The following is a 72,089-nucleotide window of genomic DNA, read 5'->3' as shown; positions in this document are numbered from 1 at the left end:
TCCTGTTCTTCCGCTCTTTCACTCCCTCTCTCTGTTCTCTTCACCCTCTCTTTTGCTCAAGGTCATCTGCCAGCATCTTGGAAATCAGAAAACATTACCACTTTCCACAAAAAAGGTGCAAAAACAGATCCTTGCAACTCCAGACCAATCAGCCTGCTCCCAATTATCAGCAAAGTCATGGAATCGATCATTGCTTCAGATATCAAATCCTTCCTCTTCTCCAATGGCTTGATCTCCGATCATCAATTTGGATTCAGACCAGGTCATTCTACTCTGGACATGTTGCATCTGCTGTCTCAACAATGGATGGAGGTCCTCAATGCCAAACAGGAAATCAGAGCTGTCTCCCTTGACATATCACGTGCCTTCGATACGGTCTGGCACCCAGCTCTGCTCACCAAACTCCCCTCCTATGGTATCCATGGAAATCTCCTCGCATGGCTTGTGGACTTCCTCTCTGGTCGTAGTCAATGTGTGGCCCTGAATGGATTTCTTTCATCTCCCCTTCCTGTTCTGGCTGGAGTTCCCCAAGGTAGTGTTCTGGGCCCTGTGCTATTTCTGGTCTTCATCAATGATCTCTCCCACTCTCTGGAAAATCCTCTCTATCTCTTTGCTGATGACTCCACTCTCTGCCGCTCCATACCTCATCCCTCAGATCGGCAGTCTGCAGCCTCCTCACTCTCTGCAGACCTGGACAAAATCACAGTCTGGTCAAACAAGTGGAACATGTCTTTCAATCCTGACAAATCTCACACTCTTACTATGTCTTTCCGAAAAGTCCGACTGGAAAACCCTCCCATCCACTTCCTCAACAATCCTCTCCAAGAAGTTCTGTCGCTCCAGCTTTTGGGTCTCACTATCTGCCATGATCTTTCTTGGGAAAACCACATTTCCAAGCTGGCCTCCAAAGCCAGTCGCCGACTGGGCATCCTCCGTCGTGCGAAGTCCTTTCTGGGCACAACTGAGCTCCTCACCACATACATGGCTTTCATCCGCAGCTCAATGGAATACTGTTCCCCCCTCTTGGCCTGTGCTCCTGCCTCACACCTGGCTCGGCTTCACGCTGTTGAAACCAAAGCATTCAGAATCATTGGAATCTCCCGCGATGAAGCTGATTCTGAAGGTTTTTGACTCGCTCACCGCAGGCAGGTTGATCGGCTGTCTTCTACCGACTCCTCTCCGGCCTAGCTCCCCTTGCTCTGTCTGTGCTCTGCTCCCCAAATATTCCTCCAGGACGCACAAGATCTGCCAGCAACCCTCCTTTGGTAAAACTGCCAAAACCAAGACTCTCTGCTCACCTTGACTCTTTCATTCCTCTTTTCTCCCACCTCTGGAACAAACTTCCTCACTCTCTTCAATCCCACTCCTCCCTCCAGGTCTTTAAAACAGCTGTTCACCACCATCTCTTATTCTGGTTCAGGCCTGGAGGGAGGGATACCTGGAGGCCTGGAGGGATACCCCATCCAAAACCTTGATCTTTTCTACCCCCGTTAAAACAGCACAAATTCGTCTCTTTCAATCTCCAAATTATTTCCTGAAATTCCTAGTGGTGTGCCTTTGCTTTTTTTTTTTTGTTGTTGTTGTATACTTAATCGACGCTCGTGAAAGAGCTAACATTTACTTCACAGACAAATCAACCAGACAAACAAAATATATAAAAAGAGGGAGCGGAAGACAAGATGGGGAGAGAAGGGGAAGCACACAAACACAACATTTGAGAGCAGGGAGATGTGTGGGAGGGAGAGGGCTTGGGGGGAGGAGGCGTGGGAAGGGGGGTGGGGGGTGGGAGAAGTATAAAACACAAGGACACCAACTTGTACTTTGTACTAACTTGTACTTTATACTGTGTACCACTCCCCTAACCCCTCCCCCAGCTCTCTCCCTTCCACAGATCTACCAACGTCCCTGTTCTCTCCTGCTGTTGTGCTTGTGTGCGTCGTGGGTCACATGTCTGATGAAAGTGGGACGTCTTGGTTACCCGGTCATCACTGCCAAAAAGTTATAAAGTGGCAGTTCCACTGATCACACACATCAAAGTGTTGATCTCCAGAAATTTCAGGCAGATCGGATCATTAAATTTAACTTCTGGTGGAACATTTTATGATAAATTTACTTCATAAATGAAAAAGTCATCCACTGAAACAAGTAAACCTGTTCGAGACCTCACAAAATCTCACAAAACACACACGTGGGATTTCGGCACGTGAGTTGCTTGAAGGATTTCAACCCAAACGATCCAACACTCATCAAAGTAATTTCAACCCAAACTAACTTATACTCGTCAAAGTGACTTCAACCCAAACTAACTTATACTCGTCAAAGGGGTTTCAACCCAAACTAACTTATACTCGTCAAAGTGACTTCAACCCAAACTAACTTATACGAATCAAATTGACTTCAACCCAAACTAACTTATACTCATCAAAGTGACTTCAAACCAAACTAACTTATACTCGTCAAAGTGACTTCAACCCAAACTAACTTATACCAGTCAAAGTGTTTTCAACACAAACTAACCAATACTCGTCAGTGACTTCAACCCAAACAAACTTATACTCGTCAAAGTGACTTCAACCCAAACTAACTTATACTCGTCAAAGTGACTTCAACCCAAACTAGCTTATACTCGTCAAAGGGGTTTCAACCCAAACTAACTTATACTCGTCAAAGTGACTTCAACCCAAACTAACTTATACTCGTCAAATTGGTTTCAACCCAAACTAACTTATACTCGTCAAATTGGTTTCAACCCAAACTAACTTATACTCGTCAAAGTGACTTCAACCCAAACTAACTTATACTAGTCAAAGTGTTTTCAACACAAACTAACCAATACTCGTCAGTGACTTCAACCCAAACAAACTTATACTCGTCAAAGTGACTTCAACCCAAACTAACTTATACTCGTCAAATTGGTTTCAACCCAAACTAACTTATACTCGTCAAAGGGGTTTCAACCCAAACTAACTTGTACTCGTCAAAGTGACTTCAACCCAAACTAACTTATACGAATCAAATTGACTTCAACCCAAACTAACTTATACTCGTCAAAGTGACTTCAACCCAAACTAACTTATACTCGTCAAAGTGTTTTCAACACAAATAAACTTATACTCGTCAAAGTGACTTCAACCCAAACTAACTTATACTCGTCAAAGTGACTTCAACCCAAACTAACTTATACTCGTCAAAGTGTTTTCAACACAAATAAACTTATACTCGTCAAAGTGACTTCAACCCAAACTAACTTATACTCGTCAAATTGGTTTCAACCCAAACTAACTTATACTCATCAAAGGGGTTTCAACCCAAACGAACTTATACTCGTCAAAGTGACTTCAACCCAAACTAACTTATACGAATCAAATTGACTTCAACCCAAACTAGCTTATACTCGTCAAAGTGTTTTCAACACAAACTAACCAATACTCTAAAAGTGATTTCAACATAAACTAACCAGTACTCGTCAAAGTGTTTTCAACCCAAACTAACCAATACTCGTCAAAGTGATTTCAACACAAACTAACCAATACTCATCAAAGTGATTTCAACATAAACTAACCAATACTCGTCAAAGTGATTTCAACACAAACTAACCAATACTCGTCAAAGTGATTTCAACATAAACTAACCAATACTCGTCAAAGTGATTTCAACACAAACTAACCAATACTCGTCAAAGTGATTTCAACATAAATTAACCAATAGTCGTCAAAGTGATTTAAAAACAAACTAACTAATAAGTGTTTGGTGTTTAGAGAGCCTGGAAAGTGTTTAGTTCCCTTGCAGTCAAACATTTGTTCGGGTGGGTGTCTGGTTACATATGTGGTTGTCCTCGTCTGTTGGAAAGTGTAGACACACATAGTTGGACATGCATGTCTGTCCTGTTATCATTTATATCCTCTGGGATTAAAGTGTGTACGTTCCTGGAGTGACGTGTATGCGATCATACCTTCAGAAAGGAGGTCTGAAGGATATCATAGATTTTGTTCCACGTCGATCTGAAAAGTTTTTGTGGGTTCAGAAAGACAATGTTCTGTGTGATAGACACAAGAAAACAATAAATGAGAATTAATGAAAGACATTTCAGCAAAGTGGCCACAGGTGATCAGTTGTCCCTCAACAGTCAGGGATATGTTCTGGACGGTGTGCGGTTACACACGTGGTTTTCCGAGTTGCTATGTTGTTGTGTATGTGGTTGTCCTGGACTGTTAATTAAGTTTGTACATGTTGAGGTGGAGGTGCGTGTCTATCCTTGCGGTAATTATATGCTCTGGGAATAAAGTGTGTGTGTTTCTGGAGTGGTGTGTGCGCGATGACACCTTCAGAGTGGAGGCCGTTAGGATGCTGGAAAATCCCTTCCAGAACAAGTTGGAAAATTCGGGTGTCCTCGTCTGTTGGAAAGTGTAGAAACACATAGTTGGACGTGCATGTCTGTCCTGGTATCATTTATATCCTCTGGAATTAAAGCTTGTATGTTTCTGGAGTGACGTGCATGCGATCATACCTTCAGAAAGGAGGTCGGAAGGATATTATAGATCTTGTTACACGTCGACCTGAAAAGTTCTTGTGGCTTCACAAGGACAACGTTCTGTGTGATGGACACAAGAAAACAATAAAATGAATTAATGAAAGACATTTCACCAAAGTGGCCACAAGTGATCAGTTATCCCTCAACAGTCAGGGATATGTTCTGGACGGTGTGCGGTTACACATGTGGTTTTCCGAGTTGCTATGTTGTTGCGTATGTGGTTGTACTGGCCTGTTAATTAAGTTTGTACATGTTGAGGTGGAAGTGCGTGTCTATCCTTGTGGTAATTCTATGCTCTGGGAATAAAGTATGTGTGTTTCTGGAGTGGTGTGTGCGATCATACCTTCCGAGTGGAGGTCGGAAGGATGCTGGAAAATCCCTTCCAGAAAGAGTTGAAAAGGCCAGGGTTCTTCTGAGGAACAGGTTCCTGTGTTATGGGCACATGAAAACAACATTTGAGAATTCATCAAAGATATTGTCCTGAAATAGTGATCAATGTTGAGGGTGGAGGGGACACTCAGGCGAGCATTTTGTCCATATTCATTTTTTTTGAGATTCGTGGTGTTCTGCGTAGTGTTACGTGCTCCTCCCCAAACCCCGGTCACGGTGTACCTCCGAGCCCCGAGAGGAGTCACGGCAGAAAGATGTGTTATTCTTTGTGTCAAAGATCAATGGTGAAACCACACCAATTGTTACCAACAAACAAGTATTGCATTAAGGTCACACAAGAATAACAGTACAATAACAATATTAATCAATTGTACAACCAATATATCATTCCTATGATGGTACCATCAGTTTCGTACAATATAACTGCTCAACACTCACTCCACCCCACCATGCATCTCTGCAATCAAATACCACGGACTCCTGCGACGACCCAGATACATTCATAGAGGCTCCGGTCGCAAGTTTGTTTACTTACAAACAGGTCACTCCAGTCCTGTACTCTGGTCAGCTCAGCGCACTCCCACTCATCGACTACGTCATCACAGCAACGCACACAATCGCGCCTCCTGTCTGCAAACCCTGGCAAAATCACCCGAGTTCATCCCCACCGTACAAAGCAACATGAAGCTCACTCTGTTGAATACCCGGTCCCTCGACAACAAAAGCCACTTCCTGAACGACTACATTCTGGACAATAAACTGGACTTTCTCTGTCTCACTGAAACCTGGCAACAACCTCTGGACTACTTCTCACTCAACCTCACTACACCCAATGGATATTCATACATCAATAAACCACGCTCGGAGGGCCGAGGTGGTGGAATTGCCGTAATTCACCGACAGGACATCAAGACCAGCCTCATCTCCATCTCATCTGCTCCATCATTTGAACACCTGGCTTTTAAACTCTCTGGTCACACATTGTCAGTCATGGCAGTCGTCTACCGCCCTCCCAAACCACACCCATCATTCCTGTCTGACTTCTCTTACTTTCTGACCCAGCTCTGTTCCTTCTCCCCCTCAATCCTCCTCCTCGGTGATTTCAATATCCACATGGACTCCACTGACTCCACAATAACCACTGACTTCACTGATTTACTCACCTGCTTTAACCTCACTCAACATGTCAACTTTCCTACCCATAACCATGGTCACATTCTGGATCTTGTCTGCTCTACTGGACTAATTTTGCACCATCTCTCTAGCTCGGACCTCACCCTCTCTGACCACTTAGCCATCACTATGACCATCAACATCCCCACCCCAGCACCAAGGCATTGTCGCATTATCAACTTCCGTAAGCTAAAAACTCTTTCACCTACCTCATTCTCATCCACCCTCTCTGAAAAAATGTCCACTTCTCCCTTCGTTGACCTCCACACTCCTTCTGACCTCACTGACTACGACAACCACACTCTCTCCTTCTGCCTCGACCAGCTTGCGCCTATAAAAACCAAAACAGTTTCTTTCACCCATTCTGCTCCCTGGTTTACCCCTGAACTCCGCCTGATGAAAACTCGTGCTCGCCAACTTGAAAGACTCCGCAATAAAACAGGTCTCACAATTCACTCCCAAGCCTACAATGACCACCTGCAGCACTACAAAGATGCCCTCTCCCGCGCCCGCTCCACCTACTGCTCTTAAATTATCCACTCTGGCTCCGGAAACCCAAAAGCACTCTTCTCTACAATAAACAAACTCCTCAGCCCCCTGGACACCACCACCCAGTCATTCACAGTAGACAACTGCATCTCCTTCCTTTCATTCTTCCAAAACAAAATTGACAACATCTACAACAGCTTAACCACCACCGCACCTGCTCCCCCTCAAACTACCTGCCCCCCCCTTATCCTGCCAACCCCTGTCTCAGTTCTCCCCAGTCTCCCCTACTGACCTCTCTGAACTCCTCATAGGAATGAAAACTGCCACCTGCACTCTTGACCCCATCCGCTCCAGCTTTGTCAAGGCCTCCCTTCCTGCTCTCTCTCCACTTATCACTGCAACAATAAACTCCTCCCTGTCTACATGCATCGTCCCACCATCCCTCAAAATTGCTGCTGTTACCCCCATTCTGAAAAAACCTGGACTCAACCCTGACACCCTTAATAACTTCAGACCCATCTCCAACCTACCCTTTCTGTCAAAAGTTTTGGAACACGCTGTAGCCACTCAACTCAAACATCACCTCTCTGCCGATAACCTGTATGAAACATTCCAATCCGGATTCCGCTCCAACCACAGTACTGAAACTGTTCTCCTCAAAATCACCAACGACCTTCTCCTCTCCTCTGACGCCGGCAACCTCAACATTCTCATCCTCCTCGACCTAAGCGCCGCCTTTGACACAATCAATCACACCATCCTCCTCACCCGACTTGAAACTACCTTTAACATTACCGGCACTGCCCTCTCTTGGATCAAATCTTACCTCTCTGACAGACGCCAGTTCATCTCCATCAATAACTGCAAATCCCCCACTGCTCCGCTCCCCCAAGGTGTCCCCCAAGGTTCAGTTCTCGGCCCCCTCCTCTTCATCCTGTACCTGTCCCCCCTTGGTCACTTAATCCACCGTCATGGTCTCCAATTCCACTGCTTTGCCGATGACATCCAGCTTTTCATCTCCACCAAGTCAATCTCCACCGCCACCCACTCTATCCTGACAAACTGCATCACTGAAATAAAATCCTGGCTTCAAATCAACTTCCTCAAACTTAACTATGATAAATCTGAAATAATCATCATTGGCCCAAAAACGCTCACCAAATCCACCCATAACTTCACCCTCAACATTGACGGTTTCCCAGTATCCACCTCCCCTCACATCCGGAATCTTGGCATCATTTTTGACCAAACCCTCTCCTTCGACAAATACACTAAACAAATCACAAAGACAGCCTTCTTTCACCTGAAAAACATCGCCCGTCTCCGTCCATCCCTCTCCTCCACGGCTGCAGAAACCCTCATCCACGCCTTCATCACCTCCCGTCTGGACTACTGCAACAGCCTCCTCTATGGTTCACCCTCAATAATCATCAATAAACTCCAATACATTCAGAACTCCGCTGCCCGTCTACTCACCCATTCCCGGACCCGTGACCACATCACCCCTGTCCTTTACAAGCTTCACTGGCTTCCTATCCCCCAGAGAATCCAGTACAAAATCCTCCTCTTGACCTACAAAGCCCTCCATCACCTGGCCCCATCCTACCTGACTGACCTCCTCTCCAGACACACTCCCACCCGCAACCTCCGCTCTGCTGGTGCCAACCTCCTGTCCCCCCTCCCCCCCCCCCCCCATCCAGACCAAATTCAGATCCTGGGGGGACAGGGCCTTCTCCATCGCTGCTCCCACCCTCTGGAACTCACTACCTCACACCATCAGAGACTCCTCCTCACTCACCACATTCAAAACATCACTCAAGACCCACCTGTTCAACACTGCATTTAACATTTAACCCACAGCATTTAACCCCTGACTATCTCTTCTCCTTCTCCTTCCTTTTGCTTTGATAATTATTTACCTATTTATTTTTGTCTTTTTGCACTTGTTTTTTGTACTCTGTCAAAGCGTCTTTGGGCTTTTTGAAAAGCGCTATATAAAATAAATGTATTATTATTATTATTATTATTATTATTATAATTCACTGTGCTCCAAGTGAGCGAAAAGAGCATTCCCAATGTCTCTGTCCCAGCTTCAAACCAAAGTCGATCCACGCTCCAGTGATCGTCAGAACGATGTTCTATCGACACCAGAATCCCGCTCGGTTGACAGTCACACTGCCAAAGATGGGCAAAGGTGTACTCAAGAGACGACTGAGAAATCACATCTTCGGGTATGGATTTTCAACGGCTCCCCACATGGCGAACCGCAAATTCCCACTCAAAATCCATGTTACATATGCAAACCAAGCTAACGGCTGGATGCGTTGAAATGGTTGGAGCGAGGTGAAAAACCTGGAGCAATGCGAAATCAGGCGCGAGGCAAAATGGCCAACGGTCCGTTCTCGAGACGTAACGGCACTCCAATGATTCTCTTCGGAATCAATGGCAAAACCTGTCACGCAGGTTTATCTGTCACAGCGATAACAACTCTGTCGCAGGAATCCCTTTCCCAGGAAATCCAAAGTTCACTCGTGACCCTCGTTCGCCAGCGTTTGCTCAAGACCTCCAAGCAGCTCGGCTCCTTCTCCGAACTCACTTGCTCCGCCTCTTTTTCCTCTTCTTCTTCCTCCTCTTCTTCGTCCGGTTCCCGAACCGGTTTCCGGTTTCTTTTTAAAACATTAATTTTTTTTACCTTTTGAAAACAGTTATCTCCAATTCACTTAAACGATAACAATAATATTACATGGAACCATAAATGTTTACAATGGATGAGAACCACAACAACGGAATTGACGAATCCGTAACAGTTGGAATGGACGAGTGGTATTCTATTCTATAGGTAACAACCACACCTGAGGACTGTCAGAATGTAGCAACCACACGAGGAAAGGCAAATTCATAGTCCCTTCTCTGATGGTATGTGCCGGATTTTACTGACAGGTGTGAGAGAGGAAAGGTTTAGTGACAATCGCTGTGATTTCAACACAAATTAACCAATACTCATCAAAGTGATTTCAACACACAGCAACCAATACTCATCTAAGTGGTTTCAAAGGAATCTTCTCCTCCACATCACCTGTATATTTTCCATTCCTCTCACCACTCCCAACCTCTGCTCCTTTACCATGCTTTGGTTAGAACAGGTTGAGAACGCAGGTCTGACACGAAAGAATACAGATGCTGTTCAGGGACGGGTTGAGTCTTGAATCGAAAGATCATCACCAAGGTCTACATGAATGAACCATACATTTCTGGCAGATCAGATCGCTAAATTTAACCTTTCGTGGACCATTTTATTATAAATTTCCTTCATAAATGAACAACTCATCCTCTGAAATATATAAATCTGTTGTTGACCTAATAACGTCCTCACAACACCCAAACGCGGGATGACAGACATTTAGCTGCTCGAAGGTTCTTCGGCAGGAGACGAACCATCCGTTCAACCACCTTAAGATACGGTGCCAAGTGTGAGTGTGTTACATCAAAACGCCGCAACTTCCACAAATTGAAAATTTCGAGGAACCACGCAGTGACCACCGCACAGGACACATGTGGCCATTGATGGTGCAGTCCAGAAGTAACGGATCAAACGGGCACCTCCGGTTCCTTTTCACTGGAAAGAGCCTGGAAAGTATTTAGTTTCCTCAAAAGTCATAGATGTGCTCTGGAGGGTGCGTGGTTACATATGTGGTTGTCCTCATCTGATGAAAAGTGTAGACACACTTAGTTGGAGGTGCATGTCTGTGCTAGTATCATTCCTATCATCTGGGATTAAAGTGCGCGTGTTTCTGGAGTGATGTGTGTGCGATCATACCTTCAGAATGGAGGTCGGAAGGAAGTTGGAAAGTTCCTTCCAGAAAGAGATGAAGAAGCCGAGGTTCTTCTGAGGAACAGGTTCCTGTGTTATGGACACATGAAAACAAGATTTGAGAATTAATCAAAGATATTGTACTGAAATACTGATCAATGTTGAGGGCGAGCGGGCACTCAGGCGAGCACTTTGTCCATATTTATTTGTTTTGAGATCAGTGGTGTTCTGCGTAGGAAGGTACGAGGGGAATTCCATTCTATAGGAACAAGCGTTACGCCTCGGCCTGGTTGGCCATGTCACTCAATGGTGAAGAATCACTTTTAAAATTCTGCTATCTGGATCCTGATCCGGACCGGATCTTCTCCAAAATGGAATCGATTCTTATTTGACATACACACAACCTGTCCAACAAGTTTCGTCCAAATCCATCCACAACTTTTTTGAAATATCCTGCTATGTATCGTTTTTCGCCCTTTCTCCCAATGGTGAAGAATCACTTAGAAATTAAATAATTGTCAGGATGACCCAACCATACCAGGAAAGGTAAACTCATAATCCCTTCTCTTATCATCATCTCCTCTCCTATCGAGGTAAACATCCTCTCCTGTCCCCGGGACACATTTATTTCTCTGCATTCTATCAAGGGCGTTTTGGGAGGTGATGCTTTTCCTAGTTTGCATTTTGATGCCCATTAGCCACCTTCACCACATCACCAAAAAATTTCAATTTCTCTCACCACTCCCTACCTGGTGTCCGCCTGATGGTCGGAAGGCCGATGTGGGGGGGGGGGGGGGGGGGGGGAGGGGGGAGGATTGGCGATGCGTGTTTACATTCCACCCACTTTAATTTTGAGGTGGGGTGGCCTGTAGACTCATACTCCTTACTACATGTACTATCTTGGGTCCTTCCTTCCTTCTTTCTTTCTTTTTAATTTCTTCATGTCTCTAAATGCAAAAATCATTTTCAGTGAATTCGATCTTATTTTAACTGAAAATTTTGGTTTGTCCCTGGCCTAAGAAAATTTCATTATTTTTCTTTTCTTTTTGTGAGAAATTTATAATGTTGTTGCAAACACATTGGATAATTTTAGTGTTTCAAACGATTATAATTGTTGTTTTATATTGTCTGTAAAATAAACTTAGGATGAAATGACATTAACCCGACTAGTGAGGTACCCGTGCTACGCACGGGTGGGAGGCCACGGGCAACCAGACAATGCAGAAACGGCGAATGCTAAAGCATGAAACCAATAAATTCCACATTCCTGTAGCACCTTCAATCGCATGTCAGACATGCACAGCAAGTTCGTGAAGGACTTCCATGAAAAACGTACCCGTTCGCAAACAAATGGGTGTGTTCACGTATAGAAACATCGATCGTGGGTCCGTGGCGAATCTGCATATAGCGATCCGCGAAGTTCACGTTTAGAAAGTAGAAACCATCACGGCATGTCGTCATTCACTTGAACTAGAAGTAGATATCTCTTTTTTCATTCCAAACAGCATAACTCCAATCACAAATTAATCACAAAATAAACTTTTAACAACATTGTTAATGTTTCCTTCATTGTAAATCTACCAAGTCAACAGTTAAAAGGATTTTGAGACGATATTACGGCCTTGGCAAGATCGATGGAGACAGCGATTTGTTATCTTATACACCGCCCAAATAGCTGTGTGGAATTCTCTCATGTAGAGATTAAAGTCACGTCGTTTGAACTTTGGCCAAGGTCATTATTTACTTTTAATGATATTTATATACAAATCAAAAAGAAGATAATTGGTTTTGGGTCGTCCTTTCTGCATATCTCGTGGGATTGTGAGTTGGAGAGACGACCATGATGGCGGGAGGGGGTTGGCATCTCTCAAGCAGGGATTCAACCCATGTCCTTATAAAAGGTCTTTGTCCGAGGTCATTATTTTTAACTGTGTGTTTTCATTCGTCAGGTTGCGATCGGTGCAGCCGTTTGTGTGGCACCCGGGAAAATAACGTTATGCGGGAGTCCAAACCTGAAAATGCTAGAGGCCAAAGCTGAAATTGGGAAAACAATACAGCCCATTTTCCTCCAGGAGATCCCAGAATTACCCACCCAAAATATCGTTGCGATCGGTTCAGCCGTTTCTGCGGTACCTTCGAATGGACGAACAGACAGACGGACGGACATTTGGTGAATTATGGTAAGATAATGCACTCTATGGGCCTGGGAGGCCTTGCAGCTTTTTCTTTTGGAATAACTTTATGATGAAAACGTTGATCTGCATGATCTTTCCTGGAAGCTCCTATAAAGTGGTGAGATATTCCTGTGTTGTTTGTAAAAAAAACAAATTCGTTCGGTTCCGAGTAAAACGTTCAATTCATAACACGACTCCAACGCCCAGTTCGTTATCGGCGTTATTTTCATCTCCCTCATTTGCATGACAATAGTTCTCGTTCCAGTGAATGTTGTAAACACTGAATCGTGTTCACGAGTCATCTGTGACGTCATCTCGTCAGTGCAGCTTCCCATTATCTTGTGGTTTGTGAGTTTTTCTTGACTTTGCGTTGGTTGTTTCGACACCTTGACTCTTCGATTCTTCGAACTTCAATTCCTTTGAACAAAGATTTGGTTGAATTCGGACCATCGGGCAACCACCGCCTTACCCACCTCTGCTCCTTTACCATCGTTTGGCTATAACAGGTTGAGAATGCAGATCTGACCCGAATGAGTAACGGGTACAAGTGCTGATCAGGGACCAGTTCAGGGCAAGTCGGATCTTGAATCGAAAGATCATCAACAAGATCTCCATTAATGAACATGAATGTTCTGTCAGCTCCGATCGCTAAATTTAACCCTTCGTGGCCCATTTTATGATAAATTTAGTTCATAAATGATCAACTCATCTTACTATAATTCACCAAATGTCCATCTGTCTGTTCGAAGGTACCGTAAAAACTGCTGAACCGATCGCAAAGATATTTTGGGTGGGTAATCCTGGGACCCCAGTGAGTCGAATAGGCTATTTAGTTTTCCCAATTTCAGCTTTAGTCTCCAGCATTCTCAGGTTTGGACTCACGCATAACATTTGCGTTCGCATAACGTTCATTGTTCTCATTGTGACGATGTTGTTTTCCCAGGTGCCGCACAAACGGCTGCACCGATCACTGCATTTGCGTTCGCATAACGTTCATTGTTCTCATTGTGACGATGTTGTTTACCCGGGTGCCGCACAAACGGCTGCACCGATCACTGCACGGCTGCACCGATCGAACTCGGTGACCTCGGACAAAGACCTTTTATATTTTACTAGCAGAAGTACCCGGCATTGCCGGGCGGGGGAGGGGAGGGGGCGGGGAGGGGAACGGGGGGAGAGCGAGCCCCTTGGTAAAGCGAGCGATTTATTTTTTTTCATAGCGTCATAGCGTCATAGCGTTCATAGCGTTTCATAGCGGCATAGTGATTTTTTTTTTTTCATAGTGTCATAGCGTCATCGCGATTTTTTTTTTCATAGCGTCATAGCGTTATAGCGTTTCATAGCGTCATATCGTTCATAGCGTTTCATAGCTTCATAGCGATTTTTTTTTTCATAGCGTCATAGCGTCATATCGTTCATAGCGTTCATAGCATCATCACGTGATCGCTCTGAGCGAATCAGCGCCCACCTGCTCTGATTCCGTTGATTCCGTGCACTGAAATGCGGAGTTAAATATGAATAAAAAATATGGATCGTCAAATATTTTGAGTTCGGCCATGTTCGTCCCAGGCGCAATGGCCATGTCTATGCCAAATATCAAGCACGTAAGCCTCTCCGTTTAGGAGTCTATCGGTAACATTACACACACACACACACACACACACACACACACACACACACACACACACACACACACACACACACTGTGTTTTATATATATATAGATAAGGACACGGGTTGAATCCCTGCTTGAGAGAATTCTAACACATTTCAACTGAAGGAAACATGTATCGGGAGTACATACGACATAGCGATTGTGAACATGATTAGTTTAATCTCCACATGAGAGAATTCAACAGAGCTATTTGGGCGGTGAATACGCCAACAGATCACTGTCTTCATCGATCTTGCCAAGGCCATAACAGCTATCGGCTCAAAATCCTTTTAACTGTTGATTGGGAAGTTTTTACAATGAAGGAAACACGTATCGGGAGTACATATGGCATCGGGAGGACTAACTGCACACGTCTTCAGGATCAAGCTTAAATCTCTCATGGCGGATCTGAAGAGCGCAATGCTTGGAGAAGTGGTGGGCACCTTCGGCATGAAGGAGGATCAGAAACGTGGACTCCCACACTGCCACATCCTGCTCATACTTGCTCCCGCATTACTTTATTTTCCCGGGTGCCGCACAAACGGCTGCACCGATCGAGATTTAACGGATGTTTATATAAATCGTTTAAAAGAAAAAAAGCCTTCAATTTCTGATATTTAGCCTTTTCATTTGGGCCTCCCAATTGAAGCCCCGCCCATAGGGCAGGTACCGTTGCTAGTCTTCTGAAATATATAAACCTGTTCTTCACCTCATAACGTTCTGACAACAATTAAATGCGGGATGTCAGACTGTGAACTTGTCGAAGGTTCCACCACAGGAGACGAACCGTCAGTTCAAACCTCAGGAAAAGGGCGTCAAGTTTGAATGCGTTACCGCATGATGCCATGACGAGGACACATCGCAAATGCAGACTCTGGAAATCTTCCAGAGACACACAAAGAGCACCGCACAAAGTGGACATTTTTCTGGAGTTTAGTTTTTGTGAAAAAGGGAAACGAACGAGTCGGAAAGACGGAACCTTCTCGGTACTTGAAGAACACATGAAGGACACGATATGAACTTTGACGCATGCGGCAATTTGTCCCATGAAGCCTCCGTTACATCAACACCACATCAATATAATCTACAGCATTGAACGGAGAACTCGGTCGATAAATGTCTGAGGAAACGCGTGAAGAAACCGTCCGTTTAAAACTCACCTCTTTGAAGATGTCACCCCGTCCATGGTGGTAAATGGGGTGAAAGATAGTAATTGTAGATAGTACAAGCAAAAAGAGCACGATGAGACACGACACAACCTTCATGTTTCGCTTCTCACGAACAATGGGAGGAACAGCGATTGTGCGTTCAATTATATATACCGAGAGCAATTGTAACCATGGAGACAGAGAGTACAACGGATAACTAGATCGGAACAGTTTCATGCTAATGTTAAAAACTTTGCTTTAAAACAAGATAATTCACAATTAAAAGAATTAACATTTCCTGGATGAACACTTTTAATTATAAACGGCTGCTTTCATATTTAATTTTCATTTATATCCTTCAATTGAACGAGTAAGGCAACATTTTCATTCCCATTAAATAATTCATTCTGACTTGGTTCATCACCATGGCAATGGATGTTCATTGAACAGAATTTCATTCCTGATGTTTTTCAACCATTAAATCTGTAAATAACCCCAGAACAAAAACAAATAAACAGGAGTGTGTGGGCTGCACCCAAACGCGGGATGTCCGACATTGAGCTGCTCGAAGGTTCTTCGGCAGGAGACGAACCATCCGTTCAACCACCTTAAGATACGGTGCCAAGTGTGAGTGTGTTATATCATAATGCCACAACTTCCACAAATTGAAAATTTCGAGGAACCATGCAATGACCACCGCACAGGACACATGTGGCCATTGGTGGTTCAGTCAAGAAGTAACGGATCAAACGGACACCTCCGGTTCCTTTTCACTGGATAGGACAGCCTGGAAAGTATTTAATTTCCTCAAAAGTCATAGATGTGCTCTGGAGGGTGCGTGGTTACACATGTGGTTGTCCTCATCTGATGAAAACTGTGGACACACTTAGTTGGAGGTGCACGTCTGTGCTAGTATCATTTATGTCATCTGGGATTAAAGTGCGCGTGTTTCTGGAGTGATGTGTATGCGATCATACCTTCAGAATGGAGGTCGGAAGGAAGTTGGAAACTTCCTTCCAGAAAGACTTGAAAAAGCCAGGGTTCTTCTGAGGAACAGGTTCCTGTGTTATGGGCACATGAAAATAAGATTTGAGAATTAATCAAAGATATTGTACTGAAATAGTGATCAATGTTGTTGGGTGAGGGGACACTCAGGCGAGCATTTTGTCCATATTCATTTGTTTTGAGATCAGTGGTGATCTGTGTAGGAATGTACGAGGGGAATTCCATTCTATAGGAATTAACCACACATGAGGACTGTCATGATGTTTCAACCACACCAGGAAAGGCAAACTCATAGTCCCTTCTTTGATGGTATGTACCGGATTTTACTGACAGGTGTGAGAGAGGAAAGGTTTGCTGACAATCCCACATCAGGGATTTGAATCTGGGATCGCAGCATCTTGACCACAGGTTCCAATAGGAACATCTAACATCCCAACCCAGAACAGATTTCTCCTCACTATCAGGAAAATGGGTTTGTGAAGGAATTAATGTTGCCATGCGGGAATAAAACCGAGAAGGTTGGAAGGCTGATGGAGATTTTTTTTTCTGAGAAGATGAATAGAAAGTCCCAGAGATGCTGCAGGCCAGGAACTAGAACATAAAGTACCATTCCCAACACTAGTCAATGTGATTTCAACCCAAACTAACCAACACGAGTCAACGTGATATAAACCCAACTTAACCAATCCTTAATTACCTTAATCCTTAATAACCAATCCTCAACTTAATATAAACCCAATCCCCCCCACCCCCCACGCCTCCTGCCCCCAAGTCCTCTCCCTCTCACACTTCTCCCTGCTCTCAAATGTTGTGGTTGTGTGCTTCCCCTTCTCTCCCCATCTTGTCTTCCGCTCCCTCTTTTTGTATATTTTCTTTGTCTGGTTGATTTGTTTGTGAAATAAATGTTAGCTCTTTCACGAGCCTCGATTCAGTATACAAAAAAAACAAACAAAAAAAAACAACACTCGGCAATGTGATTTCAACACAAACTATCCAATACTTGTTGAAGTGATTTCAACCCAAACTAACCAATACTCGTCAAAGTGTTTTTTTTTTTTGTTCGTTTGTTTTTTTTTGTATACTGAATCGAGGCTCGTGAAAGAGCTAACATTTATTTCACAAACAAATCAACCAGACAAACAAAATATATAAAAAGAGGGAGCGGAAGACAAGATGGAGAGAGAAGGGGAAGCACACAAACATAACATTTGAGAGCAGGGAGATGTGTGGGAGGGAGAGGGCTTGGGGGGGGGGCGCGGGAAAGGGGGGAGGGGGGTGGGAGAAGTACAAAACACAAGGACACCAAGGACTTCCAGGACAGAAGTTAGTATTTCAAAAAAGTGGAATTGGGGTGAAATTAGCGGGGGTAGAAAAGATCAAGGTTTTGGATGTGGGAAGATAAGAGATGGTGGTGAACAGCTGTTTTAAAGACCTGGAGGGTGGAGTGGGATTGAAGAGAGTGAGGGAGTTTGTTCCAGAGGCGGGAGAAAAGAGGAATGAAGGAGTGAAGGTGAGCAGAGAGTTTTGATTTTGGCAGTTTAACCATAAGAGGGTTGCAGGCAGATCTTGTGCGACCTGTAGGAATATTTGCGGGACAGAGCCCAGAGAGAGCTGGGGGGGCATGGCCAGAGAGGAGTCGGTAGAAGACGGTAGATTTAATCTTCAACATTGGACGGAGAACTCGGTGGATAAATATCGGGGGAATTACATAAATACACTGTCCGTTTAAAACTCACCTCTTTGAAGATGTCACCCCGTACATGGTGGTAAATGGGGTGAAAGATGGCAATTGATAAAAGTACAAGCAAAAAGAGCGTGATGAGACGAGATACAACCTCCATGTTTCACTTCTCACGAACAATGGAACAGCGATTGTGGGTTCAATTAAATAACACTGAGAACAATTGTAACCATAGAGAAAGAGAGGACAACGGATAACTCGATCGAACAGTTGAATTACAAATAACTATAAACGTTAAAATAAGATAACTCGCAATTAAAACATTTAAAATTTACTTGATGAACACTTTGATTTATAAACAGTCATTTTAATTTCAATATTTTAATTTTCAGACATATCCTTCAATTGAACGAATGAGGCAAAAAAATTATTTCCTATTTATGTTTCATTCTGTCATCCCTTCATCCCCATGGCAACAGATGTTAATTGATCAGGTTTGCATTACTGATGTTTTTTCAACATGAAACTCCCTGGGCCCGGCGTGTCTTCAAATCAACATGTAACTCCCTGGGCCTGGCTTGGCTTCAAATCAACGTCACTGTCTGGGCCTGGCTTGGCTTCAAATCAACATGAAACTCCATGGGCCTGGCTTCGCTTCAAATCAACATGAAACTCCATGGGCCTGGCTTGGCTTCAAATCAGCATGTACCTCACTGGGCCTGGCTTGCCTTCAAATCAACGTCACTCTCTGGGCCTGGCTTGGCTTCAAATCAACATGAAACTCCATGGGCCTGGCTTGGCTTCAAATCAACATGAAACTCCCTGGGCCTGGCTTCGCTTCAAATCAACATGTCACTCTCTGGGCCTGGCTTGGCTTCAAAGCAACATGTCACTCTCTGGTCCTGGCTTCGCTTAAAATCAACATGTCACTCTCTGGGCCTGGCTTGGCTTCAAATCAATATATCACTCTCTGGGCCTGGCTTGGCTTCAAATCAACATCTCACTCTCTGGGCCTGGCGTGGCTTCAAATCAACACGCAACTCTGGGCCTGGCTTGGGCGTGGCTTCAAATTAAACCGGCCTCGCCTCGCCAGTGCTAATTTGGTGCCTGACAAGACCTGTGCGTCCAACATCCTCGGGAGAGAGAGAAAAAAACATCTAAGTTCTTACCAACCAAATTGTGCAATATCTCTACCTGCTCCGATGTTGGGCCCTCTTCAGAGCGTGTCATCATGTCCCACACTCCCTCTGGCCAATCACATTTCCCCAAAATTTCCCCTCTTTCCGGCTGTACTGGCAAGCATGTGAATCCACTTCCTCCAGTGACCTCTACTACACGACTGCATTTGGCTACGATGGCTCCGCCCCTTACAGTGCGAGGGCTGTCGGACAAGATGAGCAGCCTAACTGCCAACATAGGCCCACGGGTGTCTACTAGGGTGCAACCCACCATCAATCCCTCGGTCCCCTGCGAGGACCACGACTCCACAAGCCTCAGCTGGCCAATGGGTTGAGTACCTGCTGCTAACTCTGCCATCACCACTGTCTCGGACCTGGGAGGCACGGTCACAGTGTGTGGCACCTCTAGCCACGTCCCCTGCACCTCCTGGTCATCCCCCATTCCCACCAACTGCAGCCTCTCAGTGCCCAACTACATATGACCATGCCCAAAGTCTAGTTGGCAGTCGTGTTCCACCAGGAAACTCAATCCCAGCCGAGCATGGCCCCGTACGCTCAGCTCATTCTAGTTTCCCGCACACTCTATTGCGACAGGCCCAGGCATAGGTGATGGTCCTCTTTCTGGCACCTGTGGACCCACTGGGGGCCCCCACCTGTCTGGACTGTGAAGCCTGTTAGGAGGAGGTGGCCCAGGTGGTTGCCGACAATCCCTCTGCCGGTGCCCCCTTCTCCCACATCTAAAACAAGTCCCCATGAACGGACCGCTCTGGTACCCAGGCGGAGCATCCCTTACTCCCGGACCATCCTGATGAAAATCAGGCCGTCCTGATGGCAAACCTGGACCAGACTGCCGTGACTCACCCCCTGCAAATTTACCCCCTGTCAAACCTGACAGCTGGCGGCTGATCCCCCTTAACATTCGGCCTATGACCATATCCTCCGGCTTCTCTTCCTGGTCCCGCACCTCCGCCTGCCGTACCGTCACAGGTGCCCTCTCTGATGCGCGGTTCGACCTCCTCAAAAAGGTCAGTCTCGCCGCGCATTCCACTGCTCGGTGCACCGTGGCCGGGTCCTGCAACTCCACCAGAATCCGGACCTCGGGGTCAGGAAGAGCCGCCATAAATTTCTCTATCGCCAGCTTATCCCACGCTTGTGCGGGTAGGTCCCGGTATGCAACCCTCACAGATTGGTAAATATCCTGGGCCATCTCCTGCAACGTCTCGTTTGGTTTCTGCCTACGATGCAGCAGCTGTGCCCTGACCAGGTCGCACCTCGCACTTGTCCCATACCTGTGGTTCAAGGCATCACAGTTGCCCTTACTGGTCAATATTCCCTCTGGGACTACGATTAGCACGTCTGCGGCTGACCCCCTCAGTGTTGCCACCAGATTCCCCATGCGCTCCCGCTCTCCCCAACCATTGAGCTGAGACACACATTCAAATTGTGTCAGGAAAGCCTCCAAACTCCCCGACCCATCAAAATGCACAAGGGGGATTGCCTTTCCAGAGACTCTACTCCCCGATTCCCCTCTGTCCAAATCCAGCCCGAGGCCAAAACACCCCCCAACTGGGTAATCGGTTTCGGAGTCTCTGGTGCCCAAATGTGGTTTGTGGGGAGGGTCCCTTGGGTCACCTTAATCTCGTCCTGGAGATCCTTAACGGACCGACTCACCTCTTCCCCTCAGACTGTTTGACCCGAGCAACCTCTCCTTTGATGGTATTGTCCCAGGCCTCCAGTCGCTCCTTCATCAAATCACTCAGCCTGTCATCAGTCAATTGCGGCCCCCACGGGCCTTTATCAACAAACACCCACTCCTGCTCCGTTACACGGGCTTCCAACCCTGTTACCTCCTCGGCCAATTCGACCCCTTGTTGTTTGAGGAGTCCCCATTCCTCTACCTGTTGCCGCATTCTGGCATCCACCCGGCCCCGATGGCCTTCCAGATCTCCATTTACTTTATCAATTCTGGTATTTGTGGCGCCAATTCTATCCTCCAATTTCCCCCCCATTCGGACAGCCTGGGTCATGCCCTCTTCTATTTTCGATGTTAATTCTTCCCTCTTTAGCTCTAACTCTATCCCCATGGACTTTTCCATTTCACCGAATTTAGTTTCTACTTTGCCCTCAAATTCACCCAGTCCGTCTGTAATTTGATTTTGCATTTTCCCCTCAATGTTATCAATTCGTTCCCCCAGTTGTTGTTATTTCCTCTATTTTATCAAATCTGTTTTCCATCCTATCCATCTGTTCCTTTAATTCCCCCCTCAATCCATCAATTTTATCACTCTGGGCATTCAATTCCCCCTTCAACCCATCAATTTTCTTTCCCATTCCTTCACTGTGTCCTTCCAATCGATCACTCATTCCCTTCATTCCTTCCCTATATTCATTCCCCTGGGACTCCATTTTATTGGTCATCTCTAACATAAAATCCCTATTTCATTCCATCCATTTTGTTATTTAATCGCTCATTCTGAGCATTCATTCCCTCAAATTTATCGTTCATTTCCCTCATTTCATTCCTTTGGGAATACATTTTTTCACTCATTCCCTTAATCTCCCTGAATAATCGATCCCAAATCTGGTCGGGTATCGCGGCCGCTCCAATTGTTCCCGGCTCCCCGGGAGGGGAGGAGGATGGGTTGGTGCTCAGGACGGGGGAGGTTCCAAGACTAACCTCCAATTCCCCTACCTCCAGTTCACCTTCTGAGCTGACAGAAGCCTCGCAACGCACCTCCATTTCACCGACCTCCGACATCCGCTTTGAGGAAAAGTCGTTTCCCGCGCGCGTATTTATTTTTACCTCACAAATAAAATTTACATTTTCCGAAGACGCGATATCGCGCTTCGTGTGCCGAATCGACGATGCAAATTTCTCCGCCTCGACACGATGAACAAATTTCGGTTCCAAATGCTGGGCGGGATTTTTCACCCAGCCGGCGTCGACTCGCTACCTCCGGACAAAAAAATTGTCCGCGAGGTTCGAATCCCAACTGCCTGACAAACATTTGTCGTGCGGCCGCCTCTGATGAAAATCAGGCGGTCACGGAGGCCGATCGCGAAGGCCTTAGCTCTCGAGGCGAAAACTCAATGGCGGACTCGAAGATAGAAAGCTATACACAATTGTGCAGGGTGGAGGGGCGGCGCAAGACCCCTGCAGTCCAACCTGTTCTCAGGGCGTCTCCAATGCTGCTGCATATTAAATAAATCATACGGAAAACTGCGTTCAAGTATAATTATACAGAAAATACAATGATTAATTAACGGTTCTGAGAACAAAGAAATGCCGCGCTATGCTATGATGCTCTAAACCCCCTATATGGAGTACTCCCACTCGACAGACTTATTAAACAAACAAAACGAAATGAACAAGGAGGGTGTGTGTGCTTGTGGTGCGTTCTTAGCTTTGCTCGCTCGGGAGCATGGCGTGGAGATGGTGCAGGCATCGAACAGCTAGGCCCCGACACGTAGTACGGGAAGGGGGTCTCCCCGACGCGACTCGCTCGCCGGCCCCGGTCCTCTCGCACCCAAACTCTCAAACGCTCGCGCCTCGCCTCGTCCGAAGGACCACGGTTCCAGCCGCTGTCGTCTCTGCTCGGCGCTTTGGAGATCGTGGGTGGTCGGCGATGGAACGCGCGAGGCCACGAACGCGGCAACCAACGGGCGAACGTCGGCACAACAGCCGGCCACGCAAGCACGCGATCGCGATCCGATAGTGGCATGACGCCATGACGTCGACACGTCCCAAATGCGGACACCGAAGTCCTCCCGGAAACGCGCAACAACCATCGCACAAAGTGGACATTTTGGTGAGAGTTTAGTTTTAATGGAAAAGGAAAAAGAACGAGTCGAACGACGGAACCTTCTCGGTACTTAAGGACAAGAGAGGAACTTTTACACAGGAGAAGGTCATTTGTCCCATCAAGTCTATGTCATGTCAACACCACATCAATTTAATATTCAACATTGGACGGAGAACTCGGTGGATAAATATCGGGAAAATTACATGAAGAAACTGTCCCTTTAAAACTCACCTCTTTGAAGATGTCACCCCGTACATGGTGGTAAATGGGGTGAAAGATGGTAATTGATAAGAGTACGAGCAAAAACAGCGCGATGAGACGAGACACAACCTTCATGTTTCACTTCTCACGAACAATGGAAGGAACAGCAATTGTGGGTTCAATTATGACGCTGAGAACAATTGTAACCATAGAGACAGAGAGGACAACGGATAACTCGATCGGAAGTTTAATTACAAATAACTAGAAACATTAAAATAAGATAACTCGCAATTCAAACAATTAACATTTACGAGATGAACACTTTTATTTTTAAACAGTAATTTTAATTTCAGTGTTTTAATTTTCAGAAATATCCTTCAATTGAACGAATGAGGCAAAAAATTTCATTCCGATTTATGTTTCATTCTGTCATCCCTTCATCCCCATGGCAACAGATGTCAATTGATCAGGTTTGCATTGCTGATGTTTTTTCAACATGTAACTCATGTATCAACATGTAACTCCCTGGGCCTGGCTTGGCTTCAAATCAACATGCAACTCACTGGGCCTGGCTCAGCTTCAAATCAACATGTAAATCTCTGGGCCTGGCTCGGCTTCAAATCAACATGTAACTCTCTGGGCCTGGCTCGGCTTCAAATTAACATGTAACTCCCTGGGCCTAGCTTGGCTTCAAATCAACATGTAACTCTCTGGGCCTGGCTCAGCTTCAAATCAACATGTAACTCTCTGGGCCTGGCTCGGCTTCAAATCAACATGTAACTCCCTGGGCCTAACAAAAACAGCACAAATTCGTCTCTTTCAATCTCCAAATTATTTCCTGAAATTCCTAGTAGTGTGCATTTGCTTTTTTCTTTTTCTTTTTTTGTTGTATACTGAATCGAGGCTCGTGAAAGAGCTAACATTTACTTCACAGACAAATCAACCAGACAAACAAAATATATAAAAAGAGGGAGAGGAAGACAAGATGGGGAGAGACGGGAAGCACACAAACACAACATTTGAGAGCAGGGAGATGTGTGGGAGGGAGAGGGCTTGGGGGGGGGGGGGGGCGTGGGAAGGGGGAGAGGGTGGGAGAAGTATAAAACACAAGGACACCAAGGATCTCCAGGACAGAAGTTAGTATTTCAAAAAAATGGAATTGGGGTGAAATTAGCGGGGGTAGAAAAGATCAAGGTTTTGGATGTGGGAAGATAAGAGATGGTGGTGAACAGCTGTTTTAAAGACCTGGAGGGTGGAGTGGGATTGAAGAGAGTGAGGGAGTTTGTTCCAGAGGTGGGAGAAAAGAGGCATGAAGGAGTGAAGGTGAGCAGAGAGTTTTGATTTTGGCAGTTTAACCATAAGAGGGTTGCAGGCAGATCTTGTGCGACCTGTAGGAATATTTGCGGGACAGAGCCCAGAGAGAGCTGGGGGGGCATGGCCAGAGCGGAGTCGGTAGAAGACGGTAGATTTAATCTTCAACATTGGACGGAGAACTCGGTGGATAAATATCGGGGGAATTACATAAATACACTGTCCGTTTAAAACTCACCTCTTTGAAGATGTCACCCCGTACATGGTGGTAAATGGGGTGAAAGATGGTAATTGATAAAAGTACAAGCAAAAAGAGCGTGATGAGACGAGATACAACCTCCATGTTTCACTTCTCACGAACAATGGAAGGAACAGCGATTGTGGGTTCAATTAAATAACACTGAGAACAATTGTAACCATAGAGAAAGAGAGGACAACGGATAACTCGATCGAACAGTTTAATTACAAATAACTATAAACGTTAAAATAAGATAACTAGCAATTAAAACAATTAACATTTACTTGATGAACACTTTGATTTATAAACAGGAATTTTAATTTCAATATTTTAATTTTCAGACATATCCTTCAATTGAACGAATGAGGCAAAAAAATTAATTCCTATTCATGTTTCATTCTGTCATCCCTTCATCCCCATGGCAACAGATGTTAATTGATCAGGTTTGCATTACTGATGTATTTTCAACATGAAACTGCCTGGGCCCGGCGTGTCTTCAAATCAACATGTAACTCCCTGGGCCTGGCTTGCCTTCAAATCAACGTCACTCTCTGGGCCTGGCTTGGCTTCAAATCAACATGAAACTCCATGGGCCTGGCTTGGCTTCAAATCAACATGTAACTCCCTGGGCCTGGCTTGGCTGCAAATCAACATGTAACTCTCTGGGCCTGGCTTGCCTTCAAATCAACATGAAACTCCATGGGCCTGGCTTGGCTTCAAATCAACATGTAACTCCCTGGGCCTGGCTTGCCTTCAAATCAACGTCACTCTATGGGCCTGGCTTGGCTTCAAATCAACATGAAACTCCATGGGCCTGGCTTGGCTTCAAATCAACATGAAACTCCCTGGGCCTGGCTTCGCTTCAAATCAACATGTCACTCTCTGGGCCTGGCTTGGCTTCAAAGCAACATGTCACTCTCTGGGCCTGGCTTGGCTTCAAATCAACATCTCACTCTTTGGGCCTGGCGTGGCTTCAAATCAACACGCAACTCTGGGCCTGGCTTGGGCGTGGCTTCAAATTAAACCGGCCTCGCCTCGCCAGTGCTAATTTGGTGCCTGACGAGACTCGTGCGTCCAACATCCTCGGGGGAGAGAGAAAAAAACATCTAAGTTCTTACCAACCAAATTGTGCAATATCTCTACCTGCTCCGATGTTGGGCCCTCTTCAGAGCGTGTCATCATGTCTCACACTCCCTCTGGCCAATCACATTTCCCCAAAATTTCCCCTCTTTCCGGCTGTACTGGCAAGCATGTGAATCCACTTCCTCCGGTGACCTCTACTACACGACTGCGTTTGGCTACGATGGCTCCGCCCCTTACAGTGCGAGGGCTGTCGGACAAGTTGAGCAGCCTAACTGCCAACATAGGCCCACGGGTGTCTACGAGGGTACAACCCACCATCAATCCCTCGGTCCCCTGCGAGGACCACGACTCCACAAGCCCCAGCTGGCCAATGGGTTGAGTACCTGCTGCTAACTCTGCCATCACCACTGTCTCGGACCTGGGAGGCACGGTCACAGTGCGTGGCACCTCTAGCCACGTCCCCTGCACCTCCTCGTCATCCCCCATTCCCACCAACTGCAGCCTCTCAGTGCCCAACTACATATGACCATGCCCAAAGTGACGTTTGTCCATTTGGTGTTATGCTGTTTGGCTGTGTGAGGCTATAGGTGCACTGTGATTGGCTCCTGGCAAGACTATCGTATTGGCTTATTAAAAGCTGATATTTGAAATCTGATTCAATATTTTTACGATCAGAACTCATGGCCTAAATAATTATGTCAAAATCTAGAGTGAATTCGGAAAATAATTGGGAATTTTTTTTAAAAACCCAATATATAATTAAATAATATGCTCCACGGGATGTGAGCTAAAATTGCTCCAAACCGGCAAACATAAGTGTTATATTCACAATCGCCATGAGTTCCCTATAACTTTTCTCTTCAGTGTGAAAAAGACCAACACCGACGATTAAAAGCATCATCAAATGACAAAAGGTTGCAGACCATCAGCATCACAGGCATTCTGAGGCATTACTGGACATGACTGTTCTATATGATTAATTCATGTATGGGACACTGGAATTGGAATCAATCCAAGATATATAAACACGACGTATTAAATATTCACATAAGCAAAAACAATGTTTTAGCTTCATAACATAACCCGAGTTGTTATTTTCTCGAGGCATTTATGAATCAAGCCAGCACTCTGTGCCTATGCTCACGGTAATCTTCATCCTGGTGAAGCAGCCCTTACACGGAAGGAAGGAAGCAAGGAAGGAAGATATCCCGCCGAAAGTTTTGACCAGTTCATGTTTAGAACCCCATTTCGACCCGTTCCCGTTTCCCATTACCTTATTGAAAATAATTCATCGGACGTAATCCATAACTTTGTGTGTATAATCCCCTGTGTTGTGTTGAGTTTTGTGCACCCGTCATGATTGTATCTAGTCTAGTAGGAAGACTAGGTCCCCCTGCACCCCCCGGAGATATACTTCTAATCAGTGTTTCTAGATTGGAAAAAATGTGTAGAAAATGACTAGCTATGGCCCCAAGCTGAAAAAATGTCCCACATACCATTTTTATGCAAATTACTGCTGCCATTATAAAAAAAAGACTAGGTCCCCCTGTACCCCCCGGAGATATACTTCTAATCAGTGTTTCTAGATTGGAAAAAATGTGTAGAAAATGACTAGCTATGGCCCCAAGCTGAAAAAATGTCCCACATACCATTTTTATGCAAATTACTGCTGCCATTATCAAAAAAAGACTAGGTCCCCCTGCACCCCCCGGAGATATACTTCTAATCAGTGTTTCTAGATTGGAAAAAATGTGTAGAAAATGACTAGCTATGGCCCCAAGCTGAAAAAATGTCCCACATACCATTTTTATGCAAATTACTGCTACCATTATCAAAAAAAGACTAGGTCCCCCTGCACCCCCCGGAGATATACTGAAACTGGCAGTGACTGGTGATTGAAATGCGGTGCCTTTTTGTGTTTCAGGTCGAGGTACGTGAACTCCCCACGATCTACAGCAACCAGGAAGAGACTGATACCAGGGTGGTTCTGTACCTCCATCATGCTGCTACCATCGGATACAAGAACGCTGTAGTCAGAACACCGGACACAGACATCCTCCTGATCCTGCTCCACCATGCCCACAACATCAAGCTGACGGTGTACCTGGATACAGGGTCAGGGAAGCATCGCCAACTTGTCAACGTCTCTGAGCTGGCAGAATCCCTGGGAGAGGACTACTGTGCCACTCTCCTGGGGTACTATGTGTTCAGCGGAGAAGACTGCACCAGTGCCTTCAAAGGGAAGGGAAAAGTCGGGCCCTTGAAAAAGCTGGAGAAGAATCCCAGGTTTCACAGGGCATTCGGTGAATTTCACAGGGTATTTAGAAAAATAAAACTTTGTGTTAACGTCTGTGTAGACGGACCTTAATATGAGTCTATTATTTCGTAAAACTGTGATTATTTTGTAAATAAAGCACTAATTAGCATACTAGTATACCATAGACACATGTAATCATGTTATGAATAGTTCTATCATGATCTATGCCCTTCAAAACATGGGTCTAGACACCTTCATTTTTCAATTATCTGCAATATTGGCTGAGATATGTCAAAAATCGTTTTTTTGATAATGGCAGCAGTAATTTGCATAACAATGGTATGTGGGACATTTTTTCAGCTTGGGGCCATAGCTAGTCATTTTCTACACATTTTTTCCAATCTAGAAACACTGATTAGAAGTATATCTCCGGGGGGTGCAGGGGGACCTAGTCTTTTTTTGATAATGGCAGCAGTAATTTGCATAAAAATGGTATGTGGGACATTTTTTCAGCTTGGGGCCATAGCTAGTCATTTTCTACACATTTTTTCCAATCTAGAAACACTGATTAGAAGTATATCTCCGGGGGGTGCAGGGGGACCTAGTCTTCCTACTAGACTAATCGTATATGCTTATTAAAAGCTGATATATTTGATTTTATATTACACCATTTTTTTATTTATTGCAGGCCAGGGACAACAGTAGCGATCCTTTTGGATTCGGATTCTACTTTTTGGGTCAACTTTTATTGATCCCGTGAACGTCATAATCTATTCTGTGTTCTTGCTGTTCCGTGAGCCTTGAGGATGTATAAAGAAAAAAAAATCGAGTATTCTTTTATTATGCATCTATTAATATTCATAGTTTATTAACAAAGTAGGGCCATAAGTGGGTAAGATCGCTTTCCATGCAGCGACTGTTATTTATACGGATCCCAGCGGAGTGTTTATATGCATGTCCACACACTACGACATCTTCTTCTTTCACTGGCAATGTATTTCACTCCCAAAAACGTCTGTTTGCGGTTTTGAACTCCAACCCTGTACCTTCTCCCGGTTGTCTACTGTTGGAAAAGTAATCATTGATTTAATTGGTTGAAAAAAACGTTGGCATGGTTACGCATGCTATTCCAACGCACGTGAAGATGAGTTTGGAAGAGAGGAGAGACGGGAGACAGTGGATCGGGGGAGAGAGGGGAGTGGGGAAGAGAGGGGAGTGTGGAAGAGAGGGGAGTGTGGAAGAGAGGAGAGACAGGAGAGGGAGAGGGGAGACAGGGGAGGGAGAGGGGAGACCGGGGAGGGAGAGGGGAGACAGGGGAGGGAGAGGGGAGTGGGAAAGAGAGGAGATACAGGGGAGGGAGAGGGGAGACAGTGGATCGGGGAAGAGAGGGGAGTGGGAAAGAGAGGGGAGTGTGGAAGAGAGGGGAGTGTGGAAGAGAGGGGAGTGTGGAAGAGAGGAGAGACAGGAGAGGGAGAGGAGAGACAGGGGAGGGAGAGGGGAGACAGGGGAGGGAGAGGGGAGTGGGAAAGAGAGGAGATACAGGGGAGGGAGAGGGGAGACAGTGGATCGGGGAAGAGAGGGGAGTGGGAAAGAGAGGAGATACAGCGGAGGGAGAGGGGAGTCAGGGGAGGGAGAGGGGAGACAGGGGAGGGAGAGGGGAGACAGTGGATTGAGGAAGAGAGGGGAGTGGGGGAGGAGTAGGGAAGGAGGGAAGGGAGTGGGGGGGGGGGAGAGAGAGAGAGTGTGGGGGGGGGGGATCCTATGCTGGCTTTTCCCCTCACTTGGGATGGGTACTCTTCCTCGTATCAATATAATTCCAGGGCAGAGACTTTGTCATTAAAAGTTTTTACGACAAAATGTACCTAGAATGACACTTGTTGTTTCTGTAGGTTTGCTAAATACCTAAGGAAACACAGTTTAGACTCAGTCACCTCCATTGAACTTTCATAATACCTTTTTGGGTTTCAAAGTTCACATAAGCAACAATGTCTTGTTGTATTGCGTCGGCTAGTGTGTGGCAGTGGCCTTTACACGGTCACTCATCACTCTGACTCACCTCCCACAGAAAATGTCGACATTTATGGGCAATTGCTCCAACATCTTTGGTTAAGTCACGCAGCTGTGGGAGATGGGGGAATGGGGATGGGGAATAAGGGCTCCATTTCACTTGTCACCTGATTAACTAGAACAGCACTCCGTAGAGCGCAAACGTCCTCCAAGCTGATCAGTTTACGTTTTGTATCCCACTGATAGACCAGATCTGGATTGGAACTGAACCAAAATCTAATCGGCCTGTTCTTGTCACTTACCCGAATCATCTACCAAGTTTTGTAATAATCCGCCCACAACCTTTTGAGATACCCGGTTCACAGACGGACAGACAGACAGGAGTGAAAACATAACGTCCATCTACCTTCGGTGGTAGAGGTAACAGGTGATGTTTTCTAAAGGTGCAGCCTGAAGCAGTTAAAAACCTTTGGCAGTAAGTTGTACTGGCACATGAGTTTTGTACTGGCACATAAGTTGTACTGGCACGTGAGCATTTCCATTCAATTAAGGAAAAACCTTTGGCAGTAAGTTGTACTGGCACATGAGTTTTGTACTGGCACATAAGTTGTACTGGCACGTGAGCATTTCCATTCAATTAAGGAAAAACCTTTGGCAGTAAGTTGTACTGGCACATGAGTTTATTTTTATTCACAATGTTGAGATCTTAAGAAAGATATTTGAGTTTTACACAAGATATTTGAATCATGATGAGCCATTCCTTCAGGACTCTGTAAAGGATGTTTTCCCAAATTTTTAGTTATTTTTCTTACAATTATCTGCGCTCCGCAACATTCCAAGTCACTTTCCATCACAATATCTATTGATTTTGGCAAGTGTTTTTTTTTTTTTTTTTGGAAACAACATCGAGGCTTGTGTAAAAGCTAACATTGATCACAAAAAGACAAACCGACACATAAAACATAAAACATGATAAAGGGAGTGGGAGAACAAGATGGAGAGCAGGGACATCGGGAGATCTGTGGGAGGGAGAGGGCTTGGGGGGAGGAGGCATGGGAAGGAGGGGTGGGGGGGGGGGGGGGGGAGAGGTAAAAACACAAGGACTTCCAGGAAAGAAGTCGGTATTTCAAAAAAGTGGATCTGGGGTGAATAACGGGGGTAGAAAAGATCAAGGTTTTGGATGGGGGAAGATAAGAGATGGTGGTGAACAGCTGTTTTAAAGACCTGGAGGGTGGAGTGGGATTGAAGAGAGTGAGGGAGTTTGTTCCAGAGGTGGGAGAAAAGAGGAATGAAGGAGTGAAGGTGAGCAGAGAGTCTTGATTTTGGCAGTTTAACCATAAGAGGGTTGCTGGCAGATCTTGTGCGACCTGCAGGAATATTTGGGGGACAGGGCCCAGAGAGAGCTGGGGGGGGGGGGGGGGCAAGGCCGGAAAGGAGTCGGTAGAAGACAGAAAGACCACCAACCTGCCTGCGGTGAGTGAGTGAAAGGCCCTCGGAGTTAACTTCAACGCAGGAGATTCCAATGATTCTGAAATCATATTAAAACGTGTTAATCATATTAAAACGTTCAAGATATTACCCAATTAAGTTATCAGTAATGCAATTTGCCACGTTTCTGATGTTCCCAGAACCGGATAGCAGGTTTCCAGAGAAGCTGAGAGATGCAGAAGCACGTGAACGAGGCAAAGCCACTCTGATGTGCCAAATTCCCTTTGGTGCATTGGGCCGTGGATGGTACAGAGATGGAGAGCTGCTCCAACCTGGCAGTCGGTTCCTAATGGAGGAGCTGGGAACACTCCGTCGACTCATCATTCGTGACGTGCAGCCAGACGATGATGGAATCTATGTGTATGAGCTAGATGATGGAAGCCGCACGGTATCTGAGCTCTCTGTGAAAGGTACAGTCCAGTTAACATTCAAAGTTTACTTCCACTGTCAAAACTACCAATAGCACATTGTATGTTCTGGAGCTCAAGAAGAGCATACTGTGTTTTATGTTGTTGTTAAGGGGTAATAGAATAAGATCGGTGTAAGATACCACCCACCATCAGCCTCCAAGAAAGAGTACGCAGCATCTGATTAATGAACCATACATTATCAAATCAACACTTAGACATTGGTCCTGAACAATAATCACAATTAAAATACACAATTTGGTATCGGTCTGTCTGTCTGTCCAAGATACATTCAGTCGTTACTTATCCAATCTCAACCAAACGTGACAGGGAGACATGGGGGGGGGGGGGGGGGGAAGGGGGTGTGGTTATACGACGGATGTAGGTAGCAGTGATTAAACCCCCTCCCTCCACCTGCTCCACCATCTAAAGGGGATTTTCCCCTCCAAGGGTATTGCGTGATAAGGTGTATAGCCATATTAAAATAGCTTATCATGGCGTTTTTCCAAGGGGCCTTTAAATAACAAAAGTAATAACAACACACATGATAACACTAGAACGGCACTCAGTAGAGAGCATACCTCCATCAGGTGAACAGTTTACATTTTGTATCACAGAGTAGACCAGAAAATCACAATACAGAATCACATTTAATCAAAATCATCCATCCACAACTTTTTGAGATATCCTGCTATGTATCATTTTTGGCCCAATCTCTAAATGGTGAAGAATGAAACTTTAAAAAATTCTAGTAGCCGGATCCGGATCCGGATCTTCACCAAAATCTAATCATTTCGTCCTTGTCACATATGCTACATCTCTGCCAAACTTCGTCCGCATCCGTCCACAACTTTTTGAGATATCCTGTTCACAAAGAAACAGACAGACAGGGGTGAAAACATAACCTCCATCCACCTTTCATGGCGGAGGTAATTAATGTTATTAGAAAGCAATATTAATACTAATAATATACCCCTTCCCCAAGAGGAACGTTTATAAATCGATTATCTTGCTGTGTCATGGAAAACCTTTGCCAGAAGGAAAAATATATATAAACCACAAACACGTATGATTACTATTTTAAACAGATACTAATGCTGTTCAACGATAAACTGAAAAACTACAGAGGAATCCGGACATCCTTGAGGCCATCTCTGCTTATCGCGTCGACTATCACACCTGATCATAGATCTACTGTGGCCTATATACATGATACCTCACAAGGGTTAATTCCACAACCCTTCCTGCTGCTTTCATGGAATTTTTCCAAGGCTGCTTCTAATAACAAAAGTAATAATAACACTTATGATAATAGCATAATATTAATGTTATTACGAAACAATATCCCCCACACCAAAGGGTTTTGTGACCTGTGATATTGCCCTCCCTTCCCCCTCCTCCCCCCCCCCCCCCTGCCCCCGACACCCTTACGGAAGTACATTTTATTATAAGGAATCTAGAATGGTGAGCTACGGTCTGATTGTTTGAATGACCTGATCTAACATATTATGGTGCCATGCATGGTCTGATCACAAGTTAAAACTAGATGGTATTCATAGAACTAGGGAGATACCCATGCTATGCACAGGTGGGAGGCCAGAAGCAAACAGGCAATGCAAATACGGCGAATGCTAAAGCATGAAACCAATAAATTCCACATTCGTGTAGCACCTTCAGTCGTACGTCAGACAAGGACAGCAAGTTCGTGAAGGACTTCCATGAAAAACGTACCCGTTCACAAACAAACGGGTACGTTTACGTATAGAAACATCGATCGATCGTGGGACCGTGGCGAATCTGCATATGGCGATCCGCGAAGTTCACGTTCAGAAAGTAGAAACCATCACGGCATGTCGTCATTCACTTGAACTCGATATCACTTTTTTCATTCCAAACAACATAACTCCAATAAATCACAAAATAAACTTTTAACAGCATTCTTAATGTTTCCTTCATTGTAAAAACTACCAAATCAACAGTTAAAAGGATTTTGAGCCAATAGCTGTTACGGCCTTGGCAAGATCGATGGAGACAGCGATCTGTTAGCATATTTATCACCCAAATAGCTACAGTCACGTGAAAAAGTAAGTACACCCCATGTAAAGTTTTGACTTTTTCAACATATTTCAACATACAGCTATTTGATCTTCATTTCAACAATATTGACAGATAAAGGTGATATAATATAACAAATATCATGAAACATTTACATTATGTAGTCCTCTGTATAATTTAAAAAAAACATAAATGCAAATTTTGCATGTGGAAAAAGTAAGTACACCCCTACATTTATCACTACTTCAAATACCTAAAAGTAGAATCAGATGCACCATCTCAGGTGCAAATGATTAGAACATCGTTAGAGAGGATCTTGGAGGAACCTGTCTTATTTAAACCTCAGACATTTAGTTTGGTTTGCTCTTTGTTGTTGAAGTGTGCGGCGTCAGCATGCCTAGATCAAAAGAGCTCTCTGAGGCCTTCAGAAAGAAGGTTATAGATGCCCTCGAGTCTGGGAGGGGATTTGAAAATATCTCCAAACAATTTGAAATCAATCATTCGACTGTCCGGAAGATCATCTACAAGTGGAGAAGATTCCAAACAACTGCCAACTTGTTCAGGCCAGGCCGCCCCAGCACGTTCAGCCCGAGGGCAAAACGCATGATGCTGAAAGAAGTCTCTAAGAACCCCAGAATGTCATCATGGGACCTACAGGTAGCTCTTGCCACTGTTGATGTCAAAGTGCACGAGTCTATCATTAGAAAGAGGCTGCACAAATTTTATTTGCCTGCGAGGTGTGCCAGGAGGAAACCGTTGCTGTCCAGAAAGAACATCAGGGCAAGACTAATGTTTGCCAATGAACACCTAGGCAAAGACCAGCACTTCTGGAACAATGTGCTCTGGACAGATGAGTCAAAGGTAGAGCTATTTGGCCACAGTGCCAGAAGACATGTTTGGCGAAAACCAAAGACAGCATTTGACCACAAGAACCTGATACCAACTGTAAAGCATGGTGGTGGAAATATTATGGTTTGGGGCAGCTTCGCTGCATCAGGGCCTGGGCAGCTCACCATCATAGAATCCACTATGAATTCTTCATTGTACCAGAGGGTGCTTGAGGATAATGTGAGGCCATCTGTCGGAAAGTTGAAGCTCAACCGAAGGTGGATCTTGCAACACGACAATGACCCTAAACATACCAGTAAATCCACCAAGGAATGGCTGAAAAGAAAGAAATGGAGGGTTCTGGAATGGCCAAGTCAAAGCCCAGATCTAAATCCCATCGAGATGTTATGGGGTTATTTGAAACGAGCTGTGCATGCAAGAAACCCCTCAAACATTGCACAGCTGAAAGAATTCTGCACGGAGGAGTGGGAAAAAATTTCTCCCAGTCGATGTCAGAGACTGGTAGACAGTTATAAGAAACGCCTACTTTAGTTGTTTCTGCCAAAGGGGGCAATACCACCTATTAGATCCAAGGGTGTACTTACTTTTTCCACATGCGAAATTTGCATTTATGTTTATTTAAATTATACAATGGACTACAAAATGTAAATGTTTCATGATATTTGTTATATTATATCACCTTTAGCTATCAATATTGTTGAAATGAAGATCACATAGCTGTATGTTGAAATATGTTGAAAAAGTCAAAACTTTACATGGGGTGTACTTACTTTTTCACGTGACTGTATGTGGAATTATCTCATGTAGAGATTAAATGTCGTTTGAACTTTGGCCGAGGTCATTATTTACTTTTAATGTTGTTTATATACGAATGATGTTTAATGATGTTTATATTGGTTTTGGGTCGTCCTTTCCGCATATCTCATGGGATTGTAAGTTGGAGAGATGGCCGTGATCGGGGAGCAAAGGCAAGAGAGGTGGAATTCTCTCAAGCAGGGATTCAACCCGTGTCCTTATAAAAGGTCTTTGTCTGAGGTCACCGAGTCTGATCGGTGTAGCTGTGCAGCGATCGGTGCAACCGTTTGTGCGACACCCGGGAAAACAACATCGTCACTATGAGAACATCGTCACAATGAACGTTATGCAAACACGAATGTTATGCGGGAGTCCAAACCTGAGAATGCTGGAGACAAGCTGAAATTGGGAAAACTAAATAGCCTATTTTACTCCTGGAGATCCCAGGATTATCCACACAAAATATCGTTGCGATCGATTCAGCAGTTTTTACGGTACCTTCGAACGGACGGACGGACACACAGACGGACGGACATTTGGTGAATTATTCATAGAATACTTACCCTGCGCAGTCAACTTGTTGCGAGGCAACTCTTCTGTTTTTGAACATTTTTTTTCTTTGATCCAATATGGCTGCCAGACCACGTGAGCGATGACATCATAAATTTATATTCTCTAATATAATTGTTGCATAGATCACGCTCAACACATTTCAAACTGATCAGACTAAGCGTTGTCCCTGTCGAATTATGACGTCATAATTATGGCACCAATGACGTCATCGTTAACAACACCTATTCCCCATGTGGAGTTCTTTACAATGAACCATGTTTCAATTTTTTTCCAAGCAGCGGTTTTGGAGATATAGAGGTGCAACATTTTTCGGTTTTTTGAAGATGGCACCTGTAACACATGACCTATGACGTCATGATTATCATTAAAATATTCTAAAGGAGGAGGCGCTCCTATGGTGAAAATTTCGTCTCCATCAGACCAACAGTTACTGAAAAAAATAAACAATGATCGGATGGATAAGTGTTCTATTTGTCGAATTATGACATCATCATTAATATATCTTATTCCCCATGGGGAGTAGTTGACAATGAGCCAGGCCTCAATTTTTTCCATGGAGTGGTTTCAGAGATATAGAGGTGCGAAATTTTTCAAAGATGGCGCTTGCACCACGTGACCTATGACGTCATAATAATCATTCAAATATTCTACAGGAGGAGGCGCTCCTATGGTGAAAATTCCATGCCAATCGGACCAACTGTTGCCGAGAAAATGAATTTTGAAAATGCAGACATGTACGGCACACAGCACACGTACGTAGGGGGAATGCTTAACCTCGCTTTTCGCTTCGCGAGCGCAGGGTAACAAGCCTGTGCCCCATTAGCGACGTGTGGTGAGGTGAGCATAGCAAGCTGATCCACAATAGTAAACCAAAAATTGTTTTGTTGTTGGCCATTTGAAGAGAACAAGGTTTTTAGAAACAGGAAAACTAAACTTTATTTAATTCATCTTTTTATAGCTCACCTGGAACGAAGTCCACGGGAGATTATGCGATGGCGCGTTGTCCGTCCGTCCGTCAGTCCATCCGTAAACACTTGAAACTTCTTCTCTGAAACTGCTGATAGGATTGTGACCAAATTTGGCACAAATTATATTTGTTGTGTTGTGACTAAAGTTTGTTCACGGCATTCAAAAAATCGGGGTCTCAAGGGGTCTTTCGGGGGTTAAAGTGGATCCAGGTTTGACCCCTCAAAATAGGAATTTGCTTTTTCCTCTGAAACTACACACACCAGTTCGATGAAACTTTACCACGACCTTCACCACCCGTGATGTACCAAAGTTTGTTCACGGCATTTAAAAAAACCCTGCCTCTTTCGGGGTCTATGGGGGGGCGGTTGCCCCCTAAAATAGGTATCTGCTTTCTTTTCAGAAACTACACACGCAATTCCGATGATACTTTACCACGACCTTCACCACCCGTGATGTACCAAAGTTTGTTCACGGCATTTAAAAAAAACCTGCCCCTTTGGGAGTAACAAGGGGTCAAAGTGGGTCCAGGTTTGACCCCCCCAAAATAGTAATTTGCTTTCTTCTCTGAAACTACATAAACGATTTCGATGAAACTTCACCACAACCTTCACCACCCGTGATGTACCAAAGCTTGTTCACGGCATTTAAAAAAAACCTGCTCCTTTCGGGGTCTATGGGGGTGGGGGGGGGGGGGGGAGGGTTGCCCCCAAAATAGGTATCTGCTTTCTTTTCAGAAACTAAACACGCAATTCCGATGAAACTTGGCCACAATCTTAATCACCCGTATTGTACCAAAGTTTGTTCCTGGAATTAAAAAAATTGGGGTCTAAGGTGGTGTATGGGGGGGGGGGGGCATGCCCCCCAAAATAGGTTTTTGCTTTTTTCTCAGAACCTACACACACAATTTTGTTGAAACTTCATCAAAACCTTCATCATCCGTGATGTACCAATGTTTGTTCAAGGCATTGGAAAAATTGGGGTCTGAGAAGGGTCACGGGGTGGGAAGGGGGGGGGGGGGGGTTACCCCCCAAAATATGTATTTTTTTTGTTTTTTTTTGTATAAACTCTTATGATTATGTTAGTATGATTCTACATGTTGCCCTGTCTTCTAGTAAGCATTGACATTCGTATAAAATACCCTTATTCCGTGCAGTATACTGTTTATTCTACCAGGTGAGCACTAGGGGTATTGCCCCTGTGTTTTTTCTTGTTGTCATATGAAGAATGCGTGCTCATAAAATATGTTTACACAACATGTCACAGGCAATCAGCTCTTGTGCAATCCTGTGCCACCTGTGCAACCACAAAGAGAGAAGTTGTGATGTTGCTTACACAGTAGTGGAAAGGTTGTCGGGAGCTAATGCGTATTGGACCATAGTACTATTAAATTTCGAATTTAGCCTGGTGGTTGCTGTGGTGTGGCGAGTGCCACTGATGCAGTGCCCCTTCCACATTACACAAACATTGAGGCTCATTGCAGAGCTAAATGAAAATAGAGTGATGTTGACAAAACGAAGGAGCAGAAGTTGGCATATAAGGGAGGACAGAGAAATTGGGAAGGAACGAACTCATCGAAAGCAAAAGTAGGGACAGACAGGACAACGGGACCGAGTGGGATGAATAGACAAAGATTGTGTAAGCAGCCATGAAATAACTGACAAACAGTGTAAATGTGAAAAAGTGTGGGTGGACACATTATAGGGCAGGAATTTGGAATTTGTTCAGGATGTCAGTAACAACTTCATACTCTTGGTAAAAAAGACCGTGGGATTTTGAACACCCACAGCATTCATTGCTGGCAGATGGTTTCCCTGCTAATACCCATCCGAGGGACAGTACACTCAGTGATGCCATCCATTACTTACTTGCAAAACAGCTGTCCGATAGTTTATCGTCAGCTTGAGAATTTAAACCGGACTACACAGCTCAAAAGCAGGTGCGCTTCCTCTGCACTTTTCTGAGGTTTAGGTGTAGTGGAAGAGGGGAGGAGAGGTCAAAATAATTAATTGCATTTCAAAATTTTAATTAACATTAACGTTTATTCAATCAATTAAATGTTCTTTTGTTTTTAATTAACAACGAAAAACAAGCAAAACAAATTGTAGATATTGGAGGAGCGGAGTTGATTATATTGTTAATGGAATTGAGATCTAGATGTGAAATGGAAAGCAGGAATTTTGAGTTTGGCTTAGATAACTATTTCTGTTATACAAATCACAATTGACTTTCCTGGACATGTTTCCTTCTCCTCCATGCAGGGAAAATAGCTAAGCGCCTTCCAAGGAAATTAAAGGCAACAGAGGGTGATCAAGCTGTATTCCAAACACAGATGACAAGCTCACAATTGCAGAGCCACTGGCTCTGGAAGGGAGAGAAGGTTCTTCATCATCCACGTGCTGTGATCCAAGAGGATGGTATGTTTCGCTTTCTCATCTTGCACGATCTTAGACCAGAAGATTCTGGAGAGGTCAGCTTCGTGGTTGATGGATCCCGAACCACATCTCAACTCTGCGTCAAGGGTGCAGGTTCTCTTTATTTCTCTGTATTCTGCATCATTTGATTTTTTTTAACTTTCATCCACAAAAGGACTGTTTATTTAACATTTATATAAATTTAATAAACTGTGTTTGTTCAGGATTTTATGGGATCTTTAATATGATTGGGTCATTGGATGAATCTCGTAAATGTGGTAGAAAAAAATTACTTTTAATTGTACATTGTAATATTTACATAGAAAGTTACTAATTAATTTATCTACCTATTGCTAAAACAGAACCACCTTTAGAGACCATTTTTCCCCGCAGAGCAGGGGTTGGCCTTTTTCAGGCACCGTGGTCCCCTTTTTTGAAGCAATGTTTTATGGCCGGATGCCCTTCCTGCCGCCAACCCTGTTAGTCACCTCTTGCGACACACAGGGAATTACCAGTGACCTGGTACTCAATTTTCCGACATCAGAAGGATGACAGGCCGAGTCAACGCCGCTGGCATTACTTCAGCGATTGACTGGGATTCAAACCCTGGATCCTAGGATCCCAAACCAGCACCCTAACCGCTAAGCCAACACCAGGCTTACCTATTGCTAAAACAGTTAAATCAATTTCCTTCTATCTGCGCAATATTGCCTAAATCCAATGATGGTTAAATAAGACGTTCATTACTCCGATAATGAAGCACTTGGATTACTACAAGTCCATCTGAGAAGTTTTACACGCTTCGTTTCCTCAAGCACATGTAACTTCTTGAGAATAAGGCAGCAAAATATTATAGTTCAAGCTCATAAATATAATTACATCAATCCAATCCTCAGTACACGTCACTAGGTCCAACACGGAAGATTTTAGAAGATTTTTGATTTCATAATAACAGGAATGACCACACTGTGGTCACAACCTGTGAAAAAAAATCTGGGAGACGCACATTTAATGCGCTGTTAATTAATTAACTCAACACCTTTCATCCATGTCACCCTCCTCGCGGTTATATCAGAATGATCAGATTATCACACGGTCATGGATTGCTTCACCACAATTAATTAATTAACTCAACACCTTTCATCCATGTCACCCTCCCCACGGTTATATCAGAATGATCTGATTGTCACACGGTCACGGATTGCTTCACCACAATTAATTAATTAACTCAACACCTTTCATCCATGTCACCCTCCCCACGGTTATATCAGAATGATCTGATTGTCACATGGTCACGGATTACTTCACCACAATTAATTAATTAATTAACTCAACACCTTTCATCCATGTCACCCTCCCCACGGTTATATCAGAATGATCTGATTGTCACACGGTCACGGATTACTTCACCACAATTAATTAATTAACTCAACACCTTTCATCCATGTCACCCTCCCCACGGTTATATCAGAATGATCTGATTGTCACACGGTCACGGATTGCTTCACCACAATATGGGACCATTCAAAAATTACGTAACACTATTTGTTTTAGTAATCTGCATAATGTAAAGCTTGATTATGTAACGCTTGATTACCGTGTGTTCTGATGGGCATGATTAAACCTTACTATTATTCGACATATTATTACATTTTTCAGGGTCCCTCATCGTGAATAACACTCGACCCAAACAAAGCCAATGGAAATCTGACGCAACAAGCCCCGGCAGTGTATTGTGTTATAATGCAAATGCACAATGTATAATGCAAGTATACTTGATGCACGGATACACGTCATGGGATGTGACGTGCCCATGGGGGAGGAGTCTGGCATGCTGAGCCGGGGGTGAAGAACGTGCTGTTGTGAGCTCTTGGGCACAGCCTTATTATCTGAGACCCAAGTAATGATTGGTTTGCTTTATACTGTAATAAACAGTTGAGCCTTTGCTGTTGTGGAGTCTTTGAAAGCGCCCAACGTGACATGTATTATCAGCAGAGACCTCCAGGCCTGATATATTCGGCCCACCAGAAAACCAAGATGGCGGCCATATAATTTAATCTCGGTGCAATGGTGGGTGGAGTCAAGCAACAGACATGGGTATGGTCTAGCAGCTGTCTGACCAATGGGTGCACATTTCCAAAATCGACCCCCAACAAGATACCCAATAACAACAACATCAACAGCAGCAGCAACTACAAAGCTCTTTAAAACCTGCAACATCAAAAATCAATTGGTTCCTGCCGAGATTTCCAAACTGATCGCAACTTATACCTCGAAAGAAAGCCATGATTGAATAAAGGGAATCTCCCAGTAATTTCTCGCACTTGGGTGAGGACTTTTAAAATCGATCGATAATTTGTCCGATATGATCCTCAACTATGAAACTTGATGCCTTTAAAAAAATTCACGCTTATTAATTATTGTTCTAAATCTTTCCTGAAATTCTAAAACATTTCTTACCGTTTTTTGTGTTGACTTTCCCTTTTCTTACCTCTTCTTACATAAGTAAAGCATTTTACTTTTTACTTATTTCTTCTTCATTTTGACAATTTACTTCTGACCTGAAAAGTGCTACTTGAAAAAATAATTGCTTATAACTTGACAAGTGATGCAAATTTATCTGGTTTGTAACTCCAATTGGTGGTTAGTTTAGTCTATTTACACCAGGTCAAGCAACTTCATTTTTTTCTCATTTTCAGCTCACAAGATAGATATCAGCCCCCCAGAGCAACCAATGTTACAAAAATCATCAGAGACATCGGCCATGCTTTCCTGGCTCCCTCCGAATCCATCGGTGGGGGTCCATGGCTACAAGGTGGAGCATAGCAAATTGGGAAGCAATAAGTGGTTCTGCTGCCATCAAGCTGAATATCTTCAGGAAACAAATACGACTGCGGTGGTTCCTGAGGACGGCGAGTACATATTTCGTGTATTTGCTGTTTACACAAATGGCCAGAGCATCTGTAAGGACATTCCAGGCTCCATCCACTTATGTGAGTTATAGATTCCATTATTATGTGAGTTATAGATTCCATTGCCATGTGAATTTTAGATTCCATTGTTATGTGAGTTAAAGTTTCCATTGTTACGTGAGTTATAGATTCCATTGTTCTGTCGGTTATAGATTCCATTGTTATGTGGGTTATAGATGCCATTGTTATGTGAGCTATCGATTCCATTGCTATGTGAGTTATAGATTCCATTGTTATGTGGGTTATAGATTCCATTGCTATGTGAGTTATAGATTCCATTGTTATGTGAGTTATAGATTCCATTGTTATGTGAGTTATCAATTCCATTGTTATGTGAGTTATAGATTCCATTGTTATGTATTATATAATCCATTGCTATGTGAGTTATCAATTCCATTGTTATGTGAATTATAGATTCCATTGTTATGTGAGTTATAGATTCCATTGTTATGTGAGTTATCAATTCCATTGTTATGTGAGTTATCGATTCCATTGTTATGTGAATTATAGATTCCATTGTTATGTGGTTTATAGATTCCATTGCTATGTGAGTTATAGATTCCATTGTTATGTGAGTTATCGATTCCATTGTTATGTGAATTATAGATTCCATTGCTATGTGAGTTATATATTCCATTGTTATGTGAGTTATCAATTCCATTGTTATGTGAGTTATCAATTCCATTCTTATGGGAATTGTAGATTCCATTGTTATGTGAGTTGTAGATTCCATTGCTATGTGAGTTATAGATTCCATTGTTATATGTGTTATAGATGCCATTGTTATGTGAGTTATAGATTCCATTGTTACGTGAGTTATCAATTCCATTGTTATGTAGGTTATCAATTCCATTGCTATGTGAGTTATATATTCCATTGTTATGTGAGTTATCAATTCCATTGTTATGGGGATTGTAGATTCCATTGTTATGTGAGTTATAGATTCCATTGTTATGTGAGTTATAGTTTCCATTGTTATATGTGTTATAGATGCCATTGTTATGTGAGTTATATATTCCATTGTTATGTGAGTTATCAATTCCATTGATATGTGAGTTATCGATTCCATTGTTATGTGAGTTATAGATTCCATTGCTATGTGAGTTATAGATTCCATTGTTTTATGTGTTTTTGATGCCATTGTTATGTGAGTTATAGGTTCCATTGTTATGTGAGTTATCAATTCCATTGTTATGTGGGTTATCAATTCCATTGCTATGTGAGTTATATATTCCATTGTTATGTGAGTTATCAATTCCATTGTTATGTGGGTTATCAATTCCATTGCTATGTGAGTTATATATTCCATTGTTATGTGAGTTATCAATTCCATTGTTATGGGAATTGTAGATTCCATTGTTATGTGAGTTGTAGATTCCATTGCTATGTGAGTTATAGATTCCATTGTTCTATGTGTTATAGATGCCATTGTTATGTGAGTTATAGATTCCATTGTTATGTGAGTTATAGTTTCCATTGTTATATGTGTTATAGATGCCATTGTTATGTGAGTTATCAATTCCATTGTTATGTGGGTTATCAATTCCATTGCTATGTGAGTTATATATTCCATTGTTATGTGAGTTATCAATTCCATTGTTATGGGGATTGTAGATTCCATTGTTATGTCAGTTGTAGATTCCATTGTTATGTGAGTTATAGTTTCCATTGTTATATGTGTTATAGATGCCATTGTTAAGAAAATAAATCATTTTCAATTACCAATCAATAATTTGCCTTAAACCTTCTAAAACTAGATTTCATTGTCTTCAACTAGAAATTGTTAAATAAGGTAACTTAATAATGTACAGTTGCACATGGAACTTACTAGTTAGATATTTGTGAAACAATCACATAATGAACATGTGCATTTAATTGTGTAAGTGATTTTTCCTGCCTTAACTACTACTGGGAAGGCAATGGCAAACCACCCAATATAACCCTTGCTAAGAAACTGCTTCCACAGCACTGATGCTCTTATCGAGTAGGAATCGGAATCAGAATCCTCAGTTATTCAGTTGTTGGTGATTTAGATTCTGGAGTGACTATATTTGTGATGAATGTTAAGATCTAGACTTTATAAAAATCAGTCCCAAGAATGCGTACTGCTTATCGTGCGCTCGCCTCACAAGTGAAAGTATAGCATGGTTTGAATAACAGACAAGGTGAAGTCTTTGTTAATTTTCCTCACTACAAATATCTGTTTACTTCCCAGTATGTAGGATCCCAGTTGTTACTTGATTGGAAGACTTGTGTTACACTTAAGGGTGGAGGAAAGGGGGGTTAGAGATTACCTTTGAAGAGATAGAACTGTATAGAATAGTATGGACCGTGTGCAAGCAGGAAGCAAATCTCGATGTAAGGATGTCGGGACCTGGTAGCTTAAGGATTTTGTTTGAATGTGCACGATACAAAGGTCATGCTTGTAATAAGATAGAGAGGGATTAAAGTTAGGGAAATGTGTGTTAAACCTCTTGTAAACATCCACTGGGCGTGCTGGGTGACATCTCTGTAGAACAGAGTTCACACCAGCCCAGAAAAACAAAGCAGAAAGCTATGGGATTCTGGCAGACAAGGAGAGAGGGGGCGGACTGAAGAGAACTGAAAAGGATTGGTGAGATTTGAGGAGGATTGGTGAGAACTGACGATTGGTGATAACTGAGGGGGATTGGTGAGATCTGAGGAGGATTGGCGAGATCTGAGGTGGATTGGTGAGATTTGAGGTGGATTGGTGAGATCTGAGGTGGATTGGTGAGATCTGAGGTGGATTGGTGAGAATTGAGGAGGATTGGTGAGAACTGCGGATAATTGAGCAGGCACAGTTCTTAAAGAATTGCGAGAAATCTGAGAGAGGAGGGGAGGGGGGGGGGGCGGGGAGGGAGGAGGAGCCTCGAGGTGTGTGAGGGAGTAACCAATCAGTACACAGAGAAGCACTCGATTGAGTGAGGAGAATGAACAGTGAGAGAGAGAATGAACAGTGCGCTGTGGAGCTCGCATTTTTGGAGGGGAGAAGTGTGGAGTTCCAGGGAGATTGATCTAGCAAAGAAGGAGGAGTGATTTAAGGAGGTCATCCTGCCCACCTGCTTTGGCCCTGGAGCCGTTCTCATCTTCCCTCCCTTGCCAGTTAATCGTTCTGCTTCTTCACCTAGCCTTTTCGTCCTGCTGTCTTTGCATCACCTTTCACCTCATTATGCCCACCCCCCGCTGCCACCACAGATAAGTCAGCTGGTTGTGTCCCTCACACCAGCTGTGCTTGTAACTGTGGTAGTGTGCTTGTGAGAGGCGCCTTCCATTTTATTGGATTTATTTTACCTCCTTGTTCACCTCATTGCTTAGAGTTGTTATTAAATTCATTTTCTCTGGATGTGTTTTGGGAATAACCCCGTTTGGTTATAAAAGCTAGAAGGTCCTTGTGATTCTCCCCAGCCATGCGCGTGAGCTTATAGCGCAATAATTTGGAACACCTCGGAGTTATAACCCGTTTCGGTCAATCCATTCAAGGGGCGGTGTTAACCAGCCTGTGAACACGACAATATGTATGTGTATGCATGCACTGTATGTGTTGATGTATGTGTGTATGCATGCATGTATGCATGTATGTGTGTTTATATGTATGTATGTATGTATGCATGTATGTATGTATGTGTGTATGTATGTGTGTATGTATGTATGTGTATAATAGCTGCATTGCCTTTGAGTCTTCATTTGATGATGGACATTTAACCAGAGATCAAATCAGACTTTTTTTTAGCCTACTTTTCAGAATATCATTGAAGTGTCAAGATTACACAAATAAATGTTTGCTGCCTTCTTTCCACAGTGTCGCAAGCCAAATTTACACGTGGCCTTGAAGATATATTGTTACCAGAGGGGGAAGAAGCCACATTTAGTGTGGAGCTTATGAACCCCATGAAAGGCCATTGGCTGCTCAATGGTCAAAAAGAAATTGCCAGTGAAGGCCGCTTTAAGATAAAGCAAGATGGTGGAACACACTACCTGTCCATTAGCAAAGTAGAGAGGGAGGATGATCAGATGAAGGTGAAGTTTGTCTGTCGAACAGAAGAAAGTGCTGCGGATCTCCATGTTCAAGGTGCCTGCCCTCCATTTTTATGAGACATCAGTTGTTCATATATATTTTTTCTATGAATACAAATGTGATTGCTGTTTTAATCTGCTAAATAATTACATATTAAATATGCTTCTGCTCAAATGCATTGATAAAATGTGGAAACTTTGGATTTCAGTCTCAATTAAATGATTGCCACTCAAGTATCACATCTCCAAACTTTATACCATTTCGTTTTTCTCTAACCTGACTCGTGTTGAACTTTACCTACTTAATCTCATCCTATATGCAATGCCCCATATATCAAAGACTTCCCACGAATATGATCTGAACTTCCAACCCATGTAGGAAAATGTTCGGAGAACGCTTGGATTGGGAAGAGGGTCAGAGAGCGGTATTCAGGATTGCAAAGCAGATAGCGAAAGAGAGGTGTGATGTGATGGGGGTGAGTTGCTTGAAGGATGAAGTGGGACAAATTGTTGTGGACCCAGATGGAATTAAAGGAAGATGGAAAAGATATATGGAAATGCTGTTGAATACAGAGAATGAATGGGATGGCAACATAAAGAGTAACCCAGTTTTAGGACCGGCAGAGAAGATAACTGAGAAGGAAGTTGAGGAAGCGATAAAAGCAATAAAAACCACCTTTAGAGGCCATTTTCCCTGCAAAGCGGGGGTTGGCCTTTTTCGGGCACCGTGGTTGTTGTTGTTTTTTGTTGGTCCCCTTTTTGAAGCAATGTTTTACGGCCGGATGCCCTTCCTGCCGCCAACCCTGTTTGTCGCCTTTTACGACAAACGATACGAAGCGATAAAAGCAATGAAGAGTAGAAAAGCGGGAGGGCCGACGGGAGTTGTGGGAGATATGTTGAAGGCAGCAGGAAGTTGGGGTGTGAAGAGAATGACAGAGATCTGTAATCTGGTGGTGAAAGAAGGCCGCATTCCAGTGGATTTGGAACTGAGTACCCTCGTCCCTTTATACAAGGGGAAAGGTGACCCTCTGGAGTGTGGCTCGTACCGAGCGATAAAGTTATTGGAGCATGGAATTAAGGTATTGGAAAGGGTGTTGGAGAGGAGGATAAGGAAGAAGGTGAAGATCGACGAAATGCAGTTTGGATTTATGCCAGGAAGAGGAACGACAGACACGCTCTTTATTGTGAGGCAGTTGCAGGAGAAGTACATGGAGAAGAGGAAGAAGTTGTTTCTTGGGTTTGTTGATCTGGAGAAAGCATTCGATAGGGTTCCACGCGAAGTATTGACATGGGCATTGAGGAAGTTAGGAGTGGAGGAATGGTTGATCAGAGTAGTGATGGCAATGTACAAAAGAGCGCGCACAGCTGTAAGGACGAAGGACGGGAACAGTTGTGAGTTTGAGGTGAAGGTGGGAGTGCATCAGGGGTTGGTAATAAGTCCACTACTATTTGTCGCTGTGATGGAGGTGCTGGCTCAGAACGTAAAGGAGGGTTTACCGTGGGAGTTGTTGTATGCAGATGATCTGGTGTTGATTGCGGAAAGTATGGATGGACTGAAGGAAAAGATGAACAAGTGGAAGGAATGTATGGAAACAAAAGGTCTGAAGGTGAATATCGGAAAGACGAAGGTGATAGCAAGTGGTAAAGCATGTGGTGAGGTGGAAAGAACTGGGAAGTGGCCATGTGCTGTGTGCAGGAAGGGTGTCGGAGTGAACTCCATTCCATGTACAATGTGCGCTGAGTGGGTTCATCAAAAATGTAGTGGTCTGAGAGGGTCATTAACCAGTGTGGCAGCTACATTCAAATGTAAGGTGTGCACAGAGGGAACTGCAGATGGAGGAAATGTTGAGTTGGGTCTTGGAGACGGCGTGAAGCTGGAAGGTGTGAAAACATTTTTCTACCTCGGAGACATGCTGAATGGAGAAGGTGGATCAGACTCTGCAACGGTTGCTAGAGTGAGATGTGCATGGAAGAAGTTTCGGGAACTGAGTGGTGTGCTGATGAGGAGGGGAGTGTTGTTGAAGCTGAAGGGAAAGGTGTATGCTGCATGTGTGAGAAGTGTTATGATTTATGGGAGTGAGACATGGGTAATGAACGTAGTGCAGCAACGAAGGCTGGAAAGGGTGGAAATGCAAATGGTTCGGTGGATGTGTGGAGTATCGTTGAGAGAGAGGAAGACAAATGATTAATTGCAAAAGATGATGGGAACAGAGCCTGTGATTGATGCTGTGAAGAGGAACAGGTTGAGATAGTTTGGTCATGTGTTGAGGAAGGATGAAAGTGACTGGTTGAGAAGAGTTATGGAAATGAATGTAGAAGGAAGTAGAGGACGGGGAAGACCGTGAAAGACTTGGCTAAAGATGGTGGAAGAAGAAATGCGGGCAAGGGGGTTAACAAGGAGAGATGCAGAAAATAGGGCAAAATGGAGAAGATTGTCATGGGGACCGCAAGGCTAACCCCCGCTCAAGCAGGGAAAATGGCCTTAAAATGCATGTTGTTGTTGTTGTTGTTGTTGTTGTTGTTGTTTCAACTATCCAAAATAGAATCACTTTAAAAATTCTACTCGCTGGATCCGGATCTGGATCTTCACAAAAATCGAAGCAATTCCTCCTTGTCACACACACAACATGTCCAACAAGTTTCGTCCAAATTCATCCATAATTTTTTGCAATATCCTGCTATGTATCGTTTTTAGCCCCATCACTCAATGGTGAAGAATCACTTTAAAATTTAAATAATTATCATATCCGAATTCATATTCAGATCTTCACCAAAATCGAATCGATTAGTCCTTGTCAGACACCCAACCGGTCCACCAAGTTTCGTCCAAATCCATCCAGAACTTTTTGAGATATCCTGCTATGTATCGTTTTTGGCCCGATCTCCCAATGGTGAAGAATTACGTAAAAAATTATTGTAGCCGGATCCGAATCCGGATCTTCACCAAAATCTAATCATTTCGTCCTTGTCACACATGCTCGCTCGCTGCCAAATTTCGTCCGAATCCGTCCACAACCCTTTGAGATATCTTGTTCACAATCGTACAGACAAACAGACAGAGAAACAGACAGACAGACAGACAGACAGGGGTGAAAACATAACCTCCATCCACCTTTGGTGGTGGAGGTAAACAGAAATGGTCATAACCTCCATCCACCAATGAAACCGATTCTCTGTAATATTAATTATTTATCAATAATAATCATTGGCATCCTTACCTGTTGCTCCTCTGATGCAGAAAAGGAGTTTTGTTGTTTTATGCAGATTTTGATCATTTTGATGCAAAGTGATGTTGAAATTCCAATATTGTCAACATTTTCACAATAGTTCAGATGAGTACACCTTAACGATTATAATATTTTGATGTTTTCAACGATTACTTTGTACTGATCCTTTTTTTACATCTTCTATTCTCTTTCCTCTACATGTTTTATGGCAATCCCAGCTGTGCCCCAGACGTTACAGCTTTTAGAAGACCACAAATCAGAGTTGACAGTCACAGCAGGAGAACCCGTGATCCTGATCTGTCAGACATCCACTCGTAATTGCTTTGCGAAGTGGTTACGTGACGGACAGGATCTGATAATTCGGCGGAAAATGGATGAAGATTTAATAGAGTTTGTCGACAATAAGAAGACAACTCCCCAAGATGACATTTCATCAGGAGAAATTCCAGATAGGAAAACGAGAACTGATGGGATTGCAAAAAAGAGAGAAGATGATGAGAATCTGGAACAGATGGACCATGGAAACAACATTGATGACAAGGTACCTGGTAAGACGGAAATGTTACGAAGCAAATGCATTCCAGAGAATGAGAAGGAAGAAAATTGGAATGAACCGAGGACCAATGAAATTGTGGAAGAGGAGGTGGAAACAGATGTAACGGGAATGGACATTCCAAAGAGAAACAACACAGTGGAAGGAATCCAGAAAGGTGAGAAAGAAGTGACAATGGGTGAAGACGAGTTTTTGATGGAGGCCCAAGACTGCATCCGACGACTAATCATTCAGAAATCACGACTGGAACATTCTGGAATCTACCAATGCTCCACAAGAGATGATGTCATTACTTTCAAGCTGGTTGTGGAAGGTTTGTTTGCAACTGTTCTACTAACAACGAGGAAGTTTTAGGTCTTGCTCTTTGTCATTTATCCACAAATCAGAACACGTAGAAAGTTGCTTTTGTTGCTCATGAACGATGTTATGAGCCCAGCGTTGTAGAATTGTGTAGTATCGTTATTTTCTTGAAGCTTGTGATTAGGAATGGTAGTTAATTTTCAAAGTGTCCCTGTGTTGTCCTAGTGGTATAAATTTTGTCTTTGTCTGCTCATTTAAGTGTTTTTTTATTTTGTATTGATGTTGTCTTTTTATCCTCAAAACCAGTTGAATCTGTGGCATACAAACTGTTTGAGCATCTGACGCATGGAAATGCCTGAATTATTCCAGTTCATCTGGATGTTAACTGATAAAAGGACTGACATAGGAGAGAATATTTGGGGTCTTCCTGCCTGGAATGTGAATTACAGGTAAATATGCATTCTATCCAGCTTTGAGAGGAAGACTGGGAGAGAATCATGAAATAAAATAAAAACTTTCTGTGGACAAATATTGCTGATGAAGGGTGCAAAACGTGACACTGAGGTTAATCAGACATGACATGACATCAGAAACTCACCCATTGGCTGTCTGGATCAGCTTGCAAACCGATGAGCTTCCTCACAATCATCAGCAAGGTCACGGAATCCACAATCGCAGTTGATGTGAAATCCTTCCTTTTCTCCAGGTGCCTCATCTCACACCATCAGTTCGGATTCAGAAATGGTCACTCTGCCTTGAACATGCTGCTCCTTCTCTCCCAACAATGGATGGAGGTCCTCAATATCAGACATGAGATCAGGGCTGTCTCTCTGGACATATTTCAAACTGTCTCTGGAAAGTCTCTCTGGAAAGCTGGAGCTTTCAACACAGTCCATCTACTTTCTCAACAAACCAAAGTCTTCAAGATCATTGGTGATTAATCTTGCACTGAAGCTGAGTCGATCACTTCAGTAGTCTTGTATCCTTTCTGGTCTTGCACCCTCTGCCCTCTCCGCATGGTTTGTTCCCCTCTCCCAGGTATCTATGGGATGGACGGGGTCCACCAGCAGCCTTCTCCTAGTGAAACTTCCAAAATACAGAATCACTGCTCACCTCCACTCATGTGTTCCTCTTTTTTCCACCTGTGAAACCAACTTCCACATTCTCTTCCATGTCATTCTTCCCTCCAGGTCTTCAAGACAGCTGTTCACCACCATCTCAAACCACCCCCGTCCAAAACCTTGATCTTTTCTACACCAATTAGAATTAAACCATCCCTTACCACTCCCAACATTTTGCTTCTGTATCCATCTTGTCCACCTCTTGCGATCTCCAATACGTTACATCATTACCTGCATCTCCTCTTTATCCATTCCCTTCTGCTCTTGGCATTTCCCTCCCTTCTCCTTCTGTTGTTCCTTTTGTTATGTTGCGTCCTGATCGTAATTGAAAATTTCCTTCCGGGGTGGTAATTTAATTGATAATTTAATTCTCTTCCTGGTATTGGCTATTTTGCTGAAGAACAATCCCACGCAGATGTATGCAGTGGTACGGTAGCTCTGATTCGCTCATGCCTATAGCAGGTGGAGTCTAGGCCACTGTTTAGATAGCAGAGCCTTGTTAAAATCTATATATTAAATAAATATGAATATATTGATAATATGAAAGTAATATAACATACAAAGATTATATCATTACATACCTCCTCTTTAAACTAACACTTACGTGTTGTTCAGCCCCTCCAGACAAGTTTATGTATGAAGGTGATGCTGATATCCAGCGAGACCTTCATTTGATTGCCGGAGAGCACCTGGAGCTCACCTGCCAGGTGTGTCGGCCTGGGGTTCCTGTAAAGTGGTTTCATGGTGGAGAGGAACTTTTGGTTCGATTTTCGATTCATCGGTCGATAAGAACTTCTTCCAGTCTTCAGTAGTCCACTGGCAGTGCTACATGGCCCAGGCAAGCCTCTTTTTCTTATTTTGCCATCTTAGCAATGGCTTTCTTACTGCCACTTGACCTGTCAAACCTGCAGCTCGAAGTCTTCTCTTCACAGTTGAAATTGAGACTTGCTTACTTCGACCAGTGTTAAGCTGTGTTTGAAGCTGTTAGCCTGTGAGCCACCTATCACGCAAGCTGTTGACTCTCAGAAACTTGTCTTCTGATTCTGTTGTGGCTTTGGGTCTGCCAGACCTCTTCCTGTCAGAGTTTCCTCCAGTTTCCAATATGCTACTTCCTGCAGTGCAATATTGTCCAAATAATGCTTCAGAGGGTGTAATAACAGTCTGTTCCAATAGTGCTTTTATACAGACAGGTGGTTTGTAATCAAGTAATCAGCAGAGGTTGGGACACCTGTAGGAATTGTTTGCATCAACTTTCAAGGCTTAATTTACTTACATTGCTGCAGAACAGCTGTAAGTTGTTGACCCATTACTTGTTCCTTGAAGAAGGCCTTTTTTTTTTTACAATATAACTGTGCAATTTACATTATTTTCCGGTTTTTGCGAACCTAGACTTTTTTTTAAACCTCGAGCAGTTTACTGCTTACCTTTGTACCATTTCAGGTTATTCACGGACATTAAACTGCGTAAATTTCAATAAAAACTGGAAAAATTGAGGTATTCTAAAACTTTTGACCGGTCGTGTACAAAATGAAATTTTTAAACGTATTTAAAGTGTACGTGCACTTCAATTATTAAAGAGCAGGTTGGACAAACATTGGTTCTTCTCTCATCTAATGTTACCCTGATTTCCCAACAAACATGCATTTCACAATAAATTACCTTATGTTCAATTTATGTGAAGTCGTGGGACATATACAAACCCATCGATGGAATGAATGGAAGTTTAAACACGATTACCTTTATCTCCATAAAATAATGATGAATGATGATGATAACCTAAAATAAGAACGAAGAAATATCTCTCAGCAATTTCCCGTCTGTATTATTTGGGCGGTGTATGATATACAGTGCCGATCTCGGAGAGGAGAGAAGAAAATATGGGGGTCTATTTTTAATAGATATGTCTTTGTTTCAAATAAATCTTTAATATATTTATTTTTTAATAGATAAAAATATTTAACCTTTGTTAATGGCTTAGATGGGGTAGGGAGAAAGAAACAACATTTTTAAGGGTTATGGGGTGTTGGTCAAATCGTTTTTCAATTAGAAATTGAGACAATGGGCTAAAGGAAAAACAGAACTTAGGTGTAAGGGGGTGAGGGGCGGAGTAGGATGGAGGAGGGGGAGGTGGCGCAAGTAGTCGGGAAATGTTGGTTTCGAGATAAGCACAAAAATGGTGGATTGATTGACCGCATCAAAATCTGCGCTCATTGGGGCGCCTCCTGGGGGCGAGGTTTGCCCCGACCCAAAATAGGTATTTACTTTCTTCTCCGAAACTACACATACAATTTGGATGAAACTTGACTACAACCTTAATCATCTTCATCACATGACTTCATCACCCGACAACCAGTACCAAAGTTTGCTCACGACATAAAAAAAATAAAGGTCTGAGGAGGTCTGTGGGGTTTGAGCGACTGCTGCTGCTGATCCCCGAAGCTTCAGGAACAGCAGTCCCGTTTTATGCCTCTGATTGAGATGTCTGTCTGATTTATGCTGTCTGATTGAGACAAAACTTTCAGGGTAGGAGTGACACCCATGCAGAATGTTTTTATGGCAATTGTGACGTCATAAGTCACGTGGTATGGCAGCCATCTTGGATTAAAAGCAAATAATTAAAAAATTATTTCTCGGAAACCGCTGAATGGAAAAATTTGAAACTTGGCACATTGGCAAGGACTCCCAATGGGGAACAAAAGCCAAAATGTTTTAATCGAATTCCTTATCATAAAAATCTGAAATTGCATGCACATGATCTATGACCCATTTGTATTGAAATATTAAATTTATGACATCATAGGTCACATGGTTTGGCAGCCATTTTGGATTGAAGGAAAATATTAAATAATTATATCTCTGAAACCGTTCACCCTATCGATGCAAAGTTTTACAAATATCATCTAACAGCACTGTTGCATATAGTTTGAAAATGATGATGTCATAGGTCACGTGGTTTGGCAGCCATCTTGAATAGAAAAACAAACCTTATCCGATCAAAACGAAACTTCACAAACGTGATCCCCTACCCATACATATGCAGAGGCGTATCATATGCACTCTGCATATGTATGGGTAGGGGATCACGTGATGGTGGCATCTACCCATTGTGGGACTATGCGGAGGCATATTGGCGACACAGTCGCATTGTTCTGGTTATTTCGACAATTATTCACATTAATGTTGAACTGATGCATAATTTAACCACCTCGTCCATTATTTGGATTAAATAATGTCGATGTTCGTCAGTGTACTACCATGGTTAACTCATAACGCACTGTAAACTAAATGGCATCGAGGTTCAGGCCCTTTCGGATGCTGGTTCCCAAACAAGCAGAGCAAACAGAGACTGGCTACAAGATAGCTTGCCAGACACCGTTGTAAGACCAGTGGAAGAAATCCTACAGGAGGGATTGTGATTAAAGGCATGCAAATGGAAGCCCCATTCCATTTGAAGGATGGTTTGAAGCACAGTGTAAGCTTAAAAACGGTGGCAGAGAAATGCCCATTTTAGTCCGTGTTGTGGTCAGTAAGGGACCAGTGACAGACCCAATAATTGGCGTCAACGTAATTTCAAAGTTGATGTTTCAGAAAAAGGCCAAATCTGACGATATAGTCGTGCCACCGGGGTCATTCATTTCTTTGTTTCCGGAACTGAGCCAACCACAAATATGAACAGTCAACCAGACTGTGCAGAATCGAGAGGAGGGACAAGTTTCCATGCGTACAGGCCGTCACCATACTCAAATTCTTCCTGGGAGAACAACGAATATGCCTGATGTTGGTTCTCATCCATTTGCAGTCAAAACAAGCACACTGTGAGAAACTGACCAAGAACAGTGCTGGCCAGAAGGGGAGACAGTGAAACCTTTTTATAAACTTAGTCCAGGCTCCTATGAGAGATAACACATGGAACATATAATAAGGGGAGCAGGAGACAAGAGGGGGAGAGAGGGGGAAGTACAACAGTAGGGAACAGGGACATCGGGAGATCCCTGAAGGAGAGAGGGCTTGGGTGGGGTATACGGGATAAACAAGATGGACACAACAAGGACGGTATATTCAGGAAAGAAATCGGAATTTGAAGGAGGTGGATTTAAGGTGGATTAACGGGGGAAGAAAAGATCAAGGTTTTTGATGGGGGAAGATATGAGATGGTGGTGAACAGCTGTTTTAAAGACCTGGAGGGAAGAGTGGGATTGAAGAGTGTGCGGGAGTTCGTTCCAGAGGCGGAAAAAGATGAATGAAAGAGTGAAGGCGAGCAGAGAGTCTTGATTGTGGTAGTTTCACCAGAAGAGGTTTACTGGCAGACCTTGTGCATCCTTCAGGAATATTTGGGAGATAGAGCACAGACAGAGCAGGGGGAGCAAGGACGGAGATGAGTCGATAAAAGATAGAACGACCGCCAATCTGCATGTGGTGAGAGAGTGAAAGGCCCTCATAATCAGCTTCATCGTGCCAACAATCATCATGCCAGGAGATACCAACAATCCTAAAAGCCTTGGTTTCTGCAGCGTGAATCCGCACTCGGTATGAGGCAGGAGCACCACCCCAGAGGGGAGAGCAATACTCCATCAACACGTGGATGAAAGCTTTGTAGGTGGTGAGCAGCTCAGCAGTGCCAAGGAAGGACTTTGCAGGATGGAGGATGCCCAGTTGGTGATTGGCTTTGGAGGCCAGATTGTGGCTTTCCCAAGAAAGTTCACGGCAGGTAGTGAGACGAAAAAGCTTGAGTGACAGAACTTGTTCAAAGACGATTTTTGAGAAAGTAGATGTGAGGGTTTTCCAGACGGTCTTTTCAGAGAGACAATGTGAGAGTGTGAGATTTCTTAGATTGAAAGACGTGTTCCATGTGTTTGATCAGCTTGTAATTTTATCCAAGTCTGCAGAGAGTTGAGGCTGCTTTTTGCCCGAAACTGTCGATCTGAGGGATGAGAGATGGAACGGCAGAGGGTGGAGTCATCAGCAAAAAGATAAAGATTTTATATAGAGTCAGAAAGATCACGATGAAAATTATGAAAAGCACAGGGCCCAGAAAACTGCCTTGAGGAACTCCAGCCTGGTCAGGAAGAGGAGATGGGAGAACTCCATTTAGAGCCCCACACTGAATACGACAGGAGAAAATCCGTGAGCCATGCGTGGAGATTTCCATGGATACCACAAGATGAGAGTTTGGTGAGCATGGCGGAGTGCCAGATCTTATCAAAGGCACGAGATATGTCAAGGGAGACGGCTCTGATTTCCTGTCTGGAGTTGAGGACATCCGTCCATTGTTGAGACAGCAGAAGCAGCATGTCCAGAGTAGAGTGGCCGAGTCTGAATCCATATTGATGATCCGAGATCAAGCCATTGGAGAAAAGGAAGGATTTAATGTCAGCAGTGATGATGGATTCCATGACCTTGCTGATGATTGGGAGCAGGTTGATTGGTCTGTAGTTGCAAGGATCTGTTTTTGGAATAATTCTTGCTGCATGGTATGGCTAGTGGCCACATGGACTTAAATCTCAACCTTTTGGGAATGGAGGGGTTCGTTCCCCTTTTCTCTTTTTTGGAAGTCTGTGTTTAAAGGTATTCCCTTCATTAACAATGCTTTATCATTGATGTTGAGAAAAATGTGGTGGCAACCAGCTGTGTGGCCTTCCACATTGGGATCTGTGTAACTGAGCTCTTGGTCACAATCAGTGATGGCATGAAATGCAGTCATGCCATGATGGTAAACGCAATGCAAGGCTTTCAACTGGTTTTGTGAACAACTCTCGGTTTGATCAGAATTACTTATGGGGACATATGGACAACTCCAAACTCTCCACTGACTGATAATAATTGTTCATAATGTGCCATTACATTTTCACAACTGGATGGTATTCATAGAATACTTACCCTGCGCAATCAACTTGTTGAGAGCCAACTCTTCAGTTTTTGAACATTTTTTTCCTTTGATCCAATATGGCTGCCAGACCACGTGAGCGATGACATCATAAATTTATATTCTCGAATATAATTGTTGCATAGATCACGCTCAATACATTTCAAACTGACCAGACAAAGCGTAGCCCCTGTCGAATTATGACGTCATAATTATAGCACCAATGACGTCATTGTTAACAACACCTATTCCCATTATTCCCCAAGGGCAATACTTGACAATGAGCCATGTTTCAATTTTTTCCATGCAGCGGTTTTGGAGATATAGAGGTGCAACATTTTTCGGTTTTTCCAAGATGGCGCCTGTACCACATGACATATGACGTCATGATTATCATTAAAGTATTCCACAGGAGGAGGTGCTCCTATAGTGAAAATTTCGTGCCCATCAGACCAACAGTTGCTGAGAAAAAGAAAATTCCCAATGATCAGATAAGTGTTGTACTTGCCGAATTATGACGTCATAACAAAGGCACCGATCACATCATCATTAACATATATTATTCCCCAAGGGAAGTACTTGACAATGAGCCATGTTTCAATTTTTTCCATGGGGCGGTTTTGGGGATAAAGAGGTGCAACTTTTTTCGATTTTTTCCAGGATGGCGTCTGTACCACGTGACCTATGACGTTATAATTATCATTAAATAATTCCACAGGAGGAGTTGCACATAATCTGAAAATGTCATATCCATCTGACCAACAGTTGCAGAGGAATTTTTGTTTTATTCATAACTAGCAGAAGTACCCGGCATTGCCGGGCGGGGGAGGGGAGGGGAACGGGGGGAGGGGAGGAGAGGGGGGAGGGGGAAGGGGGAGGGGGAAAAGGAGGGGGAGGGGAGGGGGGAGGAGAGGGGGAGGGGAGGGGGGAGGAGAGGGGGAGGGAAGAAGGGGAAGGGGTAGGGGGGAAGGGGAAGGGGTAGGGGGGAGGGGAGAGGGGAGGGGAAGGGGGAGGGGGAAAAGGGAGGGGGAGGGGGGAGGGGAGGGGGAGGGGGCAGGGGGAGGGGGTGGGGGAGTGGAGGGGGGTAGCATGGAGGGGGAAGGGAGGGGGGAGGGGAAGGAGGGAAGGGGAGGACGGAGGGGGGAGGGAGGAGGACGGAAAGGGGAGGGGGAAGGGGGAGGGAAGGGGAGGGCCAGTCAACAATGACGTTGCAGTTCTCATGGTAGGAGAGCAGCACAACAATCGCGACATCGTCCTGCATCTTTGCAACAACAGCACGAAGCGGATTTTGGAGACTCACCAATCCTGTGACGCCCTCCAGTACCAGCGTTGCCGGGCGGGGGAAGGGAGACCCATACATTCCCAACCCATAAATTCGCCCTCTCGACTCAAGCTCACTCGGACAAAAGCCTCGCACAAATTACACCGTGAAGGCCCAATGGCCATGTCTATGCCACAAATCAAGTACGTGAGCGAGTCGGGCGCACTGAATTGAAAATATATAGAACGCTCATACTCCGTGAAAAGTGAAGCCGCCGTGTCGCCATCTTGGTTAGCACGACTCGACCAACTCGCTTCGCGGATCTCGTTTGTTTTGAACGTGTCCCAGATTTTAAAAGCCAGACAACTGTTAAATGCCATTTTGTGCGGCAATAAACTGCTCCAATCGGTTACGGAAAGGTTGTGGAAAGACGTTTCACAGCTGTTTCAAAGACATTTAATTCATATCGCACAAAATCGACAAAAATCGACACAAAAACACGATCGCATAAAAGGTGAAAAAACGCAATCGCTTTTCGCTCTGAATTACGTGCAAACGTGTGACGGAAATCACCATCGCCCAGCATCGAGTGCAAACCAAGATGGCGCCCGGTAGCTGCATCTCCACCTATGTGGTGTGAATGGCAATGGTCATTCTATATATTTTCAGTTCAGTGGTCTGGCGGCGGGGATGGAACATCACGTCATCGCTCTGAGCGAATCAGCGAGCTGCTCTGGGACCGGCTGAGATTCCGTGTATAATGTTCCTCGCTGAAATGCGCTGAGGTAAATATGAATAAAAAATATGGATCTCGTCAAATATTTTGAGGTAGGCCATGTTCGTCCCAGGCTCAATGGCCATGTCTATGCCAAATATCAAGCACGTGAGCCTCTCCGTTTAGGAGTCTATCGGTAATATTACACACACACACACAAACTGTGTTTTATAGAAATAGATTATCAGATCAAGCGTTGTACTTGTCGAATTATGACGTCATAATTAAAGCACCAATGACATCACCATCAACATATGTTATTCCCCTTGGTGAGTGCTTGACAATGAGCCATGTTTCAATTTTTTCCAGTGAGCGGTTTGGGAGATATAGAGGTGTAACGTTTTTCCAAGATGGCGTCCGTACCACGTGACCTATGACGTCATAATATGACTAAAAAATTGTCGGTGGAGGCGCTTCAATGGTAACATTTCGTGTCAATCGGATCAATGGTTGCCGAAAAAATGAATTTTTAAAATGCAGACACGGCACATGGCACACGGCACACGTACGCACCTGAATGCTTAACCTCGTTTTTCGCTTCGCGAGGGCAGGGTAATAACACAGACAGTGCATTTGTGCTTTACGGAGCTCTCTTTATTGCGAAACTCTTCACAAATTGAGGTTTCATGAAAAACATAGGCTGGAATCTTCTTCTGATAAACAATTTTACAACAAGGATGTTCTCCCCATATCACACATGGAAATGAAATATGGACTACAGCAACGAAAAAAAAAGAAAAAAAACCACCTTCAGAGGCCATTTTTCCCAGCAACCTAAGGAAGACCCATGATAGAAGCATGATGAGAACCAAGATCAGATTGACAATTAAGTTCTGTTACCATTAGAGTTTTTGGCATAAAATGTTCAACAATCCTGTGGTGAGAATATGGAAAACCAAATTAATAAATTTTACATTTTTTTAAAGCTGTCATTTTCTTTAAACTCAGTTTGAGGATGTGGATGGGGTTAGCATTTTGGGATTCTTGTTGTCTTTTGGCACCAATTTGCAGTTATTGTTGTGGACATTCTGATGTTCATCTTTTTCTTTCAAGTACTCAATACTTTTTTAGTACTTAAAAAAAATACTTTTTAAGTACTCAGTTCGGGTTTTCTTCATCATCCGGATTCCGTGTTGCTCTGACTATCACTGGTACAATTTCACGTTTCTTCAATTTTCAAATCTTGTTAACCTCATTTTCCATATCCTGGTATTTCAGATTTCAGCTCTCAGGAATGGATCCTCATATGTAATTTCAAATTGCCTTTTTGAGAGAAACCTTTATCACATATCGAGCATTTGTGGGATCGCTCTCCTGTATGGATCCTCATATGTGATTTCAAATTGAAGCGATGAGAGAAACCTTTATCACATATCGAGCATTTGTGGGGTCGCTCTCCTGTATGGATCCTCATATGTGATTTCAAATTGAAGCGATGAGAGAAACCTTTATCACATATCGAGCATTTGTGGGGTCGCTCTCCTGTATGGATCCTCATATGTAATTTCAAATTGCCTTTTTGAGAGAAACCTTTATCACATATCGAGCATTTGTGGGATCGCTCTCCTGTATGGATCCTCATATGTGATTTCAAATTGCTGCTTTGAGAGAAACCTTTATCACATATCGAGCATTTGTGGGGTCGCTCTCCTGTATGGATCCTCATATGTAATCTCAAATTGCTGCTTTGAGAGAAACCTTTATCACATATCGAGCATTTGTGGGGTCGCTCTCCTGTATGGATCCTCATATGTGATTTCAAATGGCCTTTTTGAGAGAAACCTTTATCACATATCGAGCATTTGTGGGGTCGCTCTCCTGTATGGATCCTCATATGTGATTTCAAATGGCCTTTTCGAGAGAAACCTTTATCACATATCGAGCATTTGTGGGGTCGCTCTCCTGTATGGATCCTCATATGTAATCTCAAATGGCTGCTTTGAGAGAAACCTTGACCACATACCGAGCATTTGTGAGGTCGCTCTCCTGTATGGATCCTCATATGCCTTTTCAATTTGTCTTTGTGAGAGAAACCCTTGTTACATATCAAACATTTGTAAGGTCTCTCTCCTGTATGGATTCTCATGTGTAATTTCAAATGCCTTTTTGTCAAGAAACCTTCATCACAGACAGAGCACTTTTGAGGGCATTTTCCAGTGTGGATCCTCATGTGTATTTTGATGTTACTCGTTGAAGAAAAATCCATTCTGCACACATTACACTTGTAACGTATTCGCCTTTCTAGAACCTTTTTGTGTTTGTTTAATTTAATATTAGTCGTTGTGTTGCAAGGCCCAGACATGCACTTGTATTTTATAGGAAGTGAGTCTTGATTTTGTGATTGTTTCTTCAAAAAAGGCTTCTTCCTCACTGTGAAGCTGCGACTGGACCTTATTTGTCCCATATTACTTCTGGTTTGTTCTACAGAAACAAAGAATATAATTTTTTTGGTCAAAATCAAAATATAAAATATTTAACACATTTCTGAAAATTATATATTTTCTCAACACAAAAGATTGTATGTTAATTTTTCCACTCACCAGTTGCAAAACAGAAAGCACTTCCGTTTGTCATGTGAATATCATCTGAATCTTCCTTTGTGGAAGTACATCTTGAATCTTCTGTGACAGATGAATCGTTGTTGGGTTGTCTGCCTTCCATATTTACAGGACGCACATCACCTGTGAACATATCAACGTCAGTGTTTTGCAGGAAATGAGGTTGAGAACCATCTCGAGAGTTCATAGAACACATTACGTCATGGAATGTGTCTGAAATTTAAATACAATAATGAAGTTAAAGATTGTTAAAAAGAAAAATTCTGGATGATAAGCGCTATTGAAACAGTCTTCTACATCACCCTTATTCACCACCCTATTTAACATGTCCAAGTACTGCTAAACCGTAGGTTATTGGAAGTAACAAGCAGGCGATTTATGTTCAACACTGTTCAATTGTTAATTCAATTTAAATAAAATAAAAATTGTAAAATTCATTTCAAAAATTTCTGGAATTCACTGGCGTTAAACGTTTGTCAAACTTTCCTTTCACAAAGCTCAGAACAAGTGTGTATCTCCCCTCAGGAGAGCCAGGAAATAATATCTCTCCACTCTCAAGACTAAACTCTCAAACCTGTCTCCCACCTCCAAATCTTGGTGGCATCTGGTCAAATCTGTTTCTGGGGTTTGTTCCCCCTCCATCCCCTCCCTTACCTCAAACGGCTACACAGCTGACTCCGGACGGGAAAAAGCTGAATTCCTCAACTCTGTGTTTGCCTCAAAATCTTGTGTTCCAAACCCATCTCTCTCTGTACACATGATACCCAGATGCTCCTGGACTCTGTGTCCTTTCCTCCTGACAAGGTGGAAAAGTTTCTGTCAACCCTCAACTCTGATTCTGCAACTGGACCAGACGGCATCAGCCCACGGGTCCTAAAACCCTGCTCTGCGGCTCTTTCACTCCCTCTCTCTGTTCTCTTCACTCTCTCTTTTGCTCAAGGTCTTCTGCCATCAGCTTGGAAATTAGCCAACATTTCCGCTTTACACAAAAGAGATGCAAAAATAAATACTTGCAACAACAGACCAATCAGCCTGCTCCCAATTAATCAGCAAAGTCATGGATTCCATCATCGCTTCTGATATGAATTTGGATCAATTTGGATTCCGACCAGGTCATTCTACTCTGGACATGCTGCTTCTGCTGTCTCAACAATGGATGGAGGTCCTCAATGCCGGACAGGAAATCAGAGCTGTCTTCCTTGACATATGTGGCGTCAGGAAGGGCATCCGGCCATAAAAACATTGCCTAAAACAGGGAACCATGATTGTCATGGGGCCCGCAAGGCTAACTCCCGCTCTAGCGGGGAAAATGGCCTTAAAACGATCATTCATTCATTCATTCTTCCTTGACATATGTCGTGCCTTTGATACAGTCTGGCACCCAGCTCTGCTCACCAAACTCTCCTCCTATGGTATCTATGGAAATCTCCACGCATGGCTTGCGGACTTCCTCTCTGGTCGTAGTCAACGTGTGGCCCTGAATGGATTTCTCTCATCTCCACTTCCTGTCCAGGCTGGAGTTCCTCGAGGCAGTGTTCTGGGCCCTGTGCTTTTTCTGGTCTTCAGCAATCATCTCTCTAACTCCCTGGAAAATCCTCTCTATCTCTTTGCTGATGACTCCACTCTCTGCCGCTCCATTCCTCATCCCTTAGATCGGCAGCCTGCAGCCTCCTCACTCTCTACAGACCTGGACAAAATCACAGACTGGTCAAACAAGTGGAACATGTCTTTCAATCCTGACAAATCTCACACTCTTGCTATGTCTCTCCAAAAAGACCGACTGGAAAACCCTCCCATCTACTTTCTCAACAATCCTCTCCAAGACGTTCTGTCGCTCAAGCTTTTGGGTCTCATTATCTGCCATGATCTTTCTTGGGAAAATGACATTGCCAAGCTGGCCTCCAAAGCCAGTCCCCGACTGGGCATCCTCTGTTGTGCGAAGTCCTTCCTTGGCACACCTGAGCTGCTCACCACATACAAGGCTTTCATCTGCAGCTCAATGGAATACTGTTCCCCCCTCTGGGCCGGTGCTCCTGCCTCACACCTAGCTCGGCTTCACGCTGTTGAAGCCAAAGCTTTCAGAATAATTGGAATCTCCTGCGATGAAGCTAACTCCGAGGGCCTATCACTCACTCACCGCAGGCAGGTTGGTGGTCTTTCTGTCTTCTACCGACTCCTCTCTGGCCTTGCTCCCCCAGCTCTCTCTGTGCTCTGTCCCCCAAATATTCCTACAGGTCGCACAAGATCTGCCAGCAACCCTCTTATGGTTAAACTGCCAAAATCTAGGCTCTCTGCTCACCTTCACTCTTTCATTCCACTTTTTTCCCACCTCTGGAACAAACTCCCCCACTCCCTTCAATCCCACTCCTCCCTCCAGGTCTTTAAAACAGCTGTTCACCACCATCTCTTATCTTCCCCCATCCAAAACCGTGATCTTTTCTACCCCCACTAATTCACCCCAAATCCACTTTTTCGAAATTCCAACTTCTTTCCTGGAAGCCCTTGAATGAATATGAATGAATGATCGTTTTAAGGCCATTTTCCCCGCTAGAGCGGGGGTTAGCCTTGCGGGCCCCATGACAATCATAGTTCCCTGTTTGAGGCAGTGTTTTTATGGCCGGATGCCCTTCCTGACGCCAACCCTTGGTCGCCTCTTACGATGCGCAGGGATACGGTGTACCTATTCTAAATCGGGGTACACACCGTGATCATTCATCCCAGCAAGCTGGTACTCAATTTGCCGACCTCGGAAGAATGACAGGCTGAGTCAACCCCCTGGCGTTAATTCAGCGATCGACCGGGATTCGAACCCAGGATCCTAGGATCCCAAGCCGGCACCCTAACCGCTAAGCCAACACCAGGCTTGTGTCCATATGTTTTATACCTCTCCCACCTCCCCCCAAGCCCTCTCCCTCCCACATTTCTCTCGATGTCCCTGCTCTGAAATGTTGTGTTTGTGTCCTTCCCCCTCTCTCCCCATCTTGTCTATCGCTCCCCTTATTTTGTGTTTTATGTGTCGGTTTGTGTCGGTTTGACTTTTTGTGTGATTAATGTTAGCTCTTTCACGAGCCTCGATCTTCTATGCAAAAAAAAAAAAAAAAAAAAAACTGTAGGGAATATGCTAATTCCATTGTATGTCATTCCCTCTGTGAACATCCCGGTGTCCCTTATGGCAATACATCCCTTCGACATTAGATCGATCCATTAGTGCACACATAAATTAATTCCCCCTCTGCCACAAGACGATAAAACTGACCGGAAGAACCAACAGGAAGCGGCTGCGTACAACGGCGCCATAGCCAGCAGACATTGGCCAAGCAGGTAATAGCCACGCCCAGAAGAGCTCGTGATTGACAGAAGGGGGAGGGGCGAGCAACACCAAGAGCACTGATTGGAGAGTAAAGAAGGACTTGTGATTGGCCACCGACCAATGGCATGGGAGCAGGGCGCCAAGCGCTCGGCAAATGGGAGGGGACGTGTAGATCAGAAGATTTGGGAAGACTAGAAACGATGCACTGATTGGGGGAGATAGAGAGCTGACGTCAGAGGACATCTGATAAAAGTGAGAAGAGATCGACATTTTCTCTCTTCGTTCTTCGACCCTCTCTTCCTTCATCTCTCTTCGCCCCTTCGCCTCTGCCTATCTTCGCCTCCGCCTTTCTCTTCCCTTCTTGCCTTCTCGTTCCCGTGTGGACCTTTGCCTGTTGAGCGCCGACGATCATCCGCCCTGGTTATTCATCGCGCGGGAACACAAGGCTTGCTGCGCACCGGCGGACGTTGGCCCGGCAGCGTGCGCGCGAGAGGTGTCATCGAGGCCTGGTCGCGCCGACGGCTGAACAGTTCCCGAGGATCGGATCATGCCCGGACTGCACGCTCGGGGTCTGAACGACGAGCCTGAACGGACCTGACTGTCAGACAGATAAGACGCATCACACCAAAACAACGATTTGATTTTATTCATCCTTCCATTGTTCTTGTACCAGTTCACTGGTAATTCCCTGCTCGTCGTTAAAGGCGGCAAAAAGGGTTGGCGTCAGGAAGGGCATCCGGCCGTAAAACATTGCTTCAAAAAAGGGGACCGAAAAACAACAAAAACCACGGTTCCCGAAAAAGGCCAACCCCCGCTTGCGGGGAAAAATGGCCTCTAAAGGTGGTTTTTTTTCTTCCATTGTTCTGTATTTGAAGTGAGGTGTTGGGACATCCCAATTTAGGATTTAGTGTTTACCATTGCGTTTCCTTGTCCCAATAGTTCTTGTAAATAAACCTGTTTATTATTTTCCCTTTCTATTCGAAATCCGTGTTCGGTTTGAATTATTTCCCTCAGGTTGAAGACGCGTGCGGACCGTCAAGTAAATCTCGCCGCTTCTTCCTCTTTCCTTCTACCTCCCGCGCGTGTATAGCAAATCCGCCATTGATGCCTCGTTAAGCTCGTTTCCATCCGCGATTCCCCGGTCTTAACTGAGGGGCAATCACACGACAATACACACACACACACACAATTGCAAAACCCTGTCTCCTGCTGTGCGGCGGAAGGACTAATTATTGGATCCGCATCTGGACCTTCACCAAAATCTAACCAATACTTCCTCGTCACACACGTGACCTGTCCACCAAGTTTCGTCAGAATCCATCCACAATGTTTTGAGATATCCTGCTTACAGACAAACAGACAAAGGTGAAAACACAACCTCCACCTACCTTTCGTGGCAGAGGTAAAAAAAAAAAAAAAATCACACAACATAAAGGGTACTTCTTGACATTCTATTTTGAATTTAAAAAATACGTCACGTACCAGACTTGGGTGTGAATCCATGATCCTGAAATTGGAGAATGCAGAAACCACGGAGCCCGATCCCACAGAAACCAGAAACGTCGTCCCGGTCCACGTTTTGGGATCCGAAAACCTTTTCACAGAAACTGGAAAGTTCCCGAATAACATTCTCAAAGGTGACGAAAACACTTCCCAAAAGAGAAGAACCTGCAATCTGGACATCTTGTGGCTTCGAAAAAGAATCCATAAATGTACAGAAGTCAGCATACATCGCAAATTGTAATTTCTCTTTGGAGAGAGAGAGGAGCTCGGCCCGTAATGGATCCGACTCAGCACAAGCTCGAATAACCTTCTGGTCCTCAATTCCGAGCTTGTCCATCACTGCTCGGGCTGTTTCTGCTCTCAGGCCTTGGGACTTGAGCCATTCCAAGAAGTTCTCCATTTCACCGATTACCTGCCAAGGATACAATGTTTATATTAATCACGGAAAAGTTATACATGTTATTTACTTTACTCACTTTGGAACGTTTTGTGAGTTATTATCTTATCCAATTTGATCACGTGTCCAGATAAACGGTAAACGTATCCACCTTGATCACCACATTCACACCGACAGTTTACCTCAGAGACACCCACACTCACCTCTGAGTTGTGAAGCATTTTATTAATTATTATCAACTTAATCAGCTATAATTACCTCAGACAACGAGAGTATCCATCGAGTTTATTAATTATTACCTCAGTTTGATCACCTATAAGTATAATTACCTCAATCTTGATCATCCGTGTAAATCATCCAGTTGTTTCACGTTCGACTCGAGTCCGTCAATGTGTAAACTTTAAAATTAAATACAATCAGTGATGGTGGTTTCCCGCTCATCAACGCGATTACCTGAGTCCATCGACCCAGCACGGATCTCAATGAGGGACTGACGGACCAAGTGTTCGAATTGAACCTTAGAAAAGGAGAATCTCTCGGAACAGATTTTCAAATGGAGAAAGATGGAAAATGAAAAGTTTGATTCTCGAGCTCACTGATCCGACATGCTATTCTTCTTCTTCAGTCACAATCTTCGACGCCATGTTTGACGAAATGAACGAACGTGTGAATCACGGTTCCTTCTTTCTCCGTCATTGTACATTTGTCATGTTCAAACATTTCCCCTCATCAAACACAATAATTCTACATTTCTCATGAATAACTTGATAATCCCTAAACCCGGTCACGAGTACAGACACGTTACCTCACCTCTGATGAAATTTGAGAAATCTGCAAGTTACGTGATTACGTCCGAGCTAAAAGGGAGGAGCTTAATCGTGCGACGTAAAACGCGATGACGCATGATTCGCAGGACGAGAGCGTAATCCCCCATCCAGTCCAGGGGCGAAGCCATGGGCATGGATTTGAAGGGGAGGGGTGCACCAAGCCATAGCGCCGAAGGAGGGTGGGGGAGGTGGTGAATGGGGGTCTCAGGGTCCTTCCCCAGGGAATATTTAAAAATTGATCGTCAGAAACGGTTAGGTATTTCGTGCGTTCTTGGAAGTTTCTGCAGTTCCTTGTCCCTGGTCCAACAGTTCAACAGATTCGTGATGAATAATGGCGAGATCAACGAACTGGTGAAACGACGTGTGCCTGTGTGTGTTTTTACCGTCGCACTTGGGGTGTTGTATAATATTTGTAATCGGCGGGGGCGGGGGGGGGGGTGCGCACCACTGCACCCTCCGGGATCCGCCAGTACAGTCAGTCTCAGCATGTACGATATTGTATTTATTTAATATTCGCAAATAGCTTTTCCTCTTCTTTTGAGTTTAAATACCGTTCTTTTTCAGAGTCCCAAGGATCTATATACACCACGCATCTAAACACTGTAGCAGAGGACGACAAGTTCCGGTAAACTTTGCAAGGTTTGATCTGTTTCTTCAACGAATCTTAAACCCGAATAGTCGCGTTGAGGATTCTTATGGTTCAACCGGCATGGTATATCCGGGATGTGTTCCGTTAGCAAGCGGCTTGCTGTCGCTTTCCAAGCCATCCGTTCCGTATTAGACCGTGGGCCAAACTGGCAAAATGTGTCTATTTTTTTACTTTTGTGACCCACATCTGGAATCTTGCTGAAATTTTGCAAATATTTAGTTAAAAAATTATGAGGAATTCATAACTCGTCAGTGCAAAAAGTTGCACATTAATTAGTTATGTTAATTAGCAAAAACTATAACGGCATATTGTGTCCATTATTTTATAATCTGTGTATAACTGAATGGGAATTCTAAATATAAAGTATGTAGAGATGGGGAAACTGTCCAGGAGTGTGGGTGATCGAGGTCCTACACACACATACACACACACACACACACACACACGTACACACACATACACACACACCCAAACACACACACACACCCAAACACACTCAAACATACACATACACACACACACACCCAAACACACACACATAAACACACACACACACACACACACACACACACGTACACACACATGCACACACACATAAACACACACACACACACACACACACACTCAAACACACACATACACACACACACCCAAACACACACAAACACAGACACATACACACACACAAACACAGACACACACACACATACACACACACACACACACAAACCCAAACACACACACACATAAACACACAAACATACACACACACACACACACACACCAACCACGCACCACACACCAGAGGCAGAGACACACACAGAGAGACACAGAGAGAAACACATAGACACACAGAGAGACACACAGAGAGAAACACATAGACACACATAGACAAGACATACACACACATAGACATACACACATACACTCACATACATACATACATACTGTTAAGGCTGAACAACAACTCGGGCCTGGGGCGGAAGTGCCTTTTTTTCTCTTTCTGCCGTTTTGTGTGCGAGTTCGCAAATCGTCATTTTTCTCCGTTGTATTTTATTTTGAGTATTCGCTCATTCTGCGGATGTGAACACCTGGTACGTTGTTATCCTACTGTGAAATGCCTCTTTGTAACGTTTTAAACATTGACATTCTTCGTGGTTGTTTATTTGCGATTTGTTGCTCGATTGTTCCTTTCTGTTTGTACAAATTAATATATTTTCTGTATGATTTGTTCATTCCAGAACAAAACGGCATTTTTTGACAAGGTTGTCGTCACGTTCTTGTTCATACGCCCTCCGGCGTGGTACAGTTAGGTCACCAAGCAGCTGTGCATTGTTTTATTCAAATGGTTGTACTTCCTCTGTTTCGTCGAACTGGTCACCTCCTCGACCCCTGGCGGCCGACAATGGATGAGCACTTGGAGTCGTCACTGCAACTCGCGTCTTCGTTCCCAAGGGCTTTCCTCGAGAGAGAGTTGTGGACACAGAGAGACAGGTTCTCCATTGTCCAGATTCCCCTGTCCGACTAAAGGGTAATTGATACTCACCATCGGCTCCGCTGGACCAATCACCCGTATAGCCAGAAGTCCAAAGCCCCCTTAGGAGTTCAACCAACACCGACGTCAGTTGCTATTGGTGATCTGGTCTACCTTCATGCCGATGGCAACAAATCTCAGGTCCCCCAACGCTACTTGGTTACCTGTGTCGAGGATGGCTGGTGCACTATTCGCAAGTTCATCGGTTCCCAGCTACGTAGCACAACTTATGGAGTCAAGAGATCTGAGTGCTTCCTTCCACGTCCCGTCCCTTCTACGCTGATCTTACAGTTTACTCTACTTCCGACCTTCATCACACCGGTCACGGTGATCGCTCTCCTCTGACTGATTCTGTTCTTATCGACCCTAACATACCAGTTGAGCTGTCTACCCCTTCCACAGCTCCAATGCTGGCGACTATGGAGCCCATGATCCAAACGCAGCGGCCTACGATGGATCCACCAGTTCTGCCCCAATCACCGGCTCTGGAACAAATCCCTGAATTGCCTCTTGGTGTAGAGATACCAATACCTGATCCAGATCCCGGGTCTTCCTCGCCTAGTCATGTGCCGCAGACCCCGGTCCAGGGCACCATAATCCCATGTGATCCCATAACACCAGCTTTTACCACACCTACCCAGCCATTTGCTTGTCCCTCTAGCCCGGTTTCATCAGCGCCCACTTTGAGGCACTCAACGTGACAGACGCCTTCCAAAACATCAAAGAGATTACATACTTCAGCAATGATGTGAATAATTTGGGAGCAGAATAAACCCCATTTTCAAGAGGATAGTCTGCCCCTATAATGACCCTGTAATGACCACTGTATCTAACATCTGTTGCACCTGTCTGGTCAAATCCAGACCTGTCTCGTCAAATCTAACATCTGTCTGGTCAAATCCGTTTCTGGTGTTTGTTCCCCCTCCATCCCCTCCCTTACTTCAAATGGCTACACAGTTGACACCGCACGTGACAAAGCCGAATGCCTCAACTCTGTGTTTGCCTCAAAATCATGTGTCCCAAACCCATCTCTCTCTGTTCCCACCTTTCCCAGTCGAACCCAACTGCTCCTGGACTCTGTGTCCTTCTCTCCTGACAAGGTGGAGAAGTTTTTATCAAACCTCGACTCTGATTCTGCAACTGGACCAGATGGCATCAGCCCTCGGGTCCTAAAATCCTGCTCTGCCGCTCTATCTCACCCTCTCTCTGTTCTTTTCACCCTCTCTTTTGCTCAAGGTCATCTGCCAGCATCTTTGAAATCAGCAAACATTACCGCTTTACACAAAAAAGGTGCAAAAACAGATCCTTGCAACTACAGACCAATCAGCCTGCTCCCAATTAGTAGCAAAGTCATGGAATCCATCATTGTTTAAGATATCAAATCCTTCCTCTTCTCCAATGGCTTGATCTCTGATCATCAATTTGGATTCAGACCAGGTCATTCTGCTCTGGACATGTTGCTTCTGCTGTCTCAACAATGGATGGAGGTCCTCAATGCCAAACAGGAAATCAGAGCTGTCTCA

At 44.0% G+C, this 72,089-nt stretch overlaps 2 protein-coding genes across 3 annotated transcripts; one reads left to right on the top strand and one right to left on the bottom strand.

The window, feature by feature from the left end:
• The first annotated feature begins 31,731 nt into the window (after nucleotides 1-31,731).
• LOC144893103 (obscurin-like protein 1) lies at nucleotides 31,732-53,478 on the top strand. The gene is made up of 6 exons (XM_078782764.1): nucleotides 31,732-32,032; nucleotides 39,529-39,795; nucleotides 42,381-42,674; nucleotides 46,474-46,743; nucleotides 50,134-50,781; nucleotides 52,505-53,478. The coding sequence occupies exons 1-6, from the start codon at nucleotides 31,732-31,734 to the stop codon at nucleotides 52,699-52,701; spliced, it is 1,977 nt and encodes a 658-aa protein (XP_078638890.1). The 3' UTR covers nucleotides 52,702-53,478.
• Nucleotides 53,479-60,363: 6,885 nt separating this feature from the next.
• LOC137415446 (uncharacterized) lies at nucleotides 60,364-68,389 on the bottom strand. 2 transcript variants are annotated; one of them, XM_078782529.1, is made up of 4 exons: nucleotides 67,886-68,389; nucleotides 67,139-67,571; nucleotides 62,329-62,469; nucleotides 60,364-62,209 (listed from the first exon to the last, which is right to left on the bottom strand). In XM_078782529.1, exons 1-4 carry the CDS (start codon nucleotides 67,898-67,900, stop codon nucleotides 61,017-61,019), a joined length of 1,782 nt encoding a protein of 593 aa, XP_078638655.1. In that variant the 5' UTR covers nucleotides 67,901-68,389; the 3' UTR covers nucleotides 60,364-61,016. The 2 variants fall into 2 exon arrangements, with proteins under 2 accessions (XP_078638655.1, XP_078638656.1); XM_078782530.1 differs by having other exon boundaries at nucleotides 68,367-68,383.
• Between the last annotated feature and the right edge of the window lie 3,700 nt (nucleotides 68,390-72,089).

The sequence above is a fragment of the Myxine glutinosa genome, chromosome 7 (assembly GCF_964187855.1).
Source record: "Myxine glutinosa chromosome 7, kmMyxGlut1.1, whole genome shotgun sequence".
Classification (NCBI taxonomy): Eukaryota; Metazoa; Chordata; class Myxini; order Myxiniformes; family Myxinidae; genus Myxine; species Myxine glutinosa.
This window is presented reverse-complemented; position numbering and strand designations above follow the sequence as displayed.

Coding starts and splice junctions, on each gene's coding strand:
- LOC144893103 (XM_078782764.1), top strand. CDS start 31,732: ATGCAATTTGCCACGTTTCTGATGTTCCCAGAACCGGATAGCAGGTTT. Junction 32,033..39,528: donor ATCTGAGCTCTCTGTGAAAG/GTACAGTCCAGT, acceptor TCCTCCATGCAG/GGAAAATAGCTAAGCGCCTT. Junction 42,675..46,473: donor TCCAGGCTCCATCCACTTAT/GTGAGTTATAGA, acceptor TTCTTTCCACAG/TGTCGCAAGCCAAATTTACA.
- LOC137415446 (XM_078782529.1), bottom strand. Junction 62,470..67,138: donor TGGATTCACACCCAAGTCTG/GTACGTGACGTA, acceptor ATATGTTCACAG/GTGATGTGCGTCCTGTAAAT. Junction 62,210..62,328: donor TGCTTTCTGTTTTGCAACTG/GTGAGTGGAAAA, acceptor TTGTTTCTGTAG/AACAAACCAGAAGTAATATG.